At 40.8% G+C, this 72,089-nt stretch overlaps 1 protein-coding gene across 1 annotated transcript; it reads left to right on the top strand.

The window, feature by feature from the left end:
* Window positions 1-32,642: 32,642 nt before the first annotated feature.
* SAMD13 (sterile alpha motif domain containing 13) lies at window positions 32,643-71,834 on the top strand (the record flags this gene model as incomplete). Its single annotated transcript, XM_084243752.1, has 3 exons — window positions 32,643-32,722; window positions 54,698-54,809; window positions 71,691-71,834. The coding sequence occupies exons 1-3, from the start codon at window positions 32,670-32,672 to the stop codon at window positions 71,832-71,834; spliced, it is 309 nt and encodes a 102-aa protein (XP_084099878.1). The 5' UTR covers window positions 32,643-32,669.
* Window positions 71,835-72,089: the final 255 nt, after the last annotated feature.

Below are 72,089 nucleotides of genomic sequence, written 5' to 3'. Positions count from 1 at the left end.
GCTTGACACTTCAGTTATAACACTCGAGGAAGCCCAGACCAAACACAATACAAGTGTCAACCAGTCCCACACTTGTCCCCAAGACTAGGGAGACCTAGGAAAATGAAAGTTTGAAGGTCAGTGCTGCATAGAATATTACATTTCACAAACATCTCCACTTTTTTCTTTTTAATCTTTTACTCCTTCCAAAACCCCTCCAGGGAGGTATTATTAAGTTCATTTTATAGGGGAAGAAACAGAGCACAGAGTGCAAGGTCACAGAGCAAGACAGAAACCAATCCCAAGATCCTCCAGTCCAGGAAGCCTCCACCGAGCACACTGGAAGCCCCATTCCCAGGAGGAAGGTGAGAGATCGGCATGGGGGTCAGTTGCCATCTCCCTGAGTTATCTACTTAATATATTTTCATATCAGTGGGATATTTTCTCCTCCTGTAAACAGTGAGTGAGTGAGTCAGCAGATGTTCCACAAAGGAATATTCTTCGGTGAAAAGTTGCAGTTGCAGCGTGGGACGAAGGTCTTTAATGCCTTCCATTCAATGGACAGGACATTTTTCTCTGACTCCGCCCTGGGTGAGACCCTCCCTTCAATAAAGTCAAGTATATCATTTGTTTTCATTGCGAGTAAGCACAGCTAAGACACATAAATTTTGGCTTAGATAATAAAAGAGAAGGAATGGGACCTTGAAAGTACTCATGTAAAGGAGTGAGTACTCTTTATTTGGTCCTGCCCACCATGCTCTGTTTTCTGGACATGCACACTTAGCAGAGGTGGCGAGCTGGCAACACTTGAACCAGAGTAGCACAGCAGATGATTTTTTTGAAACCACAGGCATCATAGATTTTTTTCTTCCCCACAATATTTTTAAATGTTTATCTAGTAACCAATACTTCACATTTGATTAAGACCATTAAAATCCAGATTTCTGACTCAAAAACAAGCAACCTAATTAGAAAAGGGATAAAGTATTTCAGTATTTCTTTCTGAAAAGAAAATATACAAATGACCAACAAGTACATTAAAATGTACACATCACTAAAAGTTAGGAAAGTGCAAATCAAACTGCAGTGAGTTATTCACAGTACGAGGATGGTTATTATCAGATTGGGGGGGGATGGGAAGAGAAAGAGAGAGGAGAGAGAAACATGTTGGGCCTCCCTGGTGGCACAGGGTCAAAGACACAGCGCTATCAAGCTATCACCAGCCACTGCAGCATGAGTTCAATCCCCAGCAGGCCAGGGAGCTACCCACATGGTGCAGCAGACCTCTCCTGTCTCACCCGTTGCTCACCTCAGTAGTGTATTTCAGTAGATCAGCCTGTTATGCCCCCACTCTGGCCTATACCCCAGCTCTTGTATGCATAAATAAATAAATCTTTAAAAAAAAGATCAGGAGAAATTGGGAGCCTTGTGCATTGCTGGTGGGCACATAGAGTGGGAGCTAGCCTTGGAAGAAAGTAGCATTCTGAAAAATAGAATTACCATACAATCCAGCAATTCCAAGTTCTGGGTATAGCCCTACAATAATTGAAAGCAGATACTTGAACAATTATCTGTACACCCATGTTCACAGAGCACTATTCACAATAGTCAAAAGTTGAAAGCAGCCCAAATTTCCAATGAGAGATGAAGAGGTAAACAAAATCTGGTCTATGTATATTCCAGTATACAGTGGAATATTTTTTTCACCTGAAGGAAATTCTGACGCTTGCCAAGATATGAATGAACCTCGATGGCCTCGTGCCAGGTGAATAAACTAGTCACAAAGGACAAATACGTTAAGAGTCCACTTATATGAAGTGCCCTAGAGTAGTCAATTCATAGCAACAGAATGTTCACTGGTGGTTTCCATAAGAAGGTGGTGGTTGGGAGGGCAAGGAAATGAGGAATTATTGTTTAGTGGATATGGCGTTTGAGTCTGGGAAGATGTAAAAGCCCTAGAGATGGATGTTGCTGATAATTACACAACAATGTGAAGATTCTTAATGCCAGGGAACTGTTATATTTAAAATGGTAATTTTTATGTTATTTATAACTTACTACAATAAATAAATAGAAAAAGTAGAATTGAAAAAAAATGGAATGAGAATATGCAGCCAGTCCTGCTACCAAGATTGGTGTTTGAAATAAGCATCAGGGCCTCCCTGGTGGAGCGAGGAGTTGAGATGCAGCCTCTGAAGCTATCCACAACTACTGCAGCATGAGTTCGATCCCCAGTCACGGAGATCTCTTGACTTGCCCGCTGCTCCCCTCAGCAGTGTATTTTAGTCAATCTGCCTGTTCTGCTCCCCACTCTGTCTCTGATGAATCCTCTCACTCCCCGCACCTCTGGCCTGTACCCCAGTTTTTGTATGCATAAATAAATAAATCTTTAAAAAAAAGAAATAAGCATCAGGTCAAAGAATAGGAAACAAACTGAACAGAGGAGAAGGAAGAAGCAGGAAGCGCATCAGCTGGGCAGATTTACTTAACTGGAAGAACTAACAAGATGACAAGTTGAGGGGAGAAGATAGGACTTAAAGTCCAAGGGAGTGATAGGGCTTCTGTGGCTGGTTCCACATGGGGCTCAGGAGTACAGTGCACCCGGCTACATATTTCCCCCACAAGGACCTACGGGGTGTTTTCTCTGGTGAGGGCGAGAGGTGTCCCTGAGAATAGGCAAGAATACCAAAGTTATCCAGCTCCACCCAGAAGTACATTTATGAAATTTCAGTTCTCTGGAAGCCTCTTAAATAGTGTTCATTTCAGTAACACAGTAAAATGATTTCTTCAACAGACCATGTTTATCAGAGTAGAAGTATAAAAATAATTATAGAAAACTTGGACAAATTGAGCAAACAGAATACTGCTGCTCAGCCAACACATTAATATCTTGATCTTAAAGTTCAGGAGACACTGACCAGCCAGTCCTGAAAGATTTTGTGACTGTAGCAAGAGTTTCCAACTGAAGGCTGAATTTGTCCATAAACTGACTTCTTTCTGGCTCTGAACTGATTTCCCATGACTGACTTAGTAATAAAATTTGTAATAATGTGCTAACATGTCACATAAATCTTTACATATTCAACACTTGACTTCATTATTGTTGGCCTCCTGGGATGGGGATTCGTTTCCTGCTAGGCAGTCCTCACACAGTTTTTACTTTCCTGAGCCCATTTGTTGTGCATGTTGACATTATTAGCACAAATAGGTATACTAACAGGCAACTATGCACCATATTAATTAATTGTTAACTCAGACTGGGAAAGTTGCTACTCCTTTTTTTTTTTAATTTACTATTCATTTCATTGAATGGAAAATAAAAAAGTCTAGCATTTTCCTGCAAATCAAAACTATAATGAGATACCATCTTACACCAGTGAGAATGACATATATTAAAAAAACTAGCAACAACAAATGTTGGCGAGGTTGTGGAGAAAAAGGAACTCTCCTGCACTGCTGGTGGGAGTGCAAACTGGTCCAACCACTATGGAGAGCTGTGTGGAGATTTCTGGACCTACTAAACATAGAGCTTCCATATGATCCAGCAATTCCACTCCTAGGTATTTACCCAAAGGACACAGAAACATCAATTCCAAAGAGCACCTGCACCCCTATGTTTATAGCAGCACTGTTTACAATAGCTAAGCTTTGGAAACAACCCAAATGCCCAAAAATAGATGACTGGATCAAGAAGATGTGGTACATATACACCATGGAATATTACTCAGCATTCGAAAAAGATAAATACATGCAATTTGCAGCAACATGGATGGAGCAGGAAGGGATCATGCTCAGCGAAATAAGCCAGAAAGAAAAAGAAAAATACCGGATGGTCTCACTCATAGCAGGAATCTAGAAAACTTAAATAAGGGACCAGGAAAATGAATAACTGTAAGAAAGAAAAAAATCAAAATCAACAAACAACCATGAACCAGAGACACTCTATGGGGGGTGGGGGGCGGGGAAAGGAGGGCTTGGGGTCAAAATAAGGGGGTTGTAATTATATGGGGAATAAAAAAATAAAATTTAAATAAAAAATAAATAAAATTCAGATGAGATTTAAAAAAGACAATATTTAGTCATGTGGAAATAAATGTTGTTTTTTAATTTCTCCAAAAAAATATTATGTGAGGTAAAGAATGGTTTCTTCTCTTTACATTACACAGATTTTATTATTACCATTCACAAGTAATTCTTAGAATTCTGTAGTTTTGGGTTCTGTAACTCTTTTGAAACTTTCAGGTACAGAGTTCTAGTCTATCTTTCCTGTTTTGGGGCCACTGATCCTTAATTTAAGAAATATTTATCTAAATAGAACAGCTTTATTCTCCTTAATATATGTGGCAAAGATTTCTGTTTGCATTTAGCTAAGTCTACCTCGTTCTAGCTGCTTTCTATTCTTTTTTTTCCTCCTATGCCATAGATATGTAATTTGATCTGTATTAGACAGTTCTAAATTCACTTAATATTGAGAGGCAATATAACGTATGGTGAGAGGGGTAAACAGCTCAATATTTTAGATTACCTATGAGATTGACATTATCTTTTTATATAATGTTTATAATATTATAGGTATCTTATCCATATTAATTGTACATATAATAATTTTCAGAGCATATACTACAGATTGGGACATTCTAGTAATATACATTTTTTTTAACATATCATGTACTGAATGAAAGGTTATTATTTTAAATGGATAATTATGACCAATCTTTTCTTTTGATTAGTTTCAGAATATGATTATGACTTTGTGTCACTCTGTAAAAACCTTTATTTTGCCTTCATCTTGACAATAAAATCTGTATTCACACTATAAAAAAAAAAAGTCAAGCATTTTCCAAAGTGAAGAGCATCATGTGCTAAAACTAGTCAAGAAAAAAGTCAACTGATGAGTTTTAATTAAATTAATTTTGAGTAAGTGTTAATGTTTGAAACTCAAAACCAGGACCAAAAATTCTGCTTAGATCCAAAGCCTATACACTACAGGGAGATTTGTGTTCCAGAAGTTGGATAATGACTGAACACCACTGTAGGTCTTCCCTGAGCTGCTTCATTTACCTAACAAATACGAAAGGACATTGGAACCTATTTTCCTACTAACATTGGGTGGTTCTTAGATAAGATAGAAAAGTGTGACATATTTTCATGGATCAGTGGGAGCAAGGAGACCAGAGCTGACTGAATGTCTCCAACATGCTGGAGATTTTACCAGCTTCTGAGCTTGGTGGGGTGGAGAGGCAGGATGTAGAGTGGGGTCAGGTCAGGGAGATGGATCTGTCCACATAACAGGAGCAGGCATGGAAGACGCAGTCTCTGATGTCCAAAACTGCGGCACCTCCTTGGGTAAACTTGGCTCATCACTCACTTCCCTACTTCTCTAGTTTCAGTAAACTCTGTTGCTTAGAAACTCACATAAAATGTGAAGTGAGAGTGTTGCCAATCAACCTCTCCTATCTCACCATGCCCTGTTTTTATTACCTTTATGACATCTCAAGGTGAAAGCCTATATTTAGCCTTGTCTTTTGCTTTCTTGGGAAAATTCCAGACAACTGTAGAGAGTTTCACAGTTTTGCTCTCCTGTGGGTGGGACCCCAGGCTCTTTATACTCAGAGCTGCTTGAAGATAGAGGTTTGGAAGCCAGAGCTTCCTTTGAACAGTGAACAGTCCAGAAGCTATTTATCAAGCTGTACTTGAAGCTATTTCCCTTATCTCTTCTTAAATTCCACATTACAACCTTAGATATGAGAACCTTTCTTTTTTTTTTCAGTTTCACTTTTACATAATGAGTGCTTGGTAGCTTTTTCCAGACCAATTTATCTGCCATTGTGGGAATCCTCTTTAAACAGAAGACCTGTTCTGTCTGACATCCTTCCCACACCCACTGCCCTTTCTCCTTGATGAAAAATGTGCTGTGGTAAAACTCCCTTTGCATCAATCTTAGGCTTGAAAGGCCACCTGACGGGACACTGTACTTTTTTTTTTGTGGCAGAAAATGATGTGGGGTTTTAAAAATGAATAAAAGTATTTTCTCATATTTTTTCAGAAAAAGCAAAAAACTGGCAAAGAGTCCAAGGGAAAGCTAACAAACATTGCCAATATGCCAGAGTCTCCATCCATGTAACAGGAAGAGACCAACTATCTGACCCTCCCTCCACTGCGTATGTGGATTCTGACCTTGTTCCTGCTTTATTTGCTGTCTCTCATATTTTGGGTGGTAAATCACCACCCCAACCCTGCTGGAAAGTGTCTGTCATTATAAAGCACACTGAAGTGGCTGTTCAATTAAGGGCACAAGATCACCAGTCAAAAGATCCTGTACTCACTGTAGAACCTGGAACAATGCTGTTTATACTTGTTAAGCCTATTGCCTCATCTATCAAATGGGATAATATTAGTACTGATATCAGTTCCTCATCTATGAGGAGGAAATAATAACACAACCTATCTCAGTGGGTGTGAGGATGAAGTGAAATAAATGAATGCAATTTGTACAGCACAGACTGTAGCACACAGCTACAAAGTGGCTGTTACCAGGACGATGCTAATATCAGAATGGCAACCAGTAATTTTGCTTAGGCTGGGACACAGCCCCAACACAAAGTGACAATCACTGTCTGGCCCTGGGAAATTCTCAGTCTCAACCCGTTGCTGTAGTTAGTCCCTCTAACTGCCTTGAATATCCCATAAGCAGCTGAGACACAGTATGTTCAAATGTAGGCATCTTAATTTTTCTACTCTCATGTCAACCATAACTTTTCTATATTAATTTAATGTTAACTATCCCTTCTGCAAACCAGCAGCCTGACAGTCACCTGATGGCTTCCTTCACTTTGGCTTCTTTACCATTTTACCTTGTGAATATGCCCTGAAGCTGTGGCCTCAGCACTCCCACACCACCATTGCCTGATAGGAAGTCTTGTTCTTTCTCTCTTGCACTATTGCAGTAGCCTCTTAGCCTCTCTTTCTCCCTAATCTCTTTACCCTCTGCTCCACCCTCCACACAACATTGCCACACACAGCAATCATTCTAAAAATCAATATGGCCATGGTGCTCTTCTGACTAAATTCCTGCAACAGTGCTCTATCAATAAAAGTATTATCTATCAAAATCAACAAACAACTATGAACAAGAGACACTCTATGGGGGTGGGGGGCGAGGAAAGGAAGGATTGGGGTAAAAATAAGGGGGTTGTAATTGTATGGGGAATATAAAAATAAAATTTAAATTAAAAATATATTAAAAAATAAAAATTAATAAATAAATAAAAGTATTATCTCCAAGCTCTTTGGTCATAATGTACAGGCCCTCTATGAATTAGCTCTCCCTTCCCATTCCAAACTCATCAGTGCCAATCTGTCATGACTGCCTACATTCCAGCATTGGGAAACTACATTTTTTAACAGGAATTCTAGATCTATATGGATCTATGGACACTAAGGACATTTCACAAAGAAAATAAAAATGTTTGAAGAAAGCTATTATGTTTGATTATGTAATGAAATACTTGTTATAACCTAAAGGATTCAAACTATTCATTTATTTGACTAACCAACATATTTACTGAGAATTAATCAATGCCAGTTGTTGGGAAACTCTTATAACCCCAAGAATACTGTGGTAGTGAGACTCCAAGATGACCCCCAAAGACCCCCCACCTCCTGGTGTTCACATCTTTGTATAGTCCTCCCTGCCTTGTATCAGAGTTAGTCTAGGTGGCCAGGAGAATGGCAGATGTGAAGGGGAACACTATGTCACTTCTGACAGAAGTACAATGTGCTGATGGAAGCAGAAATTGGAAGGAAGCACTCTGAAGGTGGAGGATGGGGTCATAAGAAGTCACTTGAAGTTAAAAAAGGCAGGAAAACAGATACTCCTCTAGAGACTCTGGAAGGGATGCGACCTCCTGGCATCAGGATTTCAGCCAAATAAGATCAATTTTGGACAGCTGACCTCCGAAACTATAAGAGAAAAATTGTGTATTAAACCCCTAAGTTTGTGGCAATTTCTTATAGACATGATTGGAAACTAATACATCCTGTTTTCAAACCCATCACCACCATCAATACACACACACTAGACTGTTAGTTCTTTGAAGATGGTGTCGTATATATCTGTTTGTTTCAGGGACCTAAAACAACAACTGGCATTGATTAATGCTCAGTAATTGTGTTGGTTAGTCAAATAAATGAACAGTTTAAATCCTTTAGGTTATAACAAGTATTTCATTATATAATCAAACATAATAGCTTTCTTCAAACATTTTTATTTTCTTTGTGAAAAGTCCTTAGTGTCCATAGATCCATCCAGATCTAGAATTCCTGTTAAAAAAGTATGAAAAACCAGGGGGCTCCCTGGTGGCCTAGGGGTTAAATTTCTGCACTATCACCTCTATGGCCTGAGTTCGATTCCAGCCAGGGAGCTAACCCACATATGGCGCAGCAGACTTTTCCTGTCTCACCCACTGCTCCCCTCAGCAGTGTACCTCAGTCAGTCTGCTTGTTCTGTTCCCCACTCTGTCTCTGGTGAAGCCTCTCACTCTTGCAACTCTGGCCTGTAAAAAATAAAAAATTAGGAAAGGTGCTAACAAAGGAATGGAGATGGGTGGTCAGGAAGACTTCACTTGAGAAAGTGAAGTGTAAATAAAGTTCAGAGAAGGTTAAGAAACAAACTATCCAGATAATTGAAGAAAAAGAAAAAAGTGGAAACAAGTGCAAAAGCATGAGATAGGAGGATATCTGATATGTTATGATGTCTGAACTATAGCTTAAGAATAGAAAGGAAGCAGGAATCTAGAAAACTTAAATAAGGGACCAGGAAAAAGAATAACTATAAGAAAGTAAAAATCAAAATCAACAAACAACTATGAAGCAGAGACACTCTATGGGGGGTAGGGGGCGGGGAGGGGAGGGATTGGGGTCAAAATAAGGGGGTCGCAATTGTATGGGGAATATACAAATAAAATTTATAATAAAAAAACCTAAAAACCAAAAAACAAAAAAAAAGAATAGATAGGAGGCTAAGGTGGCTGGATTGAAGTGAAGAAGAACAGGAGAGAGCAAAAGACGGGATAGGGAAAGATCTTAGGGAGGGGCCAGACACAACAGACCAGTGCTGTCTAATAGAAATAGAATTCAAGCCAGAAATGTAAACCACATAATAAATTTTAACTTTTCTTATAACCAAACTGAAAAAGAGAAATCAATGAAATTAATATGCTATTTGTCCAATATAGTCAAAATATTTTCATTTCAATATGTAATACTATGAAAATAATAGTGAGATATTTTACATTCTTTTTTTTCAAACTATTCAAAATCTGGTTTGTATTTACACCTCAATTCAGACCAACCACATCCAAATGCTCTTTAGCCTCACATGGCCAGTGGTTACCAACTCGGACAGCACCACTTTACAGCTTTTTAGGTCTTTGTAGGAATATTGGTGTTTACTCTGGAGGAACCTGGGAGTCATTAGAGGGTTTTAAGCAGAGAAGGCACATGCATCTAACTTATATTTTAAAGGACCACTTTGGTTGCTGCCTTGAGATAGCTATAGGGAGGTGGGAAAAGAGCAGGGTGATCAGATCAGAGGCTGGTGGGAATGCAGACAAGAGGTGATGGTGGCTTCCACCCAAGAGGTAATGGAACAGATGGAAGAAATGACTGAACTCAGAGCATGTTTTGAAGATGAAGACATAAGGGCTTCCTGACGGACTGAATGTGATAGGAACACAAGAGGATATGCAAGAGTGAGAACAGTGGAAAAACATGCTGAATATTTTCTTGGTTTTTAATCACTTGGTCAAAGCTCTTAGCTTTTCTGAGCCCACAGGTCTTTCTCTGTGACACCCTTTCAAGACAACACCTTTTCAAGAGGAGGAACCCCAAGTACAGAGGCCCTAAAATGAAAGCGTTAACAGATGCGCTCAGGGAAGACCAATGTGGTTGAAAAGGAACAAGCCAGGTGCAAAGTAGTAGGAGACGTGGTCCAAACGGTGATGGGAGGTGGTTTGTAAAGAAACCATGTTGTTCTTTCTGTAGTTTTAGGAAATTTAGGAAATAACAAGTAAATTCATCACCAAACAGCCTGTGCTACCACGTTGTGGTTATAAACTCAGCTTCAAACTCTTCTAAGTGAAAACCAACTCTTTCTGTGGCCTTCCCCTTTCCCCCGCCTTTTTTATTTGCCAAAAATTAGTTCACATAATATATATCGAAGAGTTGGGCCTGCCTAGTGGCGCAAGGGATTAAGTCTCAGCACTATGAATCTACCCCCAGCCACTGCAAGAGTTTTTTTTTTTTTTTCAATTTATTTATTCATTTACACAAGAACCAGGGTACAGGCCAGATGCTCAGGAGGGTGAGAGGATTCACCAGAGACAGAGCAGGGAACAGAACAGGCAGACTGATGAAATACACTGCTGAGGGGAACAGCAGGTGAGACAAGAGAGGTCTGCTTGCCATGTGGGATTCTCACCTGCCAGCCGGGATCGAACCTACACTGCAGAGGCTGCAGACAGCTTCACAGCTTTGCGCTCAGCCACCTGTGCCACCAGGGGAGGCCCTACAGCAAGAGTTTAATACCCGGCCAGAGAGCTACCCACATGGTGCAGCAGACCTCTCCTGTCTCGCCCGCTGCTCCCCTCAGCAGTGTATTTCAGTCAGTCTGCCTGTTCTGCTCCCCACTCTGTCTCTGGTGAATCCTCTCACCCATGCACTTCTTGCTTATACCCCAGCTCTTGTATGTATAAATAAGTAAGATAAGTAAGTAAATAAATAAAATAAGTATGTGTAAATAAATAAAATAAAAATATATTTAAGATTTGTTATATATTTTTAAATATATAAGAATATTATATAGATATTTAAGACTTATTTATTCATATATATATATATATATATATATATATACAGAAAGAGAAAGAGAGAGAGAGAGAGAGAGAGAGAGAAGTCGACAATTTGAATAACAGTTCTTTTGATTTGCTCCAAAATGAGAAAACTGTTCAGAGTCAGAATTGCCATAAAGGTCATGTAAGCTTCAGGTCCTTTACTTGCAAGGCCTCTTCCAAGGCTTTATACTTGATTGTATTCATATTTTTATTTTTTTCCTTAAAGGGAGCGTCTCCCAATTTTATACGTTTCAGGACAGACAAAACTTACATCTTCTCCTAACTTAGGAGGAACAGTCCATCCTACACTTCTCTTAGGAATAAATATCTGGTGTAGATAAAAGTCAGCAAGAGATTTGAATACATCTATCTATTAAAAACAATTGGCTAGTTGCAAGAAAGGGAGCTTACACTACCCAGTTGCTGCCCTTTAGAAGACTAAAGAAAAACAAGAAAGTAATGCAGGAAGATTTATGTATATCTTTCTCAAATCTGCTTGATCTTAAAATCAGGTGTGTTACTTTTTTAAATTATACATTCCAGGCCTTACATCAAATCTGCTGATTCAGTGTCAAGGGAGAGGGTCCAGGAATCTTTATTTTAAGAAAGTTCTGCTGGTAGGCACCAGTATGCTAGGGCTTCTGAAGCATAATTTTGAAATAATGAGGCATAACTCTGGAAATTCCTGGGAAGACAAGTGACCACAGTCCCAGAAACTGGGTAGCAGCGTTCCCAGACTATTCATTGTTGAAAGAGACATTTGATTAAGGATTTATAGTCCAGGCTACTATTCCCCTAGCATCAAAATTGCATCCAATAAAATGAAGTTCCAGCATCAGCTTGCTAAGACCAGGCCCAGGCTGAGAACTTGGACTCCAAGATTCTGCCCTCAGGTGGCTCCTCCAGGAGGTGGTTGTGCTCCTGCCAGGAGGGGCACAGCATTTTCACCCACAGGGACCCGCTTTCTGGAAGCAATCTCCTGTTTCCAGGATTCCTAGCATCCACCCCTGGCGTGAGGCCAGCTAGCCCCAGGGAGAAACTGAGGAGCATGGGCCACAGGGGATGGCAGCTGGCACGACAGAGCTACAGTTTAGAGACACAAAATACTGAGCTCAAGGTTCCCCAGTCAAGAGGTTGGCAGACCTGGGATGATGTAAGCCTGACAACGTCAGCTGTCTCTCCGTGTGGAATAAACAAGCTTGCTTTGCTCTAGGAAGGAATGAGACCTAAACAGAGCATGAGTGTTGAGAAAGGACAAGAGAGGCATTGGAACACACCATTGGGTCCCTGCAGCTATTTCTTTGGAAGGCCTGTCCCACATCTCTTTCCCCACTCTTGGGGGAGAAATTCTCTTTTTTGATTTGAGATAGTTCGAGTTTGATTTCTATAACTTGTATATAAAAAAAGATATACAAATACACTAGCATAGAAACACTAGCACAATGATTATTAAATGATAAAAGTAAAATTGTAGAATACTATATTTGGTAGCATTCTTTTGTGTATATAAAATGTGTTCTGTGTATGATTTATCTTTAAAGATTTATTTATTTATGCATACAAGAGCTGGGGTAAAGACCAGAGATGCGGGGGGTCAGAAGATTCACCAGAGACAGAGTGGAGAGCTGAGGGGAGCAGTGAGCGAGACAGGAGAGGTCTGCTGTGCCGTGTGGGTTGCTCCCTGGCTGCCCGGGGATCGAACTCATGCTGCAGAGGCTGCGGATTGCTTCATAGTGCAGTGCTTAACCCCTTGCGCCACCAGGGAAGCCCCTATTCTTTGTTGATTTTAGTTCATTTTCTCTTATTTCAACTTATTTTGTTTTTAGGAAATGCCTAGAAAAGACTGGAAGAATGCTTTCCACACTGTTAGCAGGAGATAGAATTGGGAAATTCTATATGTGATCCTAGAAATTTAGTTCTGGACTATTGATATCCCTGTGTTACTTTCATTATAAAAATACTTAGTGGAAGCAACCATCGATGGATGAATATATAGTCATTTGAGATATGCATATAAATGTGTGTATGTTATGTATACGCACACACACACTCACACATATACACACCCCACTGGTATATTAGTAAACCAAAATAAGAATGAAATTCTGCCACTTGAGACAACATGGATTGCCAATGAGGGCATTATATGAAGCAAAATGAGTCAAAGAAAGATCAAAACTCTATGTTATCATTTACATGTAGAGTCTAAAAACTTTAAGAAACTCATACAAAGAGATCAGATTTGTGGTTATGAGAGTCAGGGGTTGGGAGCATTGGATAAAGATGGTAAAAAAAAATACAAACTTCCAATTATAAGATAAAGAACTACCTAGGATGTACAGTTTGATGAATATGGTTAGCAAACTCTTGCTAAGGAAGTAATCCTAAGACTTCTTACCACAAGCAAAAACGTTTTCCTTTTTCTTTTTTTTTATATCTGTATCATGGGCGTTGACCAAACTTAGTGAGGTAATCTTTTCACAACATATAGAAGTCAAACCACTATGCTATACACCTTAACTTATAGAGAGATATATGTCAATTACCTCTCAATATAACTGGAGGGAAAACACTAAATGTAAAAAAAAGTATAAAGGAAGAAAGTTAGTTACTGATTGTACCAGGTACATGCTTGGTCCCATATACTTGATTTTCTTATCTGAGAGAAAACCGAATTAGAGGCAGAAAATAGACCAGGTTCTGCTGTTTAGCCAAGCAAGACTATATTGATTGAATAGTAAGTCAGGGAGAAATAGACTTCTTCACATGCAACTAAGAGTTTGCATCACAGGGAATTAAATGCCCAGAGTACCCAATCAAAGAAAATACAAGAACAACTGAAAAGTAACCATCACTGCTTAAGTCTCCAAGTTCAGGGCAGGAAGGTGGGTGGGGGCAGGGAAGCGGAATTCTTCTCAGGGTTTTTTTTGTAGAGGTGCAGCGTGGAGACAGAGCAACTGGTTAGAACACAGAGGGAGCCTCTGCAGGTGCTCAGACCTTGCAGCATTACCACTTCCTGTTACATGGGGTGCAGAGAATGTCTTGTTAAACACTTAAAGGGACGATATTAAAGGGGAAAGGGAGGAGATGCATTGCTGGAAAGGGAATAAAGAGGATGTCAGCAAGTCGTGGCAAGTTAAGAAGGCTAATCCAGAGGCAGATCCTCATTCTCCCCCAAATGAGGTATGATGCACCCCAAAGGGGTGGCTTTAACAAACTCTGTTATCTTACTCATGGGACTCAGGGCTTTATGACCTTGAATAGCCTTAGGCAGACAACATAAAAGATATGCATTTCCTCTGATTCATGTGACAGCAACTTCCAGGAATTAATAAAAGAAGATTTAAGTCTCTTGGTAATAACTTGAACATTTCACAAATCGACATGTTGCAAATAACTAGAGAAGGGTTGATTCTTTTAGGACAAATGTACTGGAGAGAACATAAAGTAAGAGGGACTGAGTCAGAGGCAGTAACAGTTTCTATTTTCAGAAAACAGCAGTCTTGGACACAAACCAAAGGCAGGCAGTATGCACGCACACACACTAAAATGAAGTCCCACATCAATCTCTGGTCACAGCTGCACACAAAGATAGCAAATTTCTATCACCCCATCTAAAGAGCTAATATAAAGATTGCATGATAACATATTTCTTCTGCAAAGAAAAGTTGCACCAAAGGGGCAACAAAAAGTTGCCTCTGGTTTAAGTTACACTTTCCATCCTCCTATTGATCTGCAGCGTCCAGTGCCAAGTTCTTTACTTAGCAGTCCTCTTGCTAAACTAATTGCTTCTGGATCTGCTCTGTGTTTGGGAACTCTCCTATCTTAGCAATTAGGCAGACGTAGAGACAAAACCCAAGCATTTGTGGTCTAGGTCTGACTTCAGATTTGGTTTTGTTTTCTTTCTTCGAAACACAGACCTATGGCCATCTACCCACATCCATCTAACCTGGAAAGTGGAAGCACTCATACCAGGTGTTGTGAGACAGAGTCAAATGAGACATTGCAGAACCAACTGTGAGTGTGATGCTGACATTACAATGGCATGACCAGGGACTTATTCCTCACTCTTTAAGCTTCTGTTCCCTCAACCTTAACATGCTACTAAAGATAAGAACTTCTGGGAATTAAAAATAATGTTTGCAAATTGCCTAGAATGCTGATAAGTAATATTCATTACTATCACTTCAGAGTATTAGAGAAGGTGGACATTGAATGTACACAATGGAGAGCAGTTGGCACCCTGATATACACAAATTTGGGAAAGCAGAGGTGAGGCTTCAAAATAAATATTGGGGGCAGGTATAAAGTGAGGTTCCAGAATTTTGAAGACTGGATAGGAATTAGTTAGATGAAGAGAGTAGTGTTTCTGGTCAGAGAAAGCAGCATATCCTAAGGCACAGAGGTGTAAAACACCAATATGCAGAGTTTCTGGTCCATATGATGAAGCTAAAGAAGGGGTTTAGGGGAATAGATGAGGGTGATATACAGTGGCTGCTAAACTCAGATGGTTGAACTTGAATCTTAACAATGAGGAGAGGCATGGATGATTTTAAGGAGATGAGAGGTATGATCATTTGAGGGAGGAGTAAATTGGGTAGAAGTCAAACTAGTGGAAAATGCCTAACGTGCCAGTTGACAACATGAACTCTAGGTCTCAGAAGCCAACTTTGAGAAACGATGTAAGAAGAACCTGCATTTTATTTGATCAAATGTAAATAATGATGACTTTTTGTGTTGGCTAGATGTAGTATTAGAAAGCATCTCTGAATTCTTATTAATTTTTAAAGAATGTTCCTAACCTTTCACCAGTGAGTAAAGTTGGACTTTTTAATAAATATTCTTTATCAGCTTAAGGAAGTTAGCTTTTATCTTTCAATGACTTAGAGTTTTTATTTGTTTCTTTGCTTTTTTTGTTTTAACATGAATTAATATTTTTATAGGATGATTTCTCTGAACCTACTGAGATGAATGTGTGTTTATTTGTATTAATCTATGATTTGGTGAATTATATTAATTAACTTTCTAAAGTTAAAACATCCTGTGTTCTGAGAATAAAATTAGTCATCATGTATTAATTTGATATTTTTGTCTAAAATTTCAAATATAACATCAAGTTGCATATTTACTAATTTTTTCACATCTCTGCCATTTTTAGAATTCCTAAAATTGTTTATTTTTTGCCTTCTCTCTTTTTATTCCAGATAAATCAGTCTAGAAATTTGTTGATTATACTGACTGCTTTGAAAACTTAACTTTTGGCATTACTGAATTTCATTATCTTTGCTTTCTATTACATTAATTTCTGGACTTATTACTTTCTGCTGCTCTATTTAATTCATTCTGTTGTTCTTTTTATAATTTCTCATAGATTAGCTCAATAATTTTCAACCCTTCTTAATTTCTTTTTTTTAAGATTTATTTATTTATACAAGAACTGGGGTACAGTCCAGATGTGCGGGAGGGTGAGAGGATTCACCAGAGACAGAGCAGGGAACAGAGCAGGCAGACTGATGAAATACACTGCTGAGGGAAGCAGCGGGCAAGACAGGGGAAATCTACCGCGCCATGTGAGACCCTCGCCAGCCGGCCGGGATTGAACTGGCACCGCGGAGGCTGCAGACAGCTTCACAGTGCTGCACTCAACCGCCTGCGCCACCAGAGGAGGCCCCCTTCTTAATTTCTAATATAAACATCTAGGCTTAAATTTCCCTCTAAGACATCTGTAGTTGCATTCAAGTTTTGGTAAAATTGGTAGTGCTTGGGGTTTTATTATTGTTTATTATATGCAGTTAGAATATTTTCTATATTTCATTATGATTTATTCAATGATGTGGAGAATTTGACATTTATCTTTGTAAATATGTCAAATATCCTTTTATGTTATCAAAGTTATGTTACAAAGTATGCAAAAATTTAGAGTCATTTTATCCTTCTGTGAATGAAACCTTTTATCATTATTAAATGATTTCCCTTGTCTACCATAAAGTTTTTTTGCCTAACATCTACTTAATATGATATACATACTCCAATTCTGTTTGGTTAAAATTTGCCTAAAGTACCACTTCAAAATCTTTTTAGTTTCAACTGTTCTTTGTTTTCAGTGTGTCTCTCATACACAACACAGGCATAGATTTTGGTTTTCTTATCATATCTCACAATATTTCTTTCGATTGGAAGTTTATGTACTATTATTGATAAATTTTATTTCTATTGTCAACTTTTAACTTTCTGTTTGTTCTGATTTTCCTTTCCTTTTTTCTCACTCTTGCCTCCTTTTAATCATTCATTTCTTAATTCCAAAATTTTCCTTCCTCTAGTTTTAACTGTTTATTTATGTATGTATGTATGTATGTATTTATTTAGTGAAAGAATGGAGTGTAGGCCAGAGGTTAGAAGATTCACCAGAGACAGAGTGGGGAGCAGATCTGCTGAAAAACACTGCCAAGTGGAGCAGCTGGCAAGACAGGAGAGGTCTCCTGTGCCATGTAAGTTAGCTCCTGGCTGGGGATTGAACTCATGTTGCAGTGGCTGGCAATAGCTTGATAGCACTGAGACTTTAACCCCTGTGCCAGCAGGGAGGCCTGGTAGTTTGTAACTTTGACTCATTCTATCCAGTGGATTGTGGTTGGAAATCGTGTTTCATTTCCAGACAGACATTTAGACCCCTGGTTCCTCAGTGGCCCTCTATCCCTTCTGGAGTAATCTCATAGGTCTTGTGGCTTCTTTTGACTTGGTGGGTGAGTGAGTAGGTGGAGTGGAGTTCCTATGGCCCACATCAGCTGCAGAAAGCAAGAGGTAAACTTTTGTAAACTAAATTACAGAGGTTTCAAAGCTAATTGTAACCACAACATAATCTCACTTATTCTGACCGAGAGTTCTAAAGGATAAATAATTTTCTACTTTAGTGCTACTATCTCTAAACACATTAAATATATTTTGCAGAGAATCTAGCTGTCTCATCGTCATTCTTTTTTCATGAATCTGTATTTTTTTCTTCTTCTTTTAAAAGATTTATTTATTTATACAAGCACTGGGTACAGTCAGAAGCACGGCGGGGTGGGGGGGAGAGAATTCACCAGAGCCAGAGCGGGGCACAGAACAGGCAGACTGACGAAATACACTGCTGAGGGGAGCAGCAGGCACGGCAGAAGAGGTCTGTCGCGCCATGTGGGACCCTTGCCTGGTGGCCGGGGATTGAACTGGTGCTGCAGAGGTTGCGGGCAGCTTCGCAGCCCAGCGCTCAACTGCTGCGCCACCAGGGGAGGCCCATGAATCTGTATTTTTTCTTTGGCTAATTTTAATATCTTCTCTTTGTCTTTGGAATTCTGAAGTTTTACATGTTTAAGTGTGTGTGTGTATGTGTGTGCACGTACACAGGTGTGGTTTAAATTTATCTCACTGGATATTCTTTAGGTTTTAGAATTTGAGGTTACTAGATTTCATTCATTCTAAAAATGTCATATTCTTTGTTCCCTCAAATTGTGCATTGTGAGCCTCCCCTGTGGCACAAGAGTTGTCTCAGTACTATCAAGCTATCTCCAGCCACTGTGGCACAAGTTTGATCCCCAGCAAGGAAGCTGACCCACATGGCGCAGCAGACCTCTCCTATCTCACCCCTGCCCCCTCAGCAGTTTATTTCAGTGAATCCAACTGTTCCATTCCCCACTCTGTCTGGTGAATCCTCTCACCTCCCTCACCTCTGGCCTAGACCCCAGTTCTTGTATGCATAAATAAATAAAAATAAATATTAAAAAAAACTGTGTTTTGTTCCCTCCCCTCTTGTCTCCTCTAGAAATTCTGGTTAGAGGTATATTGAACCCATCACTCTAGCCTCTATTACTCCTAACCTTTCTGTCATATTTGCCAGCAATAGTACAGCAATACAGGGATGTGCTGCATCCTTTGTAAGAGCCTCCAATCTACACTTGCCACATCCTAAATGGTCTCCTAAACTGTGCTCTCAACTCTCAATTCTTCCACTGAGTTTTTAATTTCAATTTAAAAAATTCCTACATGTTCTATTTTGTTCTTTTTCAAATTTGATGGGCATATTTATAGTCTCGCCTTCCTCACAGTTTCATAACGTTTATAATTTATTTTAAGATATTAAACATACTCATATTACTTTTAAATTTGTTCTTATATTTAAAAGATGAATTAAATATTGTATCGTTCATGGTAAGTGCTTCGGCGCAAGGAAAGTCCTCTATATATTTTTATGTAAGATTTTTATTATTTCTAATTGCTTATGTTTTAGGACATAAGAAACTAATCACTGGATCCCTATCTGTCCCTAGATCTGATTCTGAGACCAGCTATTACTATGTAACTAATACCCATTATTATATGTAAACCAATGTCATCCTAAGTCTGCTCTTTAATGTGTCTTTCTCCTGTAACTGAGTCTGTTTTCAACTGACCACACACTATCTACTTCATGATTTTAATTCAGGGGTTTGTGGTTATTTCTAACTCTCAACACTTACCCCTTCCTTTCCATATCTCTGGACTGTTGATGTGTTTTGGAGAATGTCCAAAAACTTGACCTTTGGATAAGGAGATGAGATTGCACAAACTTTTGCTTCTTAATACCATCTGCTTGGGAATAAAAGTCTCTGAATGAGAAGAAAAAAGGAAAGTAAAGAAGAAAGACAGTTTTTGGAATATCAGTATATCCATCCTTCCTACTGTAGAGAAAATAAAGACAGAAATCCTGGATTTCAGTTATGAAATGTCAATGATTTGGGCTAGTTCAACAGAAAATTTGATCTTCTATCTGCTCATTGCTATACATCCTGGTATATCAATTATACTAAAATTTTTCTACATTTTTAAACTGATTTACAGTTGTAATCATGTGCCACTTCAAATTTTGCAGTATGGGACAGGTATCACCTGTTTTGTAAACTTTGTAAACTAAATTATCTCCACAATGCTCATTTATTTAATGTGAAAAAAAAAGTCAAATTACCCACTGTTAAAAGCAAAGCTGGATTTTTCCAGTTTCCAAACATGCACTTGGCCCTTCCTCCAGGTGGGTGTGTCAGCTACTTTGTAGGTCTGAATCTTAAGTGGCTGATGTTTACAAGGGTGGTTTATCTTACCAGATATTTGTAGATTTTCATTTAAAGCCCATGGGCCCTGGGGCCTCCCTGGTGGTGCAAGGGATTAAGATGCAACCTGAGAAACTATCTGCAGCCACTGCAGCACGAGTTCGATCCCAGGTCAGGGAGCTGACCCACATGGCGCAGCAGACCTCTCCTGTCTTGCCAGCTGCTTCTCTCAGCAGTGTATTTCAGTCAATACACCTGTTCTGCTCCCTGCTCTGTCTCTGGGGAATCCTCTCACCGCACCCCCACACATACACCTCTGGCCTGTACCGCTGTTCTTGTATGCATAAATAAATAAATCTTTAAAAAAAGAAAGCCTATGGGTCCATCTTCAATATCAGCACATAAAACCCACTTTAGTTTCCTATCAAGCTTTCTACTGGCCATGACATACCAAATTCTGACAGAGGGAACTAACATTTGATTGAAATACAGATTCCTAAGGTTGCCATAATCAAGTACTACAAACTGGATGCCTTAAATAACAAAACTTTGTTCTCTCAGTCTAGAAGCCAGAGTCTGAAATGAAGGTGCAGGAAAGAGCAGGCTCTTTCTGAAACATCTTGGGGCGGATCCTTCCTTGCCTCATCCAGCTTCTTTCACCCCAGGTGTTCTTAGCTTGTAGCAGCAAAACTACAGTCTCTACCTTCATCTTCTCCTGTGTGATTCTGTGTCTTCAGCTAGTATCTTCCTGTCTGTCTTTCTTCTTCACACAAGGACACCAGGAATAAGGCCTTTTCCCTACTCCAGTATGACTTCATCTTAACTAATTATATCTGCAAAGACTTTATTTCCTAATAAGGTTACATTCTAAAGTTTTGAAGATTAGGGCTTCGACATATTTTGAAGAGGGGACACAATTCAACCAATAGTACTATTTATTTCTCCAAAGAGAAGATTTTATCATCTGAATGGACTTGGATCATATTGTCTTAGAACCACAGGAATTTTTCTGGATGGTATTTCAATGCCAGATTATCAGCTTTCAATAAGCAATGCTGTGAGGAATAACTACTTCAATGCTTCTATTGTATTTACTAATCAAATTCATGAAGAACCCTGCTCCAGGTGATTTTTTTTTTCAGATCTAGTGTTATGAAAATTTTACCCTTGAGTAAGCTGTTATATTTTCATTTAGAGTCAGTGAGAATCATATATGCAATTACATGCTTTCTTCAGGTTTGGGTTGCCAGGAAGCTTAAAAATGCAGTCACAACTTAATCTCAATAACTTTGTAGGATGCTATAGCTACATAGCTGCATTTTTATTTCTCTGGTGTTGATAGTTTTTTTTTTTAATTACTTCTTATACTATTACAAGGCACTCAGAGTACTTAGTTAACAAATGTAGTTACAACTAAAAAAAATTAAAATAAGTAAATCAATATCTCACTTTCTCCTTTCTTCAGTCATAACAGATTTTCCTCATGACCCAGCTCATCCAGCACTGAGTGACTGGCCAAAGGTTGTGAGCATCAACATTCAGCACACCAGTACATTTTATATGTGAATGATTTAAATATTACACAGGTAAACAGGAAGGAAGAGGAAAGAAAATAATTCACCTTATTCTCAAACAAGTCAGCTAGATCTCACAGACTTTTTTTAAAAAAAGATTTACTTATTTATACAAGAACTGGGGTCAGACCAGATGTGCAGGAGGATGAGAGGATTCACCAGAGACAGAGCAGGGAGCAGAGCAGGCAGAAGGACAGAAGTACACTGCTGAGGGGAGCAGCAGGCAAATCTGGAGAGGTCTGCTGTGCTGTGTGGGTAACTTGATGGCCAGAGATGGAACTCATGTTGCAGTGGCTGTGGATAGCTTCATAGGTTGTATCTTAACCCCTTGTGCCACCAGGGAGGCCCTGGCATTTTAAATAAGAAAGGGAGCTCTATTTATTCTGAAAATGTTTTCTTTTTTCCCTTTACATATGGAAATTTTGGTTATTGATTATTTTGGGAGGTAAGGTCATTTCCTCCTATATAATTTGTTTTCAAAAACAGAGAGCAATAACCTATAAACCAGAGATTCAACTTTTTTTTTTTTTTTAAAGATTTATTTATTTATTTATACAAGCACTGGGTACAGTCAGAAGCGTGGGAGGGTGAGAGAACTCACCAGCGCCAGAGCCGGGAACAGAACAGGAAGATTGATGAAATACACTGCTGAGGGGAGCCATGGACACAGCAGGAGAGGTCTGCGTGCCATGTGAGGCCGGAGATCGAACCAGCGCTGCAGAGGCTGCGGGCAGCTTCGCAGCCCAGTGCTCAACCGCTGCACCACCAGAGAAGGCTCGAGATTTAACTTTTTAAACAAAATGTTTACCCGTTTTTTTAATTGATTTATTTTTATTATTGTAAATTGTTTATTTTTCATTGGTTTACTTACAAGGTTGTATATGATTGAGAGTTAATGGGGTCTCCCCTTCAGGTGTTGTTGCCACACCACACCCACCACTAAAACACCCATCGATTGTCCTTGTCCACCATCATAGTCTATTGTGCTTCCCTCCCAACTTTGCTTTTCTCTCCTTTCCATCCCCCTGTGGTACCCTCATTCCTACAAAACATTTTCTCTCTAATACCACACATGACTCGGTAAACACTGTTTCCACAGAAGCAGTTGAATCCCTAGTGTGGAACATGCCTTCACTCTTAGTTCTATGATAATCTTCTTGACACCATGGTGATGTGATGATTTTCCAGATGTTATTCTGAACTGAGTTGTTCATATCTATTAACAGGTGAGAGGTGTCAGTTCACAACCAGTGTCTCTATGACAGAAAATCTAAATTATTATTTTGAAGGTACGTTCATAAGGATTTTCTGATGTTGCTGCTTCTAGTGTGCTAATTAACTTTTCTGCAAAGTATTGTCTCACTTTTTTAGTTCCTCTCTCCAAATTGTAATACTGTGTTATAAATGTGATGGATGGTTTTGTTTTACTCTTCAATTTATATTTTTGGATATTCTATCAAGCAATTTTTCCCCCTCATTTAGAAAAATGTACTCTTTCCTATTATATCCAGGGTCCCTCACATCCTATCAGTAAGTATTAGTTGGGGAGAACATAACAATGTCTATTTTAATGTAGTTTTTTTTTAACCCCATCAGTTATTCATTAAAATTATTATTTTCAGGGGAAAAAAGTCAACACCTACAGAAGTTTGGAAACAGTCGATTCTTTTTTTTTTTTCTTTTTTTTTTAATTTAATTTTATTTTTTTTTAATAAATTTTATTGTTATATTCCCCATACAATTGCAGCCCCCCCATTCTGACCCCAATCCCTCCCCTCCCGCCCCCGCCCCCCTAAAAGTGTCTCTGGTTCATAGTTTTCTGTTGATTTTGATTTTCACTTTCTTATAGTTATTCATTTTCCTGGTCCCTTATTTAAGTTTTCTAGATTCCTGCTATGAGTGAGACCATCCGGTATTTTTCTTTTTCTTTTTGGCTTATTTCGCTGAGCATGATCCCTTCCAGCGCCATCCATGTTGCTGCAAATTGCATATGTTTATCTTTTTTGAATGCTGAGTAATATTCCATGGTGTATATGTACCACATCTTTTTGATCCAGTCATCTATTTTTGGGCATTTGGGTTGTTTCCAAAGCTTAGCTATTGTAAACAGTGCTGCTATAAACATAGGGGTGCAGGTGCTCTTTGGAATTGATGTTGGAAACAGTCGATTCTTTTTTTTTTTTTTTTTATAAATTTTATTGTTATATTCCCCATACAATTGCAGCCCCCCATTCTGACCCCAATCCCTCCCCTCCTGCCCCCGCCCCCCTAAAAGTGTCTCTGGTTCATAGTTTTTTGTTGATTTTGATTTTCACTTTCTTATAGTTATTCATTTTCCTGGTCCCTTATTTAAGTTTTCTAGATTCCTGCTATGAGTGAGACCATCCGGTATTTTTCTTTTTCTTTTTGGCTTATTTCGCTGAGCATGATCCCTTCCAGCGCCATCCATGTTGCAGCAAATTGCATGTGTTTATCTTTTTTGAATGCTGAGTAATATTCCATGGTATATATGTACCACATCTTCTTGATCCAGTCATCTATTTTTGGGCATTTGGGTTGTTTCCAAAGCTTAGCTATTGTAAACAGTGCTGCTATAAACATAGGGGTGCAGGTGTTCTTTGGAATTGATGTTTCTGTGTCCTTTGGGTAAATACCTAGGAGTGGAATTGCTGGGTCATATGGAAGCTCTATGTTTAGTAGGTCCAGAAATCTCCACACAGCTTTCCACAGTGGTTGGACCAGTTTGCACTCCCACCAACAGTGCAGAAGAGTTCCTTTTTCTCCACACCCTCGCCAACATTTGTTGTTGCTAGTTTTTTTAATATGTGCCATTCTCACTGGTGTAAGATGGTATCTCATGGTAGTTTTGATTTGCATTTCCCTGATGACAAGTGATGTTGAACATTTTTTCATATGCCTGTTGGCCATTTGCATTTCCTCTTCAGAGAAGTTTCTTTTAAGCTCTTCTGCCCATTTTTTGACTGGATTATTTTCTTTGTTGTTGTTGAGTCTCATCAGCTCTTTGCAGATTTTTGTGATCAGTCCTTTATCATTAGTGTTGGGTGCAAAAATGTTCTCCCAGTTGGTGGGGTTTCTCTTTGTTTTTGTTATTGTCTCTTTTGCTGTGCAAAAGCTCTTTAATTTGATATAGTCCCAGCTGTTTATCTTTGCCTTCACTATCACTGCTTTGGGTGATGTGTCTGTAAAGATGTCTTTGATGTGCAAATCACGTAGTGTTTTGCCTATATTTCCTTCTATATATTTTATGGTTTCAGGTCTTATGTCTAGTTCTTTAATCCATTTTGAGTTGATTTTTGTGTATGGTGTGAGGTGGTGGTCAAGCTTCATTCTTTTGCATGTAGCGACCCAGTTTTCCCAGCACCATTTATTGAACAAACTTTCTTTGCTCCAATGCATAGTCTTTGCTCCTTTGTCAAAGATTAGTTGACCATAAATCTGTGGGTTTATTTCTGGATTTTCTATTCGATTCCATTGGTCTGTATGTCTGTTCTTGTTCCAATACCATGCAGTTTTGATGATTATGGCTTTGTAGTATAGTTTGAAGTCTGGGAGTCTGATGCCTCCATTCCCTTCTTTTTTTTTCAGGAGAGCTTTGGCTATTCGGGGTTTTTTGTGATTCCATATGAATTTCATCAATAATTGTTCTATTTCTTTGAAGAATGACATTGAAATTTTGATTGGAATAGCATTGAATCGGTATATTGCTTTTGGTAGGATGGCCATTTTAATAATGTTTATTCTTCCAATCCATGAGCAGGGGATGTCTCTCCATTTCTTTGTGTCTTCTTCTATTTCTTTTAACAGTGTTTGATAGTTTTCTTTGTATAGGTCCTTTACCTCTTTTGTTAGATTTATTCCCAAATATTTGATTTTTTTTGGGAAACAGTCGATTCTAACCCTCATGGATGACTTTGAGGAGTTCAAGACTTCAGTGGAGGAAGTCATTATAGATTTGGAGGAAATAGCAAAAGAACTAGAATTAGCAGTGGAGCCTGAAGATGTGACTAAATTGCTTTAATCTCATGATAAAACTTTAACACATAAATAATTGCTTCTTGGGCCTTCCCGGTGGCGCTGCGGTAGAGCGCTGGGTTGCGAAGCTGCCCGCGGCCTCTGCGGCGACGGTTCCATCCCCGGCTGTTCCCCGGCCACCGGAGGAGGGTCCCGCATGGTGCGCGGACCTCTCCTGCCGCCCGCTGCTCCCCTCGGCAGTGTGCTTGGGTCCTTCTGCCTGCTCTGCTCCCCGCTCTGGCTCTGGTGAATTCTCTCACCCTCCCACGCCTCTGACTGTGCCCAGTGCATGTATAAACAAAACAAAAACAAACAAGCAAACAAATAAAGAAAAACATGCCTCTATTAAAAAAAAAAAATCTTAAAAAAAAAAAATTGCTTCTTATGGATGACCAAAGTGCTTTTTTTTTTTTAAAGATTTATTTATGTATTTATTTATACAAGCACTGGGTACAGTCAGAAGGGCGGGAGGGTGAGAGAATTCACCAGAGCAGGGAGCAGAGCAGGCAGAAGAACCGAGTTACACTGCTGAGGGGAGCAGCGGGCAGTAGGAGAGGTCTGAGCGCCAAGTGGGACGCTCCCCTGGCGGCAGGGGATTGAACCGGCGCTGCAGAGGCTGCGGGCAGCCTTGCAACCCAGCGCTCAACCGCTGCGCCACTGGGGAGGCCCCAAAGTGCTTTCTTGAGATGGAATTTACTCCTGGCAAAGATGCTGTGAATATTGTTGAAATGAAAGCAAAGAATGTCAAGTATTACATAAATTTAGTTGATATAAGCAGCAGCAGGATTTGAGAGGTTGGACTCCAACTATGAAAAAAGGCCTACTGTGGGTAAAATACTAACAAACAGTATCTCCCACTACAGATTTATTTAGCAAACCTCATTGTTATCTTATTTTAAGAACTTGCCACAACCACCTCAACCTTCAGCAACCACCACCCTGATAAGTCAGCAGCCATTAGCTCACTGGAGGCTCAGTTGATGGTGAGCATTTTTTAAGCACTAAAGTATTTTTTTGGTGGGTTTTTTTTGTTTTTTTTTAAGATTTATTTACTTATGTACATGAGCTGGGGTACAGACCAGAGGCATGGGAGGATGAGAGGTTTCACCAGAGACAGAGTGGGGAACAAAACAGGTAGACTGACTGAAATACACTGCTGAGGGGAGCAGTGGGTGAGACAGGAGAGGTCTGCTGCGCCATATGGGATTCTCCCCTGGCCCACCTGGATGAAGCCTGCACTGCAGAGGCTGCGGACAGCTTCACAGCGCTGCGCTCAACCCGCTGTGCCACCGGGGAGGTCCACTAAAGTATTTTTAATTAAGGTATGTTTATTTTTTAGACATAATACTATTGCACATTTAATAGTCTACAATTTAAACAAAACTTTTATATGCAGTGGGAAATCAAATAGCTCTTCTGACTGGCTATATTGTGAAATTGGCTTTATTGCAGTGGTCTGGAACCCAACCGGCAATATTTCCAAGGTGTGCCTGAGTTCAGTTTCTAGCATTATCACAACTGTCTTTTCCTCCCTATTCCACTCTTCCAGCCCACAGATTCTTCTTTTGGTCATGCTATTTCCTTGTATTATAAGGATTTATTGATCAGCTATTTCAAGAAAGTCCATACAGCAAGCGCCCCTTGTTTTACCTCGCCCCCCTCCCCAATATGTCAGCAGCTCCCCTCCCCACTTTCTTTTTTTAGCTGCTAAGGGTTGGAGAAACAATTGAATAATAGGGAGTGGCTCCCACCAGAGCAGGTGAGAATACAAAAATGCTTCCTGCATCTTGAGCTTTTCTCTGCCAAACTCAGTGCTGCTTTATGGTTGCATATAATAAACCAATAAAGTAAAAAGTGCTTTACAAAGTGTAGAGTGCTCTACAAACTGTAAAGTGCAATTATTCATCCTGTAACATGCCCGGGGCTTTAAGCAGTTTTGTGAGCAACAGAATATTAGCTGTTCCAAGCAAAGAATGCCACGCGTTTGTTCAGGATGAAGGGAGAGTAAGGCCCTAAATAATATGAACTTGGCCGGGAACTCTACTTGTCATTACTGCCAAAACCCAGTTAAAACTTCATCGGAGTTGCATGTGTGAGTAAGAACGAAAATGGTATTCTCCTGAAAACCCTCAATTTTAAAATATCTTTGGCTAGGAGGGCCCTCTCCCCCTCCCCCACCCCCCAGCGCACCCTACCCCACCCAGTTCCCTGGAGGTTTTAAGTTCGTGCAAATATCCTCCCCAATATTTACAAAGTCCCTGCCCAAGTCCTTCCCTTCCTGGCCTCCCCCCGCCTTCCTTCCCGCCCAGCTGTCGGACCCTCGCCCCACCCAGCCAGCCCGCGGAGGACTACAAGTGCCCCAGGACTACAAGTCCCGGCATGCCGCGCGCGCGGCGGGCTGCTCCGGGGCTGGGCGCGTGGCTGCAGGCGAGCTCCGCGCGGGGGAAAGCCTCCCGGCGCTGGCCATGTGGGGAGGTAAGTGATCCGCTCGTGCCGAGAGGGCAGTGGGAACGCGCCTGTGCTCTCCCTTCTCCCGGATGAAAAGAAACGAAGAAAAATACAATAAAAACAGCCCTGCCCTCCTTCGTCTCTGCTGTGTGTCCAGTGCTCCTGCCGCTTGTTGCACCCGTGAGCGTGGAATGTGTCACCCTGGAGTGGAAAAGGGGGCAGAAGCGCGCCCTGCCCTGCGGAGAGCTGGGATCCGCCCGGGGCTAAGGGGCAAAACTTGCAGGATGCGACCGGGTAGTGGCACGGCTCCGCTGGGTGCAGCGAGCGCCACTCCCCCTCCAGAGACGGGCTCTCCCAGCGAGCCCCTAGACTAAGACGTCCTTCTCGAAAGTCTTAGCCTGAAACTTTTCTTCCCAGTCGCTGGTGTCACAAGCGAGACGTTTGTCTCTCAGTCGGCGTGGCTGGTCCAAGGGGCTTCTTGACTTCCCTTCTCCTGCCCCCCAGCACCCCCTCTTCAGGCTGCGCCTCACTTTCCCTTAAGACACTTCTAGGGACGCACTCAGCTCAGCTCTGCTCTGGGGAGACTTCTGGAGATTTCTTCTACTGCCTCGTGGACTCAGGTCCGCGCTCAGCAATGCTGACTGGACCCTCCTAAGGGCTGATTCTGTCTGAGTCGGGAGGCAGGGCGGGCTGGCTCCTTGGGGATGGCGCCCCCTCTTCTCTGGGGGGTGAGTGCTGATCAATAAGAGAAATCCTAGGCAGGCACCAGTACCCATGCCCGGCTTGACCCACTTTCCCTCTTGCCGGAGCCCATTCCCAACTGATCCGGAAAGTTCTAATTTGGTATCCCCACACCAAGATCTCCATGATTTTTTTTCTTTTTTTCTTTTTTTAACACATCCCATATTCCGGACAGAGGTCTTGTTTGTCTGCATTCCTCTCTATCACCAGACACGTTGACACTACCACACAGACACGCACATGCATTATACATAACACATAAGTTACACTCATTACACACATACATTACACACACTCTTCATTTTTGTTACACACATGTCTCGTGCACCAGTACACACACATATCATCATTTTTATTAGAGAAGAGTTTGTTGGAGGCAGAGAAGAGTTTGTTGGAGATAGTGAAGAGGAAGTGGACATATAGTATATATACTAATATACATATAATATGCATTTATATACACAATACACATACTCATAAATGTCAATTTATTAGTTAGCAACACACTGAAAAGTGAAACCTATTAGAATTTAGAGTGTCTTTGCAGCTTTTATTTTTTTTAATAAAATAGGGATGGTTTCCTACAACACCTGAAGCCCTCACCCTCATCTGTAAGGCAAACTTTGATCACAGCAGGCAAAACAGCAGAGGATGTCCTTTTCTATATATAGGAAGAAATTCTTGGAAAAAATTTCATATAATCTTTTCTTCTGTGAGTGTGTCTCGGGAAGAGTTGGGTGTAACAATATTTTCTTTGCTTCTCTGCGTTCAGCTGTGATGAACTGAACTTGGTTTCCTTCTAAGCAATAGAAAGATGGTGCTAACAGGACATACTCATCCCCTTCCCTTGCGAGCAGGCCTCGCAGCCTGGCCTACCTCCATTTGAATTTAGTTGGAGAAGAGTTCAGGAGTTTCAGGTCAAGTACAAAAGCATTTGAAATCTACTGGTGAAAGAGCTACCTCAAGAAGACTTGATTTTGATCGGTGGTGATAAAGACCCACCTGTTTGAGCCACATGCAAAAAAACAAAATAGTTACTCAAAAGTATATGAACACTTGAGATTCATCTCTAATTATCATTGTTTGCTTTTTCAAAGGGGCAGGTGGGCAGAGAAAGCACTTGGATTCTTTCTCAGCAATAATCTTTCAGGAAGTTGAACTTTTCTGGTATTATCTTGGAATAAGTAAGGAGAAAAAAAAATCCTGACTTTGAAACTCAGGTTGCAAATTTAGATGGTAGTTTCTGCTCTTGTACTGCCCTTAAAAATTAGTAAGGAAAAGGGAGAATAACAGCTTTCTTCTCCATATTGTCTGATAGCTACAATGTTATATAGCAACAGATGATTTTTTCCTAGGATCCTTTTTGAGAACCTGTGTTCTCTGCCCTATCTTGAGTGATTTTATTGGCATTTTGACCCAGAAGTGTCCAATATTGATTGGTGTTTATTTAATTGACAGCCATGTATGTGTCCTGTGTGTGTGCAGCACATTGGTGCATGGACATGTTTTCCTGGAGCAGTGGTTCCCAGCCAAGCATGAGAACTGTAAGACTGGATAACTTAAACAAAAGATCACGCCCAGCTTCCTTATTCCATATCCAAATTTTAAAACTGGAATTTAGGATGGGGAATGGGGGCACACTGGCACAATATCTTCTTTTTTATGACTAACTGATATAGTACCAGGTGCTCATAGATAATATGTGGTGGTTGAGTTTGCTGAATTATGTATGCTGTTTCGTGCAGCTGGGATAAACAGTTAAAATTAAATCTCCCAACCTAATTGTTTTCATTTTGTAGAGTAAGGTTTGTCTTGTTTTGATTTTTGCTGACTTCATCTGGCACCACGAATGGCAAAATAAAAGAATGTGGGCATTCTCAGATCTGGTCATCTATTTTGCATCTTTTCTGGAGTATGTTACTTCCCACATAATGATGTAAAGGGATTTTCTGCTGGCAGTGCTTTTCTGATTCTCACAAAGGGATTATTTAAAAGGCAGCCTTGGGAACTTTGTCCACGAGTCTCTATTAGGAAGAATGAGTATCGCAGGAGTGTTCGCTAGTTATAGCTCCCAAGCACTGGGTTCTTTCTCTTCTTTTTTTCTCCCACATGATAGAAAAAGAAATAGTTTGACATTCATGCTCAGACCAACAGCAAAGACAGAAAGAGCGGAGGAGAGGGAAAAAATAAGAGGCTATGGCTATTGCTTGTTTTTCTTTGTACAAGACAGGTGCAGTGAGAATTCTGCAACTCGGGAGCTCGTGATTCATGCACTTCCACTAATTGTGCTGAAGGTAGTTAGCAAAAGTGAACAGGCACACTGTAGCTTTAAAAAGTCAGCCATGAACCAGAAGGCAGTTGGTGCAGCTCGTGTGTGATTCCTAACGTCATGTTGGCTGAGAGCCAGCCTGGTTTTATTTCACTGTGTCAAATTGTACCTCCTTATTGAATTCCTTTGCCAGCCTACTTTGTGAAAGAAAACATTGGGGTTTCTTTGGCTGTTCTTGATAAGCCTATAAAAAATGACATGTTTTAGTTGCTTCTAGGTAGGTTTTCTTTTTACTCTTCCACAAAAAAGAAAATAATATAATAATAATAGTAATACAATGTAGTGTGGTGTTGCAGAGTATCATTGTGAGTGTTTTGTTTTGTTTTGTTTTGTTTCTGAGATGCTTAGAAATGGTGAATGTATAACAGTTTCCAACTGAAGTGAAATCATTCTTTTGGCTTGGAGCTGCACTATCTTCTGTCTACTCTGTAACGGTGTGTGAATGTATGTTAATATCTATATGTATATTAAATGTTGGATTTCTCTATGAATGATGGAAGTGGCTTAGCAACTGCAAGTTTGTGTGTGTGTGTGTGTGTGTGTGTAGTGGAGATGATCCCACACCGTATTATTTGTTAATCATCTACTTCTCTAACAGTGATAAAATCTTGTGAATGTACTAAATGATGCACTTGTCATGTCAGAGTAATCCCTAGGGAAGGAGTGCCGAAGTATAAAGTGATTTGAGAGGAAATGTATTTAATTTATGGCTTCAGCTGTAGAAGAACAAGCACGTTTCAGAACTATTTTTTAAGCAGTTTTGTTCATGCCTTTTTCATCTTGCTAATTACATATTAATTGTGAGGGGTTTTTATTTTTTCATAGTCTTCTTCCTACTAAACAAAAAGACAGTGATGGATGCTACTACTATATCTCTTGAATGTTTTGGTGATTTTTACATAAATCTAATGAGCTGCCTCCCTTCTCTTACACACGCACACGCACGCACGCACACACACACACAAACACCTTTCTATGCTAAGGGGCTATCTGACATTTTTGTGAGCATCCTGCTTTACCACAGCATGGACAGGTTTTTGAGGCTCTCGAATATGTGAGGTGGGGGAATACTTGCTGACAAAAGCTTTAAGTGCCCTTCTGCATTGCAATGAAAAAAATATAGGAGCAGTGGGAGTGGACCTAAAAAAAAAAAAAAAACAACAAAAAACATGCTGTAAGAAAACAAGAATTCAAACCCATGGTGGGAAGGGGGCAGGAAAAGGGGGATTGTTTTCTTGACTTTGACTCATTTACGAGTTGCAATGTCTTAAGTGAGAGCTTGGTACTCAGAGGACGCTGTGCCAATTCACAGAGCACTTGTTTGGAACGAGGATTCGATTTCATTTGCAAATGCTTATTTGTCAAGGGTGGGAGTGCCAGTACAGATGAAAGCACCCAAATCCGTCTCCTCCAGTTCTTTGGGTTTAATCACATCTCTCCAATCGCTGAGGGAGCGAGAGATTTAAACAAATATACATGAACCGGTGTGAAGCTGTAAAAGGGATCATTATGTTTCCAATTCAGAATATATATTCTTCTTTCACATTCTAAGAATTAAACACAAGCTTTTTTCCCTTATTGATTAGTTGCTGAAGTAAAGGATCCCTGCAGCCTTCCCATGCTATCTGTTGACATGGAAAACAAGGAAAATGGCTCTGTCGGTGTAAAAAAGTAAGTGAAACTGCCTTTTGAGTTTGCTTCTGCAAACAACAGAGGGACTTGGTTTCTATTTTTGTACTTCTTGCTTTTCTACTACAATGCACTGTTTAGGAGTTATCTTGGTTGGTCTGTATGGTCACCAGCCTCCCTTCTGCCCCCAACCCCAGTTGCCTTTTTCTGTACTCCATTTCTAAGAGAGAGATGACTCAGAGGTCAAACTGTGCAGAAAGGGTTAGTGTATAAGCTTTGGAACAGGAAGGCTGAGAATTTCAGCCCTGCATTCTGTGTATTGAAACAAAAACACCCAGCAAACATAGACTCTGCCTTCCAAGTCCATAGGTTACGAGAATGGGGGCAGAAAATAGAATGTGAATCTTTTTAATCACCTCTCTCAAAATTGAGAGCTATAGTGAAGGAAGGAAAAGAGCTTCAGGGAGAATACTAAGTTCATCAACTTCTCTGTCCTAATTTTATGAACTGTTAGTTGAATGTGAAACATTTCCATGTGTATCACCACAGTGTTCCATTTTAATGTCTGTTCTCACCTTTGAAACTCCTGATTATATTTGTTGTGAGTTTATGTCTAACTCTTTAAAATAGGAAACTTCATTTGCATTTTGTAGCATATTTTGAAACGTGCTACATATATCAGACTAAGTCATGAACTATCTGTGAATATGGGGGAAAAATTTATATTCTCATTTAGGTGTTGTCTTGAAGTTATAACACTTTGATTACAAGGAGAAAGTAAGTTCCAAGAGTGTGTTATCTGTTTTGTTTTTTTATATGCTGTTTAGTTTAAAATTACCCTCAACTTGAGCTTTGGAGAAAACGAATTAAATGCTATCCATGGAAGCATTATGTTTAAGAACAAAATGTATATTTTGCTTTGCTGCAAAGTTGCATTAAAATAAGCTTAATAAAATCTGCTTTTAAAAATCCTCAGGTAATTTATCAGTAATGTATCAATGCCATGCTGCCATGCTTATTCAGTACTTGAAGTCTGGGGTAGCTAGATGTAGGAGAAATCAGAGAAACAGATGCTTGTTTATGTGTGAATTAGATTAGTGTTGTCCAGTAGTACTTTGAGTGGTGATGGAAATGTTTTACATTGTGCTTTCCAAAATGGTAGACATTAACCACATGTGGTTATCAAAACTTTATATGGCTAATGTACTAACATGAGTGATGATAACTGATGATGAATTGAACTTAATTTCAAGAGCTAACAACTTTATTGATATACAATTGACATAAACTCCATGCATTAAAAATCTGGTAAGTTTTGACATGTGTATACACCCATGAAACCTTTACCACATTTAAGGTAATGAACATGTCCTTCACCCCCGAAATGTCCTCATAACCCTTTGTAAATTCTCCCTCCTGTCCTTGCCTGCTCCTGTACCCACAGGCAACCACTTATTACTAGTCATCACTAGAGATAATTTACTTTTGCTTGAATTTTATATTGGTGATTTTATTCAGAATATATTTGGGAGGGAGAGTGGTCAGATTTCTTTCACCCAGGATAATTAACTTGGGATTCATCCATATTATAGTGTGTGGAACTAGTTCATTACTTGTTCCTGCTGAGTAATATTTCATTATGTGGATATGTCACTGGAACCCTTCCTTTCTCAGCTCTACAGCAAGTTCTTGAATAACATCCTTTATTCGGTATCATTTTGTAGAACTTGGATGATATAAAAACATCCTCCCTATTCTGAACAAAATTACATTATTCAAGGACCTGCTTTTGTTATAATTCATTTCACTTCAAGTTGCTGTTTCCAAGAACTTATTGATAGCATTAAGTGAGGCCTGACTGTGGAACAATTTGTTCACTATCCTCTTGTTGACAGAGTTTGGGTTGCTTCCTTTTTTGGTTATTACAAATAATGCTACTTTGACTGTTTATGTTCAGGTCTGCATGTGGACCTATCCTTTAGCTTCTCTGGAATAAATGTTAAGGAATGGAATGGCTGGGCTAAATGTTAGGGGTATGTGTAACTTTTTAAGAGACTTCCAAGCTGGTTGTCCCGTTTTACATTCCTACGTTTTACATTCCTACAAGCACGTATAAACATTCACTTGTTCTATATCCTCACAAACTTGCTATGATCTTTTTTTTTTCATATTAGACATTATATTAAATGAGTTTACTTTTCATTTTCTTTTTTTTTTTTTTTTAATTTATACAAGCACTAGGTACCGTTAGAAGCGCGGGAGGGTGAGAGAATTCACCAGAGCCAGAGCAGGGAACAGAACAGACAGACTGACGAAATACACTGCTGAGGGGAGCAGTGGGCGTGGCAGGAGAGGTCTGTGGCGCCATGTGGGACCCTCAATGGTGGCCGGAGATCAAACTGGCGCTGCAGAGGCTGCGGGCAGCTTCGCAACCCAGCACTCAACCGCTGTGCCACCAGGGAAGGCCCTTTTTTTTTCTTTTTTTAAAAATTTAAAAAAAGATTTATTTACTTATGCATACAAGAATCGGGGTACAGACCCGAGGTGTGGGGCGAGGGTGAGAGGATTCACCAAAGATAGAGTGGGGAACAGAACAGGCAGATCGACTGAAATGCACTGCTGAGGAAAGCAGTGGGCGAGACAGGAGAGGTCTGCTGCGCCAAGTGGGTATCTTCCTGGCCGGGGATCGAACTCATGCTGCAGTGGCTGCAGATAGCTTCATGGGTTTTGTCTAAACCCTTTATGCCACCAGGGAGGCCCCACTTTTCATTTTCTTATGAGTAAATGATGTTGAGCATCTTTTCAGGTGCTTATTTGCCATCGGTATATCATTTTCCATATTGTGTAAATCTTTTGTCCATCTCTTTGCTGGGCTAGCTTGTAAAAATATGATCGTTTAGAGAGTTTTTCTATATTCTAGATATAATTCCTTTATCATATACATGACTTGAGAATATTTTCTTGGAATATGTGATTTGTCTTTTCACTCTGTACCAAGTGTCTTTCAAAGTGCAGGAATTTTTAATTTTGATGAAGTACACTTTATTAATTTTTAATTTTATGAACAGTACTTTAGCATCATATCTAAGAAATGTTTGCCTTGCTTAAAGTCACAAAGACTGTCTCTTTTATTTCCTTAGATTTAGAACTATAATTTTTGAGTTAATTTTTATGTATGGTGCAAGATAAGGAATTAATTGTTTCTGTTCATGGAGGTCATGGTGGAATTTTTATTTTTTTGCCTATGGATAGCCAATTGTTCCAGCACCATTTGTTGAATTGTTTCTGCAACTTTGTTGAAAAATAATTGATTGTATATGTGTGTGTCTGTTTCTGAACTCTCTATTTGTATTCCATTGATATTTTTGCATATATTTATCTTAGTGCAACACTGTTCTGATATCCAGCTTTATAATAAATCTTGAAATCAGGTAGTATTATCCATCCAACTTTGCTCTTTTTCAAATTAGTTTTGGTTCTGCTACGCCCTTTGCATTTCCATATGAATTTTAGAATTATTCAATTCTTTTCCAGGTTCTGTGCTGCAATTTGATTGGCATTGCATTGAGTTGTAGATCAACTTAAGAAAAATTTGACAATTTGGCAACATTATGTCTTCCACCCATTCACAAAGCATTTTTCTCCAATTATTTATATTTAATTTTTCTAGGCAAAGTTTTGTAGTTTTTAGAGTGTAGTCTTGCACATTTCAGTCAGATACATCCCTATGTATTTCATTTTTACATGCTATTATAAATGGTATGGCTTTTTAAATTGTTGGTTACTAGTATATAGAAATACAACTGATTTTTATACTGCCCATGTATCCTACAGCATTGAAAACTCACTTATTACTTCCAGTAGATTTTTGGTGGATTACAGCAGATATTTAACATAGATAACTATGTCTTATGAATACAGAAACTTTCACTGTTTCTCTTCCAGTGTGGACGCCCTTTAGTTCTTTTTCCTACCTCACTGCACGGAATAGGCTGCCAGTAAAATGTTGAATACAAGTAGTGAGATTAGTCATTCTAGATTTGTTCCTGATCTTTTTTTTTTTTTTAAAGATTTATTTATTTATGCATACAAGAACTGGGATACAGGCCAAAGGTGCGGGGGCGTGGGGTGGGTCGAGAGGATTCACCAGAAACAGCATAGGGAACAGAACTGGCAGACTGACTGAAATACACTGCTGAGGAAAGCAGTGGGCGAGACAGGAGAGGTCTGATGTGCCTGGCCGGCCGGGAATCAAACCCGCGCTGCAGAAGCTGCAAATTGCTTCATAGTGCTGTGCTTAACCCCCTGCGCCACCAGGAAGGCACTTGTTCCTGATCTTAAGATAAAACATTTAGGGGCCTCCCCGGTGGCGCAGCGGTTGAGCGCTGGGTTGCGAAGCTGCCTGCAGCCTCTGCAGCCGGTTCGATCCCCGGCTGCTCCCCGGCCACCGGAGGAGGGTCCCACATGGCGCGCAGACCTCTCCTGCCGCCCGCTGCTCCCCTCAGCAGTGTACTTCGGTCCTTCTGCCTGCTCTGCTCCCCGCTCTGGCTCTGGTGAATTCTCTCACCCTCCCGCGCTTCTGACTGTACCCAGTGCATGTATAAACCAAACAAATAATAAATAAATAAATAAATAAGACATGCCTCTAGAAAATTTTAAAAAAAAAAAAAAGATAAAACATTTAGGGCCTCCCCGGTGGCGCAGCGGTTGAGCGCGGCTTGCGAAGCTGCCCGCGGCCTCTGCAGCGCCGGTTCGATCCCTGGCTGCTCCCCTGCCACCGGAGGAGGGTCCTGCATGGCGCGCAGACCTCTCCTACCACCCTCTGCTTCACTCAGCAGTGTGCTTCGGTCCTTCTGCCTGTTCTGCTCCCCACTCTGGCTCTGGTGAATTCTCTCACCCTCCCGCGCTTCTGACTGTACCCAGTGCTTGTATAAATAAATAAATAAATCTTTAAAAAAAAAAAAAGAAACTTATATTAAAAAAAAGATAAAACATTTAATCTTTTTTTTAAAACTTTGTTCTTCTTTACTAATGCATTTTTTTCTGTCTGCATTTAAGATTTTCTCTTTATCATTGACACTTAAGTAATTTGAGACTCAGTATAGTCTTTATCTTGTGCATGTAGTTTGCTTTATGTATGTATTATGTATTTTGGATTTGTGGGCTTAGTTTTCATTAAGTTTGGAAAATTTTTCAACCATTATTTTTTCAGATATTTTTGATACCTCCACTTCTTTAGGGGACACCAGGTATATTTCATCACTTTGTGCTGTCCTTTGTGCTGTGCTATAATTTACTGATGCTCTATTCTTTTAATATTTTCTTATTATTGAAGTACCATGCTCACACCTCCTCAGATGTAGGTCACCACACTACATCCACTTCCAAACACCCTTGCCCTTTGCATAGACCACTGGTTTCCTCCCCCTTTTGACCCTACCCTCAAGTTTCCCCTTCAGTAGCCTCAATTCTGCAGTCATATTTCCAGTGTTTGTTTTAGTTTAATTTTGTCAGGTGCTTTGTTTTATTTCTCAACGTTTCACATGTGAGTGAAATCATCAGATCATCTAGTATCTATTAGTAATTTAAAAATTTTTTTTTATCTGTTTGTTTTGGATAGTTTCTATTGCTTTGCCTTTAAATTCCTTAATCTTTTCTCCAGAAATATATAAACTCTTGTTAATCCAACGCAGTGCTTTTTTAATTTCAGACATGGTTTTCATTTCTAGAAGTTCAACTTGGCTCCTTTTTTATATCTTCCATGTCTCCACATATTCAGTCTCCCCTATAGTTTTCAGACATAAAATACAGTCATCATAATTGTTCCAGTATCTTTGTTTACTAAATTCTGTAATTTCTCAGTTTCAATTGATAAGTTTTTCTTGTATTATGTGTCATATTTTTTCTGCTTCCTTGCATGACTGGTCATTTGTGATTGAATATCAACTATTGTGCATTTAATCTTTTTAGGTACTAGATATTTTTATATTCCTATAAATATTCTTTTTTTTTTAAAGATTTATTTTTTTTTATACAAGAGCTGGGGTACAGGCCAGAGGCATGGGAGGGTGAGAGGATTCACCAGAGGCAGAGTGGAGAACAGAACAGGCAGACTGACTGAAATGCACTGCTGAGGGGAGCAGTGGGCGAGACAGGAGAGGTCTGCTGCACCATGTGGGATTCTTGCTTGCAGGCCGGAATCGAACTCACACTGCAGAGGCTGTGGACAGCTTCACAGAGGGGCACTCAATTAGCTGCGCCACCGGGGAGACCCCCTATAAATATTCTTGATCTTTGTCCTGGCATGTTGTTAAATTACTAATTTTATTCCTTAAAATATTGTTCGTTGTTGTTTTTTAAGATAAGACCCATCTTTGTACTCTAACCAAGGAATTACCCGAGACAGATTGGGAAGTAGAGCAGGTGGATTTACTGAAATGCACTGCTGAGAGGATCAGCGGGTGGGATAGGAGAGGTCTGCTGGGCCATGTGTAGGTTAGCTCCTTGGCCAGGATCGAACTCAGGCCATAGAGGTGATATCGCTGAGACTTAACCCCTAGGCCACCAGGGAGGCCCCAGTTAGAAGGCATATTAAAATGCAGGTTACTGAGCCACACCTCTAGTTTGATAGCTCATAGGCCTGAGAACTTGCATTTCTAACATGTTCTCTGGTGATGTTGATGCTGAGGTCCTAACAGTTATTGAACTAAGTTAACAGACAAAATTTGGTTAAAACTTGAACAAGGTGAAGAATTTTCAACTTCTCCACTATTGGCATTTTGAACAAGGTAATTCTTTGTTAAGGGGTGTGTGTGTGTGTGTGTGTGTATGAGAATGAGAGTGATGGTATCCAGTCCATTTTATAGTGTTTATTTATTTATTTATTTTCATTTTATGGTGTTTAAACACATCTTGTCTCTATCCACTATGTGCTAGTAGTGACTCCCTCTCCATTTCGGACAATCCAAAATGTCTCCAGACATTGCCAGATGACCCCTGGGGGTCACAATCTACTCCAGTTGAGAAGCATACCTCCAATCTAAGCTCCATGTGAGGAATGTGTGATACTTCTAGGAATCAAAAACTAATTAATATATTTTGACCTTTCTGCTTAAGACTCTGAAAAGACTCATTTCAACCTGAAAGCTTCTTCAGCCTGCATTCCCCTTGCTTTACACAGCAGGGGAAGGGTGGTAAAATGTAAGCATTTGAAGGAATCTGGGTGAAGGATATGTGGGGTTTTTGTACTGTTCTTGCAAATTTTCTATAAGTCTAAAATTGTTAATTTTTAAAAAAAGATTTATTTATTTATGCATACAAGAGACAGGGTACAGGCCAGAGATGTGGAGGGTGAGAGGATTCACCAGAGACAGAGGATTCACAGAACAGGCAGACTGACTGAAGTACACTGCTGAGGTTTGCAGCCGGTGAGATAAGAGAGGTCAGCTTTGCCTCTGGCCGCGGGGGATCAAACTCATGCTGCAGAGAATGCAGACTGCTTCATAGTGTGGTGCTTAACCCCTTGCACAACCAGGGAGGCCCCTGAAATTATTAATTTTTTTAAAGCTAGCCAGATGCTAGTTGAGAATGAAAATTTGTTTTCTTTTAGGGAAGAAGCAAAACTAGCCCAGATTTGGAGACCAAGGTGAAATTAAATGAAGCTCAGAAAAGTCCCCTGGGGTTAAGTCTCAGACTGTATGGCTGAGCTAACCCACATAGGGTACAAGAGACCTCTCACCCGCTGCTCCCCTCAGCTGTGAATTTCAGTAAATCTACCTATTTCTGCTCCCTACTCTGTCTCTGGTGAATCTTCTCACCTTTGGCCTACACCCCAATTCTCTATGAAAAAAAAAAAAAAGAAAGAAAGAAACAGGGAAAAAAGCAATGGAAAGAGATTTTTGACTCAGACAAGTCAGGTTCAGAAGACTTGGGTTTGACCTTGCTTGTATTTCTTAACTACCAAAAGAATGTTTAATAAGTAAATCACTTAATTTCTCTCTGCCTTAGTTCTTTTGACTGTAAAATAGGGTAGATGGTTATTGTGAAGATGGAAAGAAGGCACCTGTAGACTATGAAGTGATACAGCAGTGATAGTCTTTACATTCAAATTCACAAGGCATCAGAGCACCACAGGGATTCATGTGTTGTGCTGTTTTTTTCAAATATTATTTTATATAACTATTGCAACATTAGATATGACAAATGTTATTGCAGTCTTTTTTCCCCTATGGGATAAACTGGGGTTCAGAGGAGTAACTGAGGGTCACATGAGAAAGTTGGCAACTTTGAGGTTTAAATTCAATTCTTCTGACTCCAAGGTGAATTATTTTTTCTTCAGTCCCACTTTTGTCCTATAAATATCCTCACTTAATACCAAAAGCTGGAGGAAACCTTGTTGTAGAAATCTTGGGACAGTCTTACACCAGTGCTGGACAATGGATTCTTGTGTCATTGTTGCAAGAGAAGGGAAAAAATGATAAAACATCTTTCAGGCCTTCTAATTTGGCAAAGTTATTTATCTAAAAGACTTTGACAGGATAAATGTAACCTTACTCCCTTGACAATTTCATTTATTTATTTTTTAAATTTTTCTTGAGAAAATGTTTGACATTATTGTTTATGTTTTGAAAGTATAGGATTTCCTCTTGAGATTATTTATTTGAGCTCTTTCTTATTTCTTGATTGGTCCTGATTTGATGTATACTTCCATCTCAATACTGCTTTTGCTGTCTCCCATAAATTATAGGATGTTGTATCCTCGTTGTCATTTGTCTTGAAGTACTTTTTAAATTTCTTCTTTGATTTCCTCATTAACCCAACAATCATTCAGTATTGTGTTGTTCAGTATCCACATATTAGAGTTTTCCCTGATTTATTTTGTGATTGATTTCTACTTTGATGTCTTTATGGGTGGTGAGAGAAGACACTAGGTATGATTTCATTCATTATAAATTTTTTGATATTTGTCTTCTGACCCAATATGGGATCAATCCTGGAAAGTGTTCCATATGCACTCGAGAAGAATGTGTATTCAGGTTTTTCAGGGTCACAGTGTCCTAAAAATGCCTATGAAGTCCATGTGGTCTAGTTCTTTCTTTAAGACTATTGTGTTCTTATTTATTTTCTGTCTGGTTAACAGATCCATTGGTGACAGTGGGGTATTGAAACCCTCTGCCACAGATGTGTTTTACTGTTGTCTATTTTCAGACTTGCTAGTAATTATCTTATATTTTTTGATGAACCTTCATTTGATGTATATATGTTGATGAATGTTATGTATTTCTGAATTATTGTTCCTTTAATCATTCTATAGTGTCCACCTCTGTCTCTTTTTACCTATTTTAGGTAGAAGTCTATTTTATTTGATACTTATATGATTGTCCCCACTTTCCTTTGGTTCCCATTTGCTTTTAAGGATTGTTTTTGAAACCTTTACTCTGAGGCAGTGTTTATTTTGGAGCTAAATTGTGCTGCCTGGAAATAGCAGAAAATTAGATTCCATTTTTTAATCCAACCAGACACTCTGTGTCTTTTAATTGGTGAGTTCAGCCCATTTGCACTAAGAGAGATTATTGATAGATGAAGGTTTGTTGCCATCTTGTCCATGAATTTTGTGGTTCTGTTTCCTTGTACATTTTTTTGTGAATGTTCTTCCCTTCTATTTAGATACAAAAGCTCATTTTAGCATTTCAGGTGTGTGTGGGGGGGGGTAGTGGGAGGGTCTAGTGTTAGCAAACTCCTTCAGTTTCTGTTTGTCTGAGAAGCTCCCTATTTCTCCCCTATATCTGAAGGTGAGTCTTGCAGGATGGAGTAATATTGGCTGCCAGTTTTTAATCTTTAAGTATTTTGATCACATCTTTCCAATGTCTCTTTGCTGGTAGTGTTTCTTCAGAGAAGTCAGATGTTAGATTGATCAGATTCCTTTATAGGTATTCTGCTTCTTCCCTTTACCCATCTTCAGTATTCTTTCATTGTCTTGAATTTTTGGAAGTTTCACTGTGTGTCTTGGTGCCAGCCTCGCTCTGTTTTATGTAAACTGGTATTTTTTTTTTAAATTTTTTAAAGATTTATTTATTTATGCATATAAGAGTTGGGGTACAGGCCAGAGATGCAGGGGGTGAGAGGATTCACCAGAGACAGAGTGAGAAACAGAACAGGCAGACTGACTGAAATACACTGCTGAGGGGAGCAGCGAGCGAGACAGGAGAGGTCTGCTGCACCATGTGGGTTGCTTCCTGGCCGGCTGGGGATCGAACTGCTGCAGAGGCTGCGGATTGCTTCATAGTGTGGTGCTTAACCCCTTGCACCACCAGGGTGTCCCTGGTATTCTTTTCTAGCTTGTGTGTTTAGTTCCTTTTCTAGATTTGTGAAATTTTCCTGTTATTTCTTTAAATAAGTTTCCTGTCCCCTTCTAGAGCTCTCTCTTCCCCTTCTGGATACCGATTATTATTATATTGCTTTTCCTTGTGGCATCAGATAATTCTAGAAGTGTTTCTTCATTTATTTTCTGTGCATTTTCACCTTCAAGGTCATTGATTTGATCTTTCATTTGCTCTATTTTACTTCCTTAGCTTTCTCTAGAAATTTTTTAATCTCCTCTATTGATCTTTTTACATTCTGCATCTCCATTTTCTTTTTTTTTTAAAGAGGGTTTTTTTTTTTAAAGATTTATTAATTTATTTATACAAGCACTGGGTACAGTCAGAAGCGCAGGAGGGTGATAGAATCCACCAGAGCCAGAGCGGGGAGCAGAGCAGGCAGATGGACCGAAGTACACTGCTGAGGGGAGTAGCGGGCAGCAGGAGAGGTCTGCGCACCATGTGGGACCCTCCTCTGGTGGCCGGGGAGCAGCCGGGGATTGAACCGGCGCTGCAGAGGCTACGGGCAGCCTCGCAACCCAGCGCTCAACCGCCGCGCCACCTGGGAGGCCCGCATCTCCATTTTCTTATTTAAAGCTTCAGTTTTGCAGGGAGGGAAGAGCACAAGAGACTATGGGGACAGTCCATGGGTGTCTTGGTGGTGGGAATTTTATGGGAATTACACCTGAGTGGAGAAATTAAACAATGCACAAAAATGAACAATACCATAAAAATATATAAATACAAATAAAAAATAAAGCTTCAGTTTTGATATTCTGTTCATTCATCTTCTCTCACAGGACATTCATTTGTTTTTCTGAATTTTCTTGTATAAATCAGCTTTTCTGAGCTCTCCTCCATTTCTTTGAATTTTGAATTCTTTGAATTTGAAATGTCGAATTTTAAACAATTTTGAATTGTTTATCTGATAAGAAGAAGAAATCTTCCATGTTATTGTGTTTGCCTTCTAGAAATTTGTTCTCTGTCTGTGGTATAGTATTTCCCCCGAGGACTAAGGTAGCTATTTGTTGTGTTTTCTCATCTTCTCATTATTTGCTTTCTGTGTGTTAAGGTTGCAGAGTGTCCCTTTTCCGTGTGATGGTGCTGTGTGTCAGGGGGAGGTGACTATAGCTGAGCCTTCCATGGTTGGGGTGGACCCTGGAGGGGCCGTCACTCATCAGAGTGCTGTGCACCGACTTTGCTCATGCCTGTGTCAGTGCAGCTGGCCCTTCTGTCTGAGACTGAGACCTGTGTCTCTTCAGTCTGTGGGCTGTCTTTGGTGCTGCTCCAGTGCAGCCTCACTGTATCTACTTGATTCCCAGCAGGAAATGGGTCACAGGTATCTTACCTTTCTGAGCTTTGCCTTCCTCACTGGGACACCCCTCGGCCTGAGTCACCACAGCACTCATGCGCTATCTCCCACAGCTAGATCCACAGCAGACAGCTTTCTCCTCTCCAGAGTGGGTGTGGACAACTCTAGTTTCCACTCCAACAGCTGCCTTCTCCCCCCACTCATATTTTTGTTCTGCCCGGATTTGAACTTCCTCACCATCTCTTTTGTCTCCCCCCCTTATTTTTTGGAGGTCTTTTATTTTATTTATTTTATTACTATTTTTTTATTTTTATTTTTTGTCTCTCTCGGTCAGGGTTGGTCCCAGCTGATACGAGGTACTCTGGTTTCTCCCCACACTGAGGGATGCTCTGAGTGCAGTGCCTGTCTGTGCTTCTCGGTTTATTCTTCCAAGACCAAAGCAGAGAACTTCCTCTGATGCTTTCTTCCCTCCCTTTTTGCCTTGTGGATTTTTGACATCTTTCTTCAGCACACTGTTTTTTCATCTGATTCTTCTTTCTCTTCTCCTCATAAAATCTCTCTTATTCAGATAGCTCCTCCTGGTAGTTTCTCCTCAATGTGTGGCTTTGTCTTGAATGGTCCACAGGCACATAATGTTTGATGAATCGCTCTTGTCAGTGATCCTCAGTATTTTTCTCCTAAAAATAGTCGTCCCTAAGTTTCCTCTTTTAAATTTTCATTAAATCTAGAGTTTCTTAAATCTCAGTGGTTGAAGTTAGAATTGAATTCATTTTTTGAATATAGCTGAATTTCTTCTTTGAAAGATGTAAAATATTTAAAGATATCTTAACTGAGTTGAGTTTTTCAGGCCTAAATCAACATTGATTCATCAATTTGGAAATTTTTGAGACTAAGCACACCCCAGGTATTAATTAGGTAGTGTCTTTGGTATTGTACTATTTATCAAAAAATCAAGAAAGGCATTTTTTTTTTCACATTTGGAATCAGTTGTTCTTAGTTATTTTTTTAAAAAATGGATTGTTCAGGCAATTGTTTGGTGGCATGATTGAAAAATCATTCACTTTCTGTGAATCAACATTTTAGATTTTTTTCAAAATATTCTAACATAGCTAAATATAACTGGATGTCCATTAAAAATTATTTCGTCTTTTACACATGAATCCAAGCCTTTTACAGCTGGACAAATCAATAAACTTAGATTCTATTTAAAATCATTTAGAATACTCTGCTGGACATTTAATTTTTATTACAAGAGACTGGTTTCATTGATTCTTTTTTCATTGTTGAGAAGAAAATTGCCAAAGCCATTACATATTTGCTAAAGATATTCCTCAGTATTATCCACTTGATCATCTTTACCATTTTTACACAACAAACATGACAAGATACCAAAGACTGAGTGGCTTAAACAACAGAAATTTATCTCAAACAGTTCTTCAGACTGGGAAACCCAAGATAAGGTGCTAGTCCATTCAGTTATTGGTGAGGGCGTTCTTCCTGGTTTGTAGATGGCCATCTTCTTACTGCTCCCTCAAGTGGACTTTGCTCAGTATATGTATAAGTTTCTTCTTTTTCTTTTTTAAAGATTTATCTATTAATGCATACAAGAACTGGGGTGTAGGCCATAGGTGTGTGTGTGTGTGTGTGTCGGGGGGGTGGGGGCGGTTAGAAAATTCACCAGAGACAGAGTAGGGAGCAGAACAGGCAGATCTACTGAAATACACTGCCGAGGGGAGCAGCAGTTGAGAGAGAAGTCTGCCCGTGCCATGTGGGTCAGCTCCCTGGACAGGGATCAAACTCGTGCTGCAGTGGCTGCTGATAGCTTCATAGTGCTGAGGCTTAACCCCTCAGCCACCAGGGAGGCCCAAGTTTCTTCTTTTAAGGCCACCAATCCTAACAGATAGTGTGACCTGACTTAATTGCCCTATGTACTGAAAACCCTATCTCCAAATCCAGTCACATTGAGGGTTAGGGCTATAGCATAGGAATTGGGTGGGTGCACTGTGCAGTCTTATATGGTGTCATGATAAATAACTGTTTGTTTTTCCCTTAGATGAAATGATAACTTGTGTTAAGAATTGAGTCAATTTACTCTTTTGATTTATACTATTTTGACCGTTGCAAATAACTGCCTTATAGATGTATGTATTTTAGAAGAGTGAAATGTTGAAAACTGTAAAATCTATCTTGTATTTTAAGCATGAAAACAACAGAAATGTAGAAAACTATAAAATCTAACTATATTGTATTTTAAGCATGGAAACAACAGAAATTTTAATCAAGACCAGCAGAACTGACAGACAGGCATTTTATATCCTTTATACATTAGCAACCCTGAAGAATTGGCATTTTTGCATACATAGTTTGTGGTGTGCATGTGATATTACTATAGAAAACTGAATTTGTCTAAGCACTAAAACCACACCTAAGTTCTTTGGAATAGTGACTGCTGTTCTTTGGCCCAGAGTAGGGAGGGGACACTCTTCAGGTGGTCTTTGAGCCAGTGTCTTTACTATTACTGGGACACGAAGTACTAATTTTAATGTTTCAGGTTTTTATTTTATTCAATTTAATGTGTTTAGTATTAATTCATTGAGATATGAAGCAGTCATTTGTGTTTAGCATGAATTGTAGCATGAAGTGTGTTTGATAGGGAATACAAAGAGAAATTCACTGCGTCCCCTCGAATGGACTGTCCTTATTTACACTAGTTCAGAGGACTTTATTAGAACTAGAGAGTTAAGAACCGGTGAGGAAAGAGGCAGTTACAGGCTTCTTTGTTTTCAGAAAGAATAGGGTGGGTATGGGGGAGACAATCCTGGCAGAGATATGACAAGGACAGAGTGCCATGTGATTTCAAACGATTGCCGTCAACCTGGGCAAAGATAGTGTATCAGAGAGGGAAGAAATGATGCAGGAAAGCGCCCCCTCTGTCCCTAGGACATGCTCTTGTTGTCGCTGCTGAGTCAGGTTCCAGAGCCTCCCGGCCACACTTTTAGCATAGCCCGACTCACATCACCATGACGACTTTTACTTCTTCCATCTCTCTGTTCTTCCTATTCCTTAACCACTTCTTGGAATAAGGCAGGAAACATGTGACTCTCTTCATCATGCAGCTAATAAGAGGTTTTCCTCTTCACTAGACAATGAGTTCCAGTACTTATGAAGTGGCTGGCTCATAGTAGGCAGGTTAAAATAATTCATGAATGGAATAAAAGATTGGCTGGCAACAATGAGAAGAGGACATTTAACCAGTACCTTGAATATACAGAGCCTTGATTGGCATGAGCAGAGCTATAGATGTGGCAAAATCTGGGATGTTGCTCACTTCTTGGAATGGGAAATGAGCCTGGAATCAGATCACTGAAAGCCAAGCTGAAGAATTTGAAATATACAGAAGGCATGAAGAAATCATTTGCTTTCTCAGTGCTTTCATTGCTTGGGCATGCTGCTGCTAAAGGCAGTCAGCTCTTATTTACCTGAATGTTAAAAAAAAAAATGTCCTTTCAAGAATCTTTGAATTATGCTTTCTCTTTTTGAGCCTGCCTTTTAGCCAGATCCCAGCTTGTTAGGATTAAGGGAGAAGGAGAACGGAATGAAGATAAAACTAAAGCTCAATTTAGTTGCTTCTTTCTTAGATATGTCATGAACAAAGCAATCAATATTAATTTATTAAATCAGAATTATATTGCATTTAGCCTGAGGCCATTTTAAGATCTGAGCAAAGAGTAGGTTAATTTAATTTTGAAAATAAGTTATAAAGATCAAGGCTATACACAGAGTGTATTTCTGAAGTGGAAACATAAGTAACAATGATAATTAGCTTTGTAAAAGAGTAATGTGATAAATAGATCATAACATTACAGGGCAGGGAGAAGGGCACCCAGAACCCCCAAACCTGCCTGCTCTAAATAGGTTCTGCCATCCGCCATATCGATACAAAACATATAAGATCATAATGGAAAGGAACTTTAATACAATTAGTGTGTAATACAGGAAAGGCAGAGAATATAGTTTCTAAATCAAGTACCCATAGTTACCCGTCCCCTCATGGGACGGGTAAAGTCCAGCCAAATAGGATTGACCCAGAGTAAGGGCCAAAAGCCTGCCACAAGTCTAAAGTACCTTCTGGCAGGGACCCATAGAAAAGGGTCAGAAACAGCCAGACAAGTCTGGAAGGAAAATAGCAAAATCAAAATCAAGATAAAAGGTGCCATTGTTAACCTCCCCATGGGTCGGTCTCCCACATCTGTTTCACCCAGTCCAGGACCAAGAAGCCAGTGGTTTCTTCATGTATCTCTCTGCTCCATGCGCCTCCTCCAGGTCTCCTGGCTCTCCGTCCTGCTTCTTTTCTTCTTGAGTCTCCTCTCCAACTTCTCCCTGCTCACCTCCACCCTCCCTTGGGTAGGGCGGAACCTGGAAAATCCCCTTTTCATGGGGACCACCCTGTTACAATAATACATGAACTAGTGCCTTCAAAGTTTCCTCTGAACTTTGAAGCAGAAATGCAATTTATGAGTATAAATGGGTTTTGAAATCATACATGGATTATATTTCTCCAAAGAATCCTTTTGGTCTGATCAGCTCTGAGAATCTATAATATCATAAGTACCATATATTATAACTATGCTAGAGTCAGAGGAAGAGTTTCACCTATTTCCCTCCTGCCTTCACTAAAAAGGGGGAAATGGAGACTTTTATACGTGCACTTAAAATGATAATGTGCCACCATGAAAACACTCATAAGGTCTCAATCTACATATATCTGCCAAATTTGTTATTTATTGTATCTCTCTGGTTCTCTTTAAAAGTGAGGTGATTGTTTAATTAAGAGATAATTGTTTCCCAGTGTGAATTATTCACGCATGATATAATTTCTGTCAATATACGATGTACCTAACCATATGCATGAGGACTAAAAGGTGACTGGGTTAAATAGAAGCACTGATTTGATTAAGTGTGGAATTGTAGACAAATTCTGCCCTTCATTTCTTGTTAATTTTGTTGTAGTATTGTAATAAAATAAATACATGTGAGTAGTTTAGATTCCATGCATGAAAAATTATTTATGAATTTATCAACTTTATACGTTATATTTTAAGAAACATTTTGTTACAATGATCGTGAATAGCTATCAAGTGATAATGGGAATTTTATATCTGCCATCTCATTTCATCAGTGCAAAATTAGCTGCCACGAAGGGAACCACCATCTGGGAGGTGTTTTAAACAGTGCCATTTAAATTCTTCTGGAATCTGACATGCACAAGTTATAACAAAAGCTTTGGAGAGAATAATCCACTTATAAAGAAATAAAGTGTCTCAGTTTGGCCACAAATAGCAGTTCTAGAGGAGATATATGAGTTTCTCAGTGGGGAAGGGTGACGCTTAAATTCATCCTGTGAAATGGTCTCATGTCAGATATTATCCGGCCATGGCACTTTGATTACCTTCTCTTTACCCCCCTCCCCAGCCCCACATGACCATGTTGCCTTGGATCCTCTCCGGCTTTCTCGTAAGGGCCAGGCAATATCATCTGTCACACCTTAACATAAACAACCTAGAAGTGGCATTGTGTGTCTGCCTACATCTGCCTCTGTAAGTCATCCCTTCTCAAATAAGGATCCCTCTCTAAATAGTCTAGCGTCTATGAGAAGCAGTAGCAATAGATGCCTTTCAGAATTGCTGTTGAAAATCTTCAAATGTCCTAATCAGGCAGACCTATCCTGCCCTTCTGGGATGTGTCTGTAATGGACTTGTCCACCCTCCATTCCAACAGGACTTAAAATTTTCTGCTTACGCAACTGCTTCCCCTCCCCAGACTGCCTGCTTCTTGAGGGCAGAGACTGTGCATTCCTATCCCTGTAGCCCTGCATCTAATGCATTACTGAGAAGACAGTATACTTTTAGTAGTATACCTTTAGACAGTATACTTTTAGATCTATATCTAGATCTATATATATAACCAGCCACAGTGAGGGTGAATCAGATATTTCTGAGGCATTATCCAATGAGACTCTGCCCACCGCTAGAAGTAACTGATTAGAAAACTTGAAAGATTTATCAGAACTCCTTTCTAAACACACACGGAATCTAATCCTGACTTTATCTACTGTGTGGTGGTTTAGGGTGAGTTTCTTAGCTTTCTTGGCTTTTCTCAGTCTTAGTTCTATAAAACAAGTTACCACAGCCAGGTCACAAGGTGGGAGACTGATACTGGGCAGTGTGTGAAAACCATATTGTAGATTCTAAAACTCTATAAACCACATCTCTGCAATGTATTGACTCCACAGTGTATCAACTGTGCCACTCATTCCTGTGCTAGGTACTGGAGAGCTACAGATGAAGAAAGATGGAGTTTGTCTTTCAGGATATGAGTGGTCGTATTAATACTGTGATTTTTTTTTCTATTTTGTTTAATTTTCTTTCTTGGACTACCAGACTTTAATTTGGGTGGATTAATCATTAAATCATTGATTGGTATCTAACCACTCATTTCTTCTGCTTGGATCCTGTCACCCTGCGTGCAAGGGAAGCTCAGTCCCACAGGGCTCCTGTTCTTCATGGTACACTGCTCGCCGTTTTGCTGTCTTTATTCTCTGTGGTAATGCTAGTGCTCAGGTATACTGCAGGATATGGAGGTGATGTGTCACCTTCTAGCAATAAGAATCAAGAAAGTCCCCTTCCTAAAATTACAGTGTAGCCTATTTTGTTATTACAATTAGGTAACTATTCTTTGCAAGGCAAGGCAGCTAACTGAAGTCAGGCACAATGAGGTTGAATCAGATATTTCTGAGGCACTTCAAAGTTTATCCAATGAGACTCTGTGCTCACTGCTAAAAGTGAGGTGATTAGAAAACTTAAAAGATTTATTAGAACAGTGAACTCCTTTCTACACATTCTTGAAGCCCATCTTAAGCAAGGAAGAGAAATGGTACCTTGAAAAGAGGCCCAAGTGTCAGCTCGAGATTGCTTATGCTAAGAGATTGATGGAAAAATCCCAGCCTGTGGATAATATTTTAAAACCCATTTAGTTTTGATTTTAAAGTATATAGTTCATGGGCCTCCCTGGTGGCGCAGGCGGTTGAGTGCTGAGCTGTGAAGCTGTCCGCAGCCTCTGCAGCGCCTGTTCGATCCCGGCTGGCCAGCGAGAATCCCACATGGCAAAGCAGACTTCTCCCGTCTCGCCTGCTGCTCCCCTCAGCAGTGTGTTTCAGTCAGTCTGCCTGTTCTGGTCTCTGCTCTGTCTCTGGTGAATCCTCTCACTCTCCCACGCATCTGGCCTGTACCCTGGTTCTTGTATAAAAATAAATCTTTTAAAAAAATAATAAAGTATATAGTTCATGTGTGAAAATGCTAAGGTGATAGATTTTTTTTCCCTCCATACATATTGCCTGTTAAACAATAGAATGGTGTGGGTGCGGGTATGTACGTGCGCACGCGCACACTCACAGTCACACCACAAGTGTGTGTACCCAGGCATGAAATGTTTATAGATTAACAATCTTTAAGCCCAAATGGAAAAGCACATTAAGTATTTTCTTAAGTCTAAGTAAGTGTTGACCCTAGATGTTTTTAAATTAGTGTGGTGTTGAGAAATTATTGATCACTCACGTTATTGATTAGTCCCTTTTCTTTAGCTAGGATAGAAGTTTGTGCTATAATCAAGTATTTTAAATTCCTTCTAGAACAAAATATTGTGCTGGGGGTGAGGCAGAAGTACAGCCAGACTTTCCATACTTTCAACATCCGGGCAATTTCATTTCCATTGAGAGCAGCATGAAAGCTTTCACCCTTCACTAAATGTTGAGCTCCTCCAAGGTTATTCTAAGCTCAGTTCTCTCCTTCCCCAGAGTTTCAGCTACCATCTAAATGCCTCCCAAATGTACCTGTATCCCACTCATCCATCTGCTTTGAGCTCCTGACTCATGTCCCACATTAAATTTCCATTTGGATAGAGATGTTACCTCAAATTTCAACATTTCCCACTAAGACTGGCCATGCCATCTAAGTGAAGTTGCCACCATCCGTCCAGTTCCATGACATTTCCTTCTCCTTTGTTCCCTGGGTCTTCTCCACCACCAAGTCATGCTGATTTTATCCGATATCTTTTAAATCGGCACCCCACTCTTGTTGGGTTCGCCATGTTCACCATGATCTCTTGTTTGGATAATTGTAATAGACTGCTCACTGATGTTACTTTCTCCCCCTGTCCAACTACGAGACTCTCTTTTTCAAAATGTAAATCTGATCAGGTCGCCCCCATTATAGATTTAACAAGTCGCCGTTGCTCACAGACACAATGCAGCATCCTGCTTGGCACCTTCCTGACCTGCATTGTCCCTGGGTTGTATGTGTTTCTGACACAGAGTTTGGAATAATCTTCACCTGACTTCTTCATACTTGCGCTGCTTTTACCTCAAGAGAAACTTCTGGGCCTCCCTCGTGGTGCAAGGGGCTAAGCACCACACTATGAAGCAATCCGCAGCCTCTGCAGCATGAGTTCCATCCCCGGCCGGCCATGGAGCAACCTTCATGGCATAGCAGACCTCTCCTGACTTGCCTGCTGCTCCCCTCATCAGTGTACTTCGGTCAATCTGCCTGTTCTGTTCCCCACTGTCTCCTCTCACCCTCCGCATCTCTGTCCTGTACCCCAGCTCTTGTATGCATAAATAAATAAATATTTAAAAAAAAAATACTTCCACAGGAAAGCCTCCCTTTGGCCCTTATACCACCCCAGTATGGTCCGCCACAGCTGTGTACAGTGGAACATCAGGTTGTATGATTACTGAGCAATGTTGGCCAAATGGAAAAGCACTTCTAAGCACTTTATCAGTCCACAAAGTAAGGACCATGTCTGTTTTGCTCACCACTGTATTCCATGGAGAGCTAGGAGGCACTTCCTAGCTTCTTCCCAATCTATGCTTTGTCCTAAGGAACTGTCTTAAACCAAGCTAAGCTATATGCACTTTTATCTTAAGGCCATGGGAACATTTCAAGAATTTTAAGTGGGAGAATGATGTGATTTAATTTACACTCTGGAAGAATCACCTTGGATGTGCTATAGAGAAATCCGGATAACTATTCCTGAAACATAGAAATAAGACAAAGTAGCTGTAGGTCCTTGTCATTCTCCCCTTGACCACTTCCCTCCCATCCCTGCCCTCTACAGTCAGTGAGGCAGATTCCACGTAGACCCTTTTCAGACAAATGCTTGCTCATCATCTGCTCATTTGAGCACTAATGATGTGCTTGAAATTAGAAATAACAAAGTGAGATGGGCCTCCCCAGTGGCGCAGCAGTTGAGCGCAGCACTGTAAAGCTGTCCATGGCCTCTGCAGCACAGGTTCGATTCCTAGCTGGCCAGGGAGATACCCACATGGAGCGGCAGACCTCTCCTGTCTCACCCGCTGTTCCCCTCAGCTCCCCTCAGCAGTGTTTTCGGTCGTTCTGCCTGTTCTGGTCCCCGCTCTGTCTCTGGTGAATCCTCTCACCCTCCCGCGCATCTGGCCTGTATCCCAGTTCTTGTATAAATAAAAGTAAATAAATAAATAAATAAATAAATAAATAAATCTTTAAAAAAAAAAAAAAAAGAAAGAAGAAAAAAAGAGAAGTGACCTGGCCCCAAATATGTACCCCTAACCCACATCTCCTATATTCGTGGACAGTCTAAAGATTGTCAAATAAGCAGAGTATATAATCCGGTGTGGAAATGGAAGTTTGAATGGAGTTCTTCAGTTGAGAGGAGGTGACAGCTAAAACATTTACCTGGTGGAGCCAGAAAATACCTCACAGAGGAAGTGGAATTTTAGCTGGTAGGAATGGTAGGATTTTATAAGGTAGAGGCAAAAGAGAGGCCCTGTTAGTGGCTGGAATCATAAGCACGTAGAACATCCCGGAGCTGTGAAAGGGGACAACATAGCCAGAAGTGGCTTTCTCCCTGGCCGTGTGGAGATGGGGATGAGGAGGGGAAAGGTGGTACATTTAAAAGGTCCACTGTTTCTAACTCAGGAGTATGAATATACCATGGGCCCCCAGAAGTCACTGGGCCATTCTTTGTATCCCTGGATAAAAGAAAACAGTTCCTGAGGAAATACTTTATTTGAAAGATCTAATGTTTTCTTAGGAAAGCAGTGACTGAGCCAATAAGAGTTATAATCTTCCCAACCTAAGAAACACAAGGATGCTTATGACCCCGAGGGAAGTACCTGGGATCTGGGCCTATGAGGGAGGAGAGGGCCGAGCTTCCAGCCAGCTGGCCCAGGCCTGCTTTGGGCCTGAGTAGTGAGCCTGTGCTCTCGCTCATACATGCTCTGCCATGACAACAGTCTGGGTTTGTGTTTTGCAGTTCCATGGAGAATGGGAGACCCCCTGATCCTGCAGACTGGGCGGTGATGGATGTCGTCAACTATTTCCGAACAGCGGGATTTGAGGAGCAAGCTAGTGCTTTTCAGGAGCAGGTAAATGGCTCAAGAGAAACATGATGAACACAACTCCCTCCCTTCCTCAGAGGGAGCAGATGGGAATGAGGAGGGAGAGGATCAGTGAGGGTCTCTGTGTGTCCTGTATATGGTCACACCAGGCCCTAAGAAACCGAGGTAGGTGGGGATGGGGAGAAAAAAAGCAACAAATTAATGCCTCCTTCCTGCAAGAAAGAAATGCAAGCCTGAGACACAGTAGCCACTGCAGAGGAGAGGGCTGAAGGTTATTCACACCCGCTTCTTCTGAAAGATGTAACAGCCAGACCTTCAACACAAACACACTAGAGAACAGAAAAGACAGGAAAAGGAGGCAGGTCTGAAAGGCCTGAGCACTGTCTACTGCTGGCCTCGGCACCAACTCAGCTACTGAACTTCCTCCAGTTTGCCTTGCAGTGCTTAGCAAAGTGGGGTGGACAGAAAACAGGATTCAGAGTCAAATCCTGCTTCTGCTTCTGTGTGGCCCCAGGCAAGTTATCTTTGAATCTTGGTTTCACATCTATACCATGAGATTGTCAGTGCCTCACTTGATAGGTTGGTGTTGTGAGGATGAAGCATAGCGCGTGCCCAGTGCCAAGGGTGGGGCCTGGCATGGTGTTGATGCCCCCAAAATGTTACTTCCCATCTCTCAGGTCCAGGGTTCCTACTGGAAATAAGGAGGGAGGAGCAGGGGATTCCTTCCAATTGTCTGGGTGATTGCTGACTCCATTTTTCAGGCTGAAGTGGCTCAAGGCTGGTACTGAAGGGGCTTTGACCTTAAGAAAGCAAACTGGGGGAGCACTTTGTGGCCACAGCAAACGAGCTCTGTAGGGAAGTAGGGTTCCTACCCTAAGGAAGTCTGCAGTTTTCTGAGTCCTAAATTTACTTTTCTAATATTGTAATATGCTTGACAGAACTATAAACTGCAGATGTGTCTGACTGTGGCTTTCACCTCCCTTTAGCTGTTTCTTTTCTCTTCAACTGGGTTTGGATTGGTGAATTTTACTATCATCATTTATGGTGATCTCTAGCCCTCCTTCAATCACTATTTCCTTCATCCTGATCCTTGTATATATATATTTCTTGTTAATTTGGAGGGTTTGCCAAAATAGCAGCAGAAATCACTCCACACCCACCAAAACAGCTAAAATTAGAAAGATGGATAAATCCACATGGACGTGAGGGTGTGGAGCAACCCCATGCTCCTGCATCACTGGGGGAGTGTAAAATAAACACTCATGCATCTACCCCAGGAGCCAGCAATTTCATTTCCTGAGTATTTCCCCAAAAGTGTGAAAACATGTCTGCAAAGGAATTTTACAAACTTGAGCTTATCTTTATGCAGAATATTCATGATCTATTCATAAATCTTATAATTGTCCCAAACTGGAAGCTTAAGTGTCCAGTTAGTACACTGGACACATTGGTAAAATCTCACAATGGGATACTACCCAGTAATAAGAAGGAATGAACTACTGATACATACAACAGTTTGATTGGCACTCAAAACATGCTGAGCGAGGAAGCGTTACACAAAAAGACCATACTTAACAGTTCCTGTCTTATTACCCTGTAACTGCTATAACAAAAATACCATAAACTGGGTGACTCATGAACAGCAAACATTTATTTCTTACAATTCTTAAAGCTAGAGAGACCAAGATTAAAGCGCCAACAGGATGGGTGGCTGGTATCTTCCTAAATAGTTGTTTTTTTTTTAAAGATTTATTTTTTATATATTTATACATAAAAGAACTGGGGTACAGGTGCAGGGGGGTGAGAGGACTCACCAGAGACAGAGTGGGGAACAGGACAGGCAGACCGACTGAAATACATTGCTGAGGGGAGCAGTGGGCGAGACAGGAGAGGTCCACTGTGCCATGTGGGCCACTTCCTTGGCTGCGAATTGAACTTGTGCTGCAGTTGCTACAGATAGCTTCACAGTGTTGTGCTAACCCTCTTGCACCACCAGGGAGGCCAAATAGTTGTCTTTTGCTGTGTTTTCATGTAGCGGAAGGCATAACAAAGCTTTCTGGGGCCTCCTTTAAAAGGCCACTAATCCCATTCATGAGAGTACAGCCCTCATGACTGAATCACCTCCCGAAGGCCCCACCTCCTAGTACCATCGCTGTTATGCTGAATGTCCCTTAGGGGTAAGGTTTCAGCATACTATTTGGGGAGACACCATTGAGACCACAGCAGTTCTATTTTGATAAAGACTGAGATCAGGAAATGTATCAATGGTAGGAAAAAACCACAACAGTTGCTTGTGGATAGGTGGGGAGTGATTAGGAAGGGGAGTGATTTTCTGGCTGACGGCGATGCTCTGTGGGCTTGGGGTAAAGGTGTTGCGTTGGGCAACACCACACTGACAAAGACACAGGAGTCGTGGCGCAGGCTACATAATGCAGGATGCTGCTGAGAGCAAGATTCTGGCCATTTTTATTGCTAGACTAATCATACAGCATCAGCTACGTGGGTTAGGAGGACAAGGAGAAAAGGATGGGTGAAACTCAGGAATGTCTGCTGACCATATTATCAGCTTGATGACCGAGTTGTAATTGAAACTGGACCCCAGACCCTTGGCCATGGTCCTAATCTTATCAACAAGGCATTTTACTGGTCAGCTTCTGGGGTCCCTTGTCATATATCGGTCCTCGGCACCCCAGGCATTCCCAGTCATACCTCGTGATGCATACCCTTCCCAGCGTGATCAAGCTTTCTGCTCTTGATTGGATTTGAAAAAACACCTTGTAAGGTTTGACTCATATGACTGTGACTGGGCAGTTCTGACCTTTGTATAGGAATGCAGAACTGCAGGTAACCATAATGGCAGCTGAACAGGCCGCTTAAGTTTAGCAGACCCACATAAAGGTATCTGCTTTTGTGACTGCAAATGCATGTGCAAATGATTCACATTTATGTATGACCAACCTGTAAATTTTACCCTCAGTAGAAAAGGGCTATAAAAAATATTAAACTATTAAGGGTATGTAAGTTGAAGTATTTTAGGAGAGAATTATAGTGATGTATACAACTTAGTTTGAAAGGCATCAAACTATGGACTATGAATTGGATAGAGGGATAAGTAGATGGGTAGACATAATAAAATCATGGAAAATGTTATTTGTCGAATATAGGTGGTGGGAATATGGGTATTTACTATAATAGTCTTCCAGCTTTGTCTTTGGAAATTTTTTTTTAGATTTATTTATTTATGCATACAAGAGCTGGGGTACAGGCCAGAGACGCAGCGGGTGAGAGGATTCACCAGAGACAGAGTGGGGAACAGAAAAGGCAGACTGACTGAAATATACTGCTGAGGGGAGCAGTAGGCAAGACAGGAAAGGTCTGCTGCGCCATGTGGGTTGCTCCCTGGCTGGCTGGGGATTGAACTTTTGCTGTAGAGGCTGCGGTTTGCTTCATAGTGCAGTGCTTAACCCCTTGTGCCACCAGGGAGGCCCCCTGTCCTTGGAAATTTTTGTAATAAAAATTTTGAGGCAGACATCTCAGGTTGGAAAGTGGAAGGTCAATCAGCTGGAACATATTTTATTTGGGTTTTTAATAGTATAATGTCCCTTTGTGTCATTGCAATTGAGTAACTTGTTTCTAAAATTAAATTTAAATAATATCGTGAAAGGTTAACAACAAGAAGGACCTCGCTAAAAGGTCTCCTGGCCATAGTCCCAGCTGACTGAAAGTGTTCTTTAGATTGAGGTTTTGCTGAGACCCTCCAATGCAGATAACGCAAGTTGGGGGGAGGGCACTGTTCTTAGGACCCTCCCAGATTCTGTGCAGAAATGGAGCTGGGCCAGCTCTGAGCTTGGGCCAGAGTAGGCCCTTTCTCCAAGGGAAGACATCACTCTGGCACCAGGGACGGTGAGGCAAAAGGGAACCAACTTGGGAAACCTAAGAAATGAATTTCTAAGAGACTGGAGTTTTGCCAGTGTGGTCCAGAAGCTCGAGTTCCTGCATTCTCATGAAAAGGATGGTGCTTGGGGAAAAGAGCCTGCCTTGAGTTTTTCTCTGGGTAGGATCCCAGTCTTTCTCCTGCTGTGAAATTCTTATAATTTTCCTCTTCTTCAAGGAGGTAAGAAAGCGAGGAGGGAATCAACAGCCAGGCCCAAGCTGATAAAACGAGTAGCAGCTGTGATTTTCATGAGGACAGAGGACCAGGATCCCCTAGAGTGCTAGCCAATGTCTTCCATCACTCTGCTTCAGAGGCCTACTGTGTTTCCACCTCCCAGGATCTTCCTGGCAATGAACGTTAAGGGGTCCATAGTCACTTACCCAGAGTATCCCAGATGGGAAGACAGCAGGCCACCCCCATCCAAACACAGGATCCTTCTAGGTCTCAGCAGCTGAGAAACAATAAGGGCCATACCCTTAAATATCTTCAGGGAAGGCTTTGTCCTGCCATTGCAAGGAAGTAGGGTGGGGATGGAGAGCATCCCCTAAATCACCTTAGGAGAAGTCAGGTCCAGAAAGGATAACCCAGTTTCCAATGATGGGGAGCTAAGTTTCCTCACTGTTATGGATTGAATGAATGTGCCCCCCTCCCCCAATTCATATATTGGAACCTAACTCCCAATGATGGCATTAAGTGGTGGGATGGGGGTACTTCAATTTATGTGAGGTCAGGGGGTGGAGCCCTCATACCATTCGTTCTCTAAAATGAAGGGACCGGAGAGCTTATTCTTTCTCTGCCATGTACGGGTGCAAGAGGGTGGCCTTCTGCATGCCAGGGAAAGGACCCGCACTATGAGCCTAACCATGTGGACACTGCTGTTGGATTTCCCGCCTCTAAAACTGTGAGGAAAAAAATGTCTGTTGTTTCAACCACCCAATCAATGATGTCTCGTTATAAATTGCAGCCTAAGCCGACTGGTACATAAGGTACAAATGTTGATGCCAGACATGTTCACCCTCAGATGGACTGGCTTTCAGGAGAGTGTGTATCTTCGTGGTTGATCCGGCAGCATGTAACCGGATACTCTGTTGCTGTAGCAACCAGACTCAGATGTGGCTTTCTAGCATCTTGCCCCCTTAGAAGATGCCAGGCCACTGAGTGAGATTTATCCGAAGGGCAGAAATGATGGCGCATGTCCCCGAGTTGTGGAGAGGCAGCTGGATTAAGCTGTGATCTCTGCATCACCTCCTTTTCTCTATGCGGGCACACTGTCACGTGACGGTCATCTCCATGACGCTTCCCTCCGGTCCTGTTTCCTCCATCAAGTTCTTCTGGCTATGCGTGAGCCAGAATGACAAGCCAAAAGTTCTGTCAGGAGGGAAGCCTTAAGATCCAGTCCAGCCTCTTCCCCACTTCTCCCCGCTCACCCCAAGTGACCCACTACCAACAGTGTGTGTGTTTTCAGTTGTATTACTGATTTGGTTGTATCTCTGTTTTATGACTGGTGATGTCACTCTCCTACAAGTTCACCTGTGGCTTGTGTCTTCAGGGTTGTACCTGTTATGTGTAGAGGCTAGCCCACGGGCCTCATTAACATGGTGTTCCAGAGGGTTCACTGGCTCAGATGTGCAAGCAGCAGGGGGAACCATGCTGTGAAAAGGCAGCCATGACCACACTGTCCATCTGTCCCTTTGCAACATTCAGGATAGGGCGGTAGCTGTTTTCCTAAGTGTCTGTCAGCAGACAGATCTGTTCATGAAGGGCATGAATGAGAGTCATGACTTCCGGTTCCTTTCCTCCTGATTGTCTCATGGTCACTGAGGGATGCTGGAGAGTTTGCCTTTCTAGGACTCAGTGCATGTGGAGTTGCAGCAGAATATTGCTCAGGCTCCTGCTTTTAAGAGTCAAGGGTTCTCTTGGAACTAGCCCTCATGAAGTATTATTTTGATGCACAGCATAAAGCGCAAAACCACTTAAAGTTGTAGGTGCACAGTTGAATTGATGTGACTAGATGATAAAAAATCAGCAGTTGCTGAGGGATCTGGCTTGCTTGGTTTTCAAGAGTCACAAGTAACTGAGCAATTTTACTTTTCTAAGAGCTTTAGTTTTTAAGAGAGAACTCTCTGACTAGCCTCAGAGAGAGAACTCTCTGATAGCTCTCTGGGCCTCCCCTGGTGACGCAGCGGTTGAACACTGGGCTGCGAAGCTGCCCGCAGCCTCTGCAGCGCCGTTTGGATCCCCGGCCACCGGTGAGGGTCCCACATGGCGCGCAGACCTCTCCTGCCATGCCAGCTGCTCCCCTCAGCAGTGTACTTCGTCAGTCTGCCTGTTCTGGTCCCTGCTCTGGCTCTGGTGAATTCTCTCACCCTCCCGCGCTTCTGACTGTACCCAGTGCTTGTGTAAATAAATAAATAAATCTTAAAAAAAAAAAAAAAGGAAAGAAAATGATAGCTCTCTATAATATATAATTTTTTTGTCAGTGTCATGACAAAAAACGCACAACTCATTGTGACAAATTCATTTTACACTACTCTCTCCTCCCTCCCCCCAGACCACATGACTAACAACCATATCTAACTCTGAAGTGCTCAACTAGTGGTTCAAGTCACTCATTTGGAACAAAAAGATTGCATATCTTTCGGATGGCTATGGCTAAGTTTGGATATATTTTTAAGGCCACTGACTTAATAAATAGAAGTAGCACAAATGAGATTAAGTGGACTAGTAAAACAGGGAGGCCCACAGAGCAGCCCTGAACACATGGATTTCAGTTGTAGCTACTCTACGTGGATATTTCTAATTAGACGCAGGACAAATCCAGCTTTTGTGGAGCCCTAGGCTTATCCAATTTTAAGAGCCCTCCTTGGGGAAAAAAATTACAAAACTGTTAAGGCAAAACTTAAGCTTCATTAGCTGTGTGTTTAGTCCAGCTCGGAATTAGATGAGTTAATGTCCCACAAATTGGAGTTTAGATAAATTTCATAAAATCAATTTTATTATCTACCAGTATTTAACAATATCAAGTACTGAAAATATTAAGAGTGCATTGACACCTGACATGTCTTAGCCATTGAAGCCTTCTGAAGTGCTTAAAAATTTTTATAGCATTGTCAGCAGGGGAGGTGGCAACTCTAACTCTGTGAATGTGTCCTTTCAGTCCATAAAATTTTTGAAGAGTTGAAAGAAAAAGCAAATGGGCAAGGCTAACAATACAAAAAAAAATAGTCATGAGACTTGAAAGCAAAACTGATAAGGAAAGAACCTCTTGAGTTTGTTACTGAAATACAATAGTTTTCTATAAACCGAGAATCTGAAATGGTTGTTTAAATCATCATTTGAAATAACAACAGTTATAAGACATTATAAGATAGTACATGTCTGACTCATTTGCTTGTTCAGTTGTTTCCACAGTTATTATAGCTTCTTCTCACACATTAAAATACATAAAAAACTATTGCAGTAAAATAATCCTCATTATCATTTTACTCATTTATTATTATCTTACTCATTACTTTAATAAGGCCATCTTAGTTATGAGAACCATTTAGAGAAAGAACAGAAGATTATGGGCAGAGGGAGGATCAGATACAAATGCAAGGAGGTATGAAGTTACACCGTTCATCTTGAGAACTCCAAGTAACTTGGAATTAGAGGTTTGCAGCAGGGCATGAAGGTATAAGAAAGGAAGATAGGGAGAGGGCCAGAGAACGGACAGACTGGTTTGCTTGGCACCAAAAAGAGACCTTACCTGAGGGAGAGCCAGTTGCTAGAGCAGACACTCAAACATATTTACATTCAGGAAAGTTGCCAGAAGAATTGGACAAGCTAAAATTGAAAGAAATTGAGAGTTGTTAAATGTAACAGATTCCCTGAGGGTAAGAAAAGGGATATCAAAAACTATGGAAGGGCAAGGATATGGAAAAATTGGAACCTTTGTACACTGCTGGTAGGAATATAAATGGTATGGCTACTGTAGAAACTGTTTGACAGTGCTTCAAAATGTTAAGCAAAGAATTACCGTGTAACTCAGAAATTCTGTCCAAAAGAAGTGTAAAGAAGGACCCAAACAGCTACTTGTACACTGATGTTCATTGCAGTATTTTTCACAATAACCAAAAGGTGGGAATAACCCAAGTAGCCATGAACAGAGGAATGGATAAACAAAATGTGGTATACACATGCAATAGAGTATTATTCAAGTATAAAGAGGAATAACGTTCTGAAACATGCTACAGTATGGATGAGCTCAGAAAACATTGCTAAGTGAAATAAGCCAGGCAAGTATTTGTATGTTTCCATTTATGTGTGTGGTTGGGAGGGAGGGTGAAGTAGGGAATTATTGTAGTTTTGGTTTTTTTTTTTTGGAGATAATGCAAGAGTCAAAAAAAGAGATAGTGGTGATGGTTGCACAACATTGTGAATGTAATTAATATTGCTGATTTGAACGCTTAGAAATAATTAAGTGATCTAGACCATGTTGTGTGTGTGGTGTTTGTATTGCCATGTAACACTAAAAAGTGTAATGTCAGGGCCTCCCTGGTGGCGTGAGGGGTTGAGTCTCAGCACTGTCAAACTATCCACAGTCACTGCAACACGAGTTTGATCCCCGGCCAGGGACCTAACCCACATGGCGCAGCAGACCTCTCCTGTCTCGACTGCTGCTCCCTTTAGCAGTGTATTTCAGTAGATCTGCCTGTTCTGCTCCCCACTCTGTCTCTGGCAAATCCTCTCATTCCCCCCACACCCCCACCTCTGGCCTACACCTCAGCTCTTGTATGTATAAGTAAGTAAAACAAATCTTTTAAAAAATGTAATACCATTCATAATATAATGATGGTTCAATTTAGTGAATAAAATATTTTGAAAAATGAATATATACGGATTAGTTCTCAGCAAGACAGGGATATCTTTCTCTGAGCTGGGAACATAGGTGAGATGTGCAGACATAGCTGAGATTGCCCTCGTCCTCAGGAGCATTAAGAAAATTCCTGACAGCTTCTGTTTCTTTTGCTGAACAAGTGGCAAGCCCCTCTGCTTGGAGTAGAAGGGGTGGGTAGAGGTGTAATGAAGAACTAGAGAAGAGAAGTTAAGAATGGCCACCAAGGAGAATGGGAGAGGGAACTGATCAGAGATAGATAAAAGAACTGTTGTAGTATACTGTCGGCCCAGCTGAGATTGGTACACTGTGCATATATAGTGTTTTTTATTCATGGTCTCTTGATTTTTTTTTCTCCCCAACTGCACCAAGTGTAAGAGAAAGAAGCTAAATTCTAGATTGCTCTTGGGTTCATGGCATGGGTACATGGAAAGCTGATAACCTAAGAGAGCTTGCATGTTAAAAATTAGTTCAAAGGTCAATTAAGAGGTTCAGACTTAGTACAGAAGAGTCTGAAGGGCACTCATAAGCTAGAGAAAGTGGAGCTGAAATGAAAAAGTGAATATAATGGGAGTGAGGAGAGAGAGAGAGAATGGGATATTGGACTTCTAGTGTAATGGGTTAGGACTCTTGCTGGCTAATGACATTATAGGAGTCATTTTTAAAAGTAAAGAAGTTGTAGAAGTGGTTGGTGTATTAGAGCAATGGCTAAATTATAGTAGAAGTTTACTTCTTGTCCATATGAATAGGATGAGATGGTGGGGATGTTCTGCTTCAAGAGCCAGAAGCTTTCAAAATCATCTGGGCTTTGGCATCCAGTAGGTGTCATGGTAAAGGGCAAGGAGGAAAATGTGTGGATAGCTGGAAGTGCCAAGCCTGACAGCTGCACCTCATCCCTTCACATGCGGTCAGTCAAAGTGTAGTCGTGTGACTATACTAGCCTGCAAGGGAGTCTGGCAAGTGCGTAGTTGTGTATCCTTGCAAAGGAGCAACCAGCAGCCCCTAGTACATTTGATATTTAAATCCATTTTTACAACAAATTTGCTATTTTGATGCTGCTATTTGGTTTTATTCTCAAGTCCAGAGATAGATTGCAAAAAGGCGTTCAACATGAAAAGATGAACTGAAGACGTCTTATCTAACCATACGTGGGAAGCCTTCACTTCCAATTTTGTTCCCTAAGTCTATTCTTTTTTTAAATCTAGGCAGACATGTCTGTGATCCAGTTTCCTCATTTCATGAAGTGGATTTCATTCTTTTGCCTTCATCAGAAATGTGTAAAAAGATTTTTTAGATGTTTAATAGAGCACCTTTATCACCCACTTTGTTCAAGGAGCAAATACTGAATAACATTGGAGGATACATTGAGTCACAGAAGGCATTAGCCCTCACAGTGAGTCAAAATGAATCTTGCAACTGATTAGTGCGAGATCCATTTTGCTTCTGATTATTTAACAAATAAGGTAAAGACTTCTTTTAGCTTTATCCATAGTTTCTCTTTGTTAACAAGTTACTTGGTGTCTTATGCTACAACACATGCTTATCTATTGATTTTTTTCAAGCAAGGCGAAGTTTCCTCAGTATGTAGGTTATCCACCCCAAATTGTCTACCAATAGGAACACAAGGCAGGCACAGCACCAGCTGAGAGTCACTGACCGATGATGTTGAGATCACAGTCACTCCACCCACACTAAGCTTGGAGGGCAAGGAGGGATAGGGACTGTTATAGAGGAATTTCTCCTCAAGAAGGGACTGTTCCTGGGACCTCCCTGGTGGTGCAGCAGGTTGAGCGTAGCGCTGTGAAGCTGTCTGCAGCCTCTGCAGTGAGGGTTCGATCCCCGCCGGCTGGCGAGAATCCCACGTGGTGTGGCAGACCTCTCCTGTTGGACCCGCTGCTCCCCTCAGCAGTGTATTTCAGTCAGTCTGCCTGTTCTGCTCCCCACTCTGTCTCTGGCAAATCATCTCACCCTCCCACGCCTCTGGCCTGTACTCCAGCTTTTGTATAAAAATAAAAATAAATCTTAAAAAAAATAAAGAAGGGACTGTTCCAAGAACCGTGTGATAAGATTCAAAAGGTCTTGGTGTAGAGTTGTGTAGCTCACTGTCTCCCTTTTCATAATTATTTGGAAGTTCTTCAGAAAATAAACTCTGTGACTCAGTGAAGAAAGGCCCTTTGAAAAAAACATGTTGAATGACTACAGAGTACTAAGAGTGCTTTCTCCTCGGATATTGAAAAGGCTTATCATCAGTTAGCTCTTTAGGTATACCCAGACAAGAACCTGGAAAATGAGGGGGTACCTGAGGAGAAATTCAAACAACTAGCAGAGGTGCAAATGGTCTTGTCTAATGCCAAGAAACAGACAAGTCTAGGGGGATCCTTATCAACAGGATAAATAGAGAAAACGAAAACTATCTGAAGGAGGAGGCTCTGTGGTTTGGGAGGCCACACTATGACTTTCAAAATATCTTCTCTTCTTAGGAGGTAATTTTTCCACTGACTGTGCGGGCAGATCCAGGGAATTCTAGTCCTTCTGTGATGTGACCCCCATATTGGACACAGGATTTTCCACTTTTGTGTCCCTGAGCTCTAGCCCAGGTCCTCCTTCTTCTGGTACATTTGTAGCCTTTGTAAGCAGTAGAATGGCAGGCTTTAGGGTGGTCACCACTTGCAGTCAGATAGTGAATGGCAAGAGAGTTGTTACAAAGAAAGTTCTAGAAAATGTGAGTGGGAAGACTGAAGTAGAAAAAGAAAACTCCCTCACTGGGAGGGAGTTGCTACTTTGTTCCTTCACAGAGAGACTTTCCTATGAGACTTTTGAATCTGATAGTTTTCTGGAATCTACTTCACATGTGTTATCTCAATAATCCTTTCATCTCATCTGTGAATTACAGTCACCACTTTTTCCCCCTCATGTAGATAAGGAAATGAGGCCTGGAGAGATTAAATAATTTGCCCCAGGCCCTACCTAATGAGCAATAAGATGGTGTCTTATGCTACAACACATGCTTATCTACTGAGCTATAAAATCTGTGGATCCTACACATTTATTTTTAGATCTAAGGTCTTGCCTTTTTTTTTGAAATTTACATCTGTCATCCTTAAACCATACTGCAATGCATGGGTACTTGCTGGAACATATTAAGTATGCAAACATTTTTAATATTATTGCTTAACAAAAATTTGGTTATTCTGACACAATATTCACAATGTGAAAAGTTTCAAATGATTATTCCTGAACACATAACTATTCCTTAACACAGAAATGAATACAGTATCTCAAGATTTTGTGTGTACGTGATGATTAAAGTCAAAACAAAATCATGGGTTTTTTTGTTTCTTTAACTGAAACTGGTCATACTTTCAGCCCTTCATTTATACTAAATAAATAGACTGAAATCTAAAGGAGTTGTTCATCGTGGAGAATCTTATTAACACCTCTCTTCCAGTTTCCAGTCTCATGTTCATTCTCATATACCATACTGGTGGGCAAATTTTGAATTTCACTTGCCTCAAAGTATTTTCTAAAAGTCATGTAACAAGTGATTGATTAGCTTTTTTTAAAAAAAAAAAGTTTAGGGCTACCTTTTTTAAAAAAGATTTATTTATTTATTTATACAAGCAAGCACTGGGTACAGTCAGAAGCACGGGAGGGTGAGAGGATTCACCAGAGCCAGAGAGGAGAGCAGAAGGCAGATTGATGAAGTACACTGCTGAGGGGAGCAGCGGGTGACAGGAGAGGTCTGCACACCATGTGGGACCCTAGTTGGCGGCTAGGGATCGAACTGGCGCTGCAGAGGCTGCGGGCAGCTTCGCAACCCAGCTCTCAACCGCTGCGCCACCGGGGAGGCCCTGATTAGCTTTCTTAATCAAGTAACTATCCCAGGTTTTATGAGATAAATGACTTAGGTCTTTGAACTTTGAACTTTTTTAATTTCACAAAAATATGCCTGCATCCTTCTAGCAAAGAGTGGCTTTCAGGCAGGAAAGGAAGCAGAAGTTGGAGTTGGAATGAGAATACATCTCGTTTCTTTCAAAGCCTACAAATTCCCACTTGGGAGTCACTGAGAACCTGCTGTATGTCAGATGCTGCCTTAGAGGCCTCCTGTGAATCATTTCTAATCTCCAAAATTTTATTTCCATTTTACAAGTAAGAAAACTCAGGCTTGGAGAAGTTAAATCACTTACCCAGGGTCACACAGTAAGTTGTGGAAACTGAAACAGGGACCTAGAAGCAGGGCCCCCTAAATTATTAGACCCAGACCAGGTGAAGGGTTATTAGGTGTAGCTTGCCTCCGGCCACACTGAGGCCAGCTCCTGGCTAGCTCCAGCCCAGGAGCCTGCTCTAACCTCAATGCATGTCTATTGGCGCCCCGCACCCCCAAACACCCCATTTCTTACAGTTCATTATGCAAATACAGGATTGTAAAAGGACCAATATGATTGGAGCTCTCAAGGGTGCCAATCAGCTAAAAGGACCAATCAGGTTTGAAAGGCAGGCACCCTGGAGGTATTTAAGCCAAGTTCCAACCAGCTTAGAGGGAGCTTGAGGAGAAAGGAGATCTGGGGAAAAAAAGAATTGGAAACTTGGAGACTGGAAGAGGCAGTGGGAGAGGGAGTCAGATTCATCAGAAGACCTTCACTGAACTGTAACACTGAACCCCGTCCCTGGCACCACGCCTTTGCAACCTGACCTCCAGTTCTGTCTCTGATATGACCTGCTGACTGGCCACTGGCCCTGTCCTAGGTGTGTCTAAAAGAGCTGGTTGCTGTTGGCTCTATGCCTAGTATAGCTGTAACACTGGTCCCGGCCCCTGACTCATCCAGCACCACCTTTTGGTGCCTTTTGGTGTTGACTGGTTCGATGTTCAGTGCTGCCCCCCCCCCCCCCGGCCTTCAGATTGCTGTTACTGATTGCTGTGGTGCCACCACGCAGACACCTTCACAGAGACCTTCGAGACTTCTGTGACCTTCGAGACCTTCTACCTTTAACCTTCAAACCGTTGCTGTTGCTTCTGGCCTTGCCTTAATTCTTGCCTCATTCTCCCAACTTCTCTCTCTCTTTCTCCCAACTTCTCTCTCTCTCTCCCCTTTATAAATAAACCCCGTTATTGCTGAACCCTGGGCCTGAGTCATGTCAGGCCACAGTTGTAAGCTCAAGGGTGAGAAACCACCAACTGTGACATTTTGGCTCCCCCAAGAATTTCATGGTTACAGAAACAAGGTTCAGTTTATGTATTGCTTGAACCCCCAATCTGACATTTCCATTATGTCCCATTCCGCACTCATTCATCTGAGCTGCTGTAGTCATGGCTTAAGAGGAAAGTTTTGTTGTCTGTATGAATTATATTCATTTCGAAATTTTTTAAGTGAGAGTTTCCAGATGGAACTTTATTTTACCAACCCTAGTCTGATGTGAACTGCAGCGTGGCTCCTGAACAAAGGGAAAATCAAACTGTGTATGAAATATGATTTTTCCGTTTTGTCCTAAGTAAAATCCAAATTTAAGCCTTTTTCATGGATATATACAGGGCCTTTGACAGAAATGCTGAGTTGTAGAAGGACTTTTTGCATAGCAGAGGTTCAAAATTCTGCTTTCAGTTATTCAAGGATGTTTTCTTTTCGTATAGAAATAAAAGCAGTATTGTCTCCCTGGTGCCTTGTTTAAAATGTGTATTAAGTTAAATGCAAACAAACCACAGCAGAGGAAAGAGGGGATCACTGTTTTTTGGGTTTTTTTTTTTTTTAAGCATTCCAATGAATCATTCAGTATGTAAGATAAAGCATAAGCTTTGAAGTAATCTTGGATTCAGATTCCTGTGGCCCGACAATCATTGCCTTCAGAACCCCTACTGTAGTCTTCAGATGTCAACAGTTGTTCCTTTGACAAATCTCATACCTGCGAGTCTTACACTGTCTTTGGGGATGACAGGCTGCCTAAATAGGAAAAAAAAAAAAAAAAATACTTTCTGATTGGGAAGTCAATTCCTGGCTCCTTAAGTAATTTTCTAGTCTTGCCCTATCAACTGACTACTTTTTTATGTGTGATAGTTTTTAATAGTCTTCTCTGGCAAGTTAATGTGAGACAGTTTGTTTTCTAGTAGTTACCAAATAAAAGTTTCTAAAACTCAAAACCACAGCAGACTAGTTGGAAGTACTTCCTTGTCCTTTGGCTCTGGTTTGTGTTATGTGGTTGACCAGTGAAATGAGAACCATGGTCCTGTTGAGGAATAAAGACAAGCGAGTGTGTAACTTGTAGGCTGGGAGCATTTGCAAGAGTATCTCAGGGCATCCTGTCAGAACCCCAAATCCCTACATTACCGACTGAAGAGATAAAAGGAAGGGGCTTACCTAAGGTCACAAAGGGGGTGTTCAGTCACCTAGCCCAGTGCTTCCTCCTACACACTTGGACAGAACAAGGCACGTATTTTTCACAACCTCACAAAATACATGGGGATGGAGTAAGAGGGAGTCAGTGTTTTATGAAGTTGCAGCTACACACTGTGTACTTGCACCCCTTGTCTGTCAGTGGGGGAGGTGGGCACAGACATGCATAGAATCATGAAAAGCTATGTTTAGGCTTCACAATTATGCACAGTTGGTCCATCTCTTACCCCACTATAGACAGCTTCTCACCACAATGCACAGGTGGCATTCAGCATTCTTCTCAGTGCTTCCATTTTCAAAGTCCCAAACCGCTGTTCTATAATTGGGGTCCTCATCCCTTTCATTTTTATTTCACCCCAAAGCTTTGTAGTCTGAGCTTTGTAGTCTTCAGGGTACCTGAAATGAAGGATATCTAGTTGGGTGCCTCAAGGTTTGGGGAATGGACTCTGAGCAGACCAGGGGAGGAAATGTGTGGTGGGAAGTGTTCCACCCGTCACCGCCTTATTTGAAATCTTGGGGATCCATTAAAAGGGAGACTGGTAGGGCCCTCAGTATGAGAGGTTGATTTTCAGGGAGGTAGAAAGGGATGGGATGGGATGGGATCTTTTTTCACTGTCCATTGTGACTGACAAGACTGCAGAAAACCCAAGACTCTGGTCCCCATTGGTCTGGACAACAACACATGTATACTTTTTTCCCCTTTACATCATAGTTAATATTTGGACAGTATTTGTTCTGTCCCTGTAGTTCTCCTATCACCAAAGCACCCACGATCCATCACCCATAGTCTCTTGTGCTCTTCTCTCCCCTGTTTTGTTTTGTTTTAAAGATTTATTTATTTATGCGTACAAGAGCTGAGGTACAGGCCGGAGATGAAGGGGGTGAGAGGATTCACCGGAGACAGAGTGGGGAACAGAACAGGCAGACTGACCTAAATACACTGCTGAGGGGAGCAGCGAACGAGACAGGAGAGGTCTGCCTTGCCATGTGGGTTGCTCCCTGGTCGGCCGGGGATCAAACTTGTGCCACAGAGGCTGCGGATTGCTTCATAGTGCGGAGCTTAACCCCTTGCACCACCAGGGATGCCCTCTCCCCTGTTTTGACCCTTCCTCCTCCTCCCCTGCTGTATGCCTCAGATCTGTGGTCAACTTGCAAGTTTTAAGCTTCAAGAGAAACAGAAGGGCGTTAAAAGAACGTGCTTTGCCAATAGGTAGAGGAGAGTTCCTATCCTATGCCATCGTGTCCTAAATTCTTGTTCTTCGACAGATTAGTTTCTCGATTGGTTTGTAAAATTAAGAAGATAACGCCTGCTTGTTCTAACTTAGAGAGTTGTTTAGGAATTAAGGACACACAAATTCTGTATAAACTTTTATATATTTTGTAAATGGAAGGCCTCATTCATTACTCCTTTGACAAAGCAACATCCAAACTTGGCTCACACCAAACTTGATATCAGTTTTTAAAGCTGTGACATTTGTGATGTGATCTTGCAAACAAGATCCAGCTAGAAATTGTATTTAATTCACAAATAAAAGTAGAAGAGGGCGCATGAACATGATAGAATCCCATTTTTATTCACTTTGGTACAATAAAAAAAAGAATGTTTTTAGTTTGTGGACAGTAGTAGGGCGTTTTCCTTTGAACTTCCTTTTTTTCATTATCCTTGAACTTTTGGACTTACATGTTGGCTTTACTCTCTGCTTCCATTATAGGAAATTGATGGAAAATCCCTGCTATTGATGACAAGGAATGATGTATTGACAGGACTTCAGTTAAAGTTGGGGCCTGCTTTGAAAATCTACGAGTATCACATAAAACCTCTACAGACTAAGCATTTAAAGAACAACTCTTCATAGTACAAATTGGGGTCTTAGACCTCAAAATATACATAATGACATAATTTAGTTTCATGTGATGAAACTTTGTAAACAGAATACATACATGTGTATATGTAAAGAATTTCAACCAAATGAAACGTTATCCTATTGGATAGACTAGGCAATCCGTCGGCTGACCTACCTTCAGCCAGGAGGAGCAAGGACAGCAGGTGGACGGGATGGTTTTCTTGTGGGATCTGTCAAATAGAATGTTCTTTGACATGATTAGACACC

This window comes from Talpa europaea (assembly GCF_964194135.1).
Source record: "Talpa europaea genome assembly, chromosome: 9".
NCBI classification, from domain to species: Eukaryota; Metazoa; Chordata; class Mammalia; order Eulipotyphla; family Talpidae; genus Talpa; species Talpa europaea.
Note: the sequence above shows the minus strand (reverse complement) of the source record. Positions and strands in the feature narration are given on the sequence as shown.